The sequence below is a fragment of the Oreochromis niloticus genome, linkage group LG5 (assembly GCF_001858045.2).
Source record: "Oreochromis niloticus isolate F11D_XX linkage group LG5, O_niloticus_UMD_NMBU, whole genome shotgun sequence".
Classification (NCBI taxonomy): Eukaryota; Metazoa; Chordata; class Actinopteri; order Cichliformes; family Cichlidae; genus Oreochromis; species Oreochromis niloticus.
This window is the reverse complement of record NC_031970.2, coordinates 36,178,059-36,239,006: the sequence shown is the minus strand read 5'-3', so window position 1 is coordinate 36,239,006 and position 60,948 is coordinate 36,178,059. Positions and strand designations below refer to the sequence as shown.

At 40.6% G+C, this 60,948-nt stretch overlaps 2 protein-coding genes and 1 gene segment (V, D, J or C); 2 read left to right on the top strand and 1 right to left on the bottom strand.

The window, feature by feature from the left end:
* The first annotated feature begins 765 nt into the window (after positions 1-765).
* On the top strand, positions 766-2,363 carry tp53rk (TP53 regulating kinase). Its single transcript, XM_025907535.1, has 2 exons — positions 766-1,051; positions 1,729-2,363. The coding sequence occupies exons 1-2, from the start codon at positions 829-831 to the stop codon at positions 2,214-2,216; spliced, it is 711 nt and encodes a 236-aa protein (XP_025763320.1). The 5' UTR covers positions 766-828; the 3' UTR covers positions 2,217-2,363.
* A 1,314-nt stretch (positions 2,364-3,677) lies between these two features.
* Positions 3,678-16,740, top strand: LOC102080980 (immunoglobulin heavy constant gamma 1-like). The segment is given in 6 exon segments: positions 3,678-3,758; positions 3,838-4,176; positions 4,829-5,161; positions 5,493-5,612; positions 7,252-7,596; positions 15,247-16,740. Coding segments are annotated over 6 exon segments (1,536 nt in total).
* Positions 16,741-20,907: 4,167 nt separating this feature from the next.
* Positions 20,908-41,090, bottom strand: serinc3 (serine incorporator 3). The gene is made up of 10 exons (XM_005452197.3): positions 40,860-41,090; positions 36,474-36,635; positions 32,904-33,097; positions 32,213-32,292; positions 31,963-32,100; positions 31,611-31,780; positions 30,301-30,391; positions 29,664-29,880; positions 23,350-23,577; positions 20,908-21,883 (listed from the first exon to the last, which is right to left on the bottom strand). Exons 1-10 carry the CDS (start codon positions 40,896-40,898, stop codon positions 21,748-21,750), a joined length of 1,455 nt encoding a protein of 484 aa, XP_005452254.1. The 5' UTR covers positions 40,899-41,090; the 3' UTR covers positions 20,908-21,747.
* Between the last annotated feature and the right edge of the window lie 19,858 nt (positions 41,091-60,948).

Sequence of the window (60,948 nt, the reverse complement as noted above, 5' to 3'; positions counted from 1 at the left end):
TTGTATTTTGTCAGTAATGGCAAATAACTCGGAGTGGTTATCAGGTGCCAGGAGTAAAGCTGTTAAATAAAATCATCCTCACCAAGCAGAGGTGAGGATGATTGCGACAAAGCAATAAAAACAAAAACTGGGATTGAAGGGTTTAGGTAAGCAGCAGAATGGCCAACGGCTGTCTTCAATTTGACAATGGCTGATATGGATGTAACAGGTTGTATCAATGGAAACTAAACTTAAAATGTTAATACTATTATTACTGCAGGGTCTTTACATTATAAATAAAGTGCCTTTAGGCGACTGTTGTTGTGATTTGACACTATATAAATGAATCGAATTGAATGAATACACTAACTGGCCAGTTTATTAGGTACACCACTTGGTGCTACTGTGTTGTACCGCCTTTTGGCCCCATAACTGCCTTAGTTTTCAAAAGCATTGTTTTTGCAAGGTGACGAAAACATTCTTCAGAGATTTTGGTCCATGCTGATATGCTGCCATCACACAGCTGCTGCAGATTTGTCATTTCCATGATTTGAATCACCGCTCCACTACATTCAAAAGGTGGTCTATTGCATTAATACTAACAATGAAGGCCTCTTTATGTACAGTGAACCCAGTGTCATGTTCAAGAAGCCGGTTTTAGATGGCGTGAACTTTGTGAGTCATAGGTTATCTGTGTATATATTCTGTATTATTTGTGTATATGTGTTCTACATCGAAAACTTTTCTCTGTATTTATGTGTAGGTATTTTTGTGGTCGCTAGGTGGCAGACGTAAAAAAGAGCAAGGAGGAAAACGGAGGGACCGCACAGCGTGGAGGAGGAAGTAAACATGGCGCGGGAGAACAACATGGCGGTCCCTGAGTTCCTCAGGGAAGCAGAGTTGTTGAAGCAAGGGGCAGAAGCCCGGGTATACCGGGCCGAGTTTCTGGGAAGGCCAACCATAGTGAAGGAAAGGTTCCCTAAACGCTACAGACACCCAGCCTTAGACGAAAAGCTGACACACCGCAGGACCGTGCAGGAGGTCCGCGCCATATTACGGTGTCGGAGAGCAGGCAAGTCCTCCGCTTGTGGAAGTGATCAAATTAGCACCACCCGAAGGCGGTTTAAGAATATTTGTAGCCAACTAACCGACTGGATTGACTGTTGGCTTTGCTGGTCGTTAGTTTCTGAGTCAATGATTAAGCCAGACTTTTCAGCTAAATTGCTTTTATTATCTGAACACCAGACGATATTTAATCTGCAGAGACGGAAGCTTCAGGTCTGTCAATATTTAGTTTTCTGGTTTGTGACTAAATGATTAAGCAGCCATTAGTAGATTAACAACAAAGTGAACTGTGTTTATTACTTTGCTTGTTTCATTCAAATACAAGAAAGTGATCCCTACATAACTCATAGTGGGTATATGATGTCTACAAACCCCTTCTCCACAAGGGGGCACAATAGATGAGCAAATGCTTCCACAGATGTTTAGTCACAGCTTCTGCATAAAGTCAACTTCATAAAAAATTACAAATTCAACCCTTCTCACATTTTATCTCTTATGTTTTGTTGTGCATTCTCAACTTCTGTGTTATCTGTGCCCCTTATTCAGCATGGATTTGAACATTTTCTCTAAACTCTGCTCCACCCACACTGAAACATCTTTTAGCCACACACAAACCTTAATCGATGATTGATTGGTATTGTAGTCACACAAAGTTTGTAAAATCAGACTTTTTCTTCTTCACAGGAATATCTGCCCCTGTAGTCTACTTTGTGGACTATACCTGCCACTGTATCTTCCTGGAGGAGATTGTGGGTTCCTCAACTGTGCGTGACTATATTGCATCTGCTCAACAGTCTGACTCTTGCAAGGAGCTGAAGTTGCAGAGGCTGGCTGAGCGCGTGGGGCAGGTCCTGGCTAAAATGCATGATGAAGATGTCATCCATGGAGACCTGACCACCTCCAACATGCTGCTGAGACCCAGCCCAGAGGGAGGAGAATCCGACCTGGTCCTCATAGATTTTGGTCTGAGTTACATCTCTGCTCTGCCTGAAGATAAGGGTGTGGACTTGTATGTGCTGGAGAAAGCCTTCCTCAGTACCCACCCCAACACAGAGGAACTATTTGAGAAGCTGCTGAAAAGCTACAAGGCGTCATCCAAGAAGTCATCAGCTGTCATTAAAAAGCTTGACGAGGTTCGGTTGAGGGGAAGGAAGAGGTCAATGGTGGGGTGAAGATACTCCCCATGTGTGTACAGGGGCAAACTTGTGGAATTTCATAATACTGAAATTAAGACACTGTTGTGCACAGTCTGTAAATTAACATACATAAATTGTAATTGAATATTAAACTATTTTCTAATAAATGATGCCTCAGATCTTGCTGTTTATGTGGTGATTTATATAAAAATGTTACATATAAAGCTAAACTATTATTTTCACTTTGTTCCAAAAGTCTGAGTGACTGCGTAAGCAAAAAAGTTTCACAGTTGCTCTCTCTCTCTTTATATATGTATATATATGTGTGTATATATGTGTGTGTATGTGTATGTATATATATATATATATCACGAACTTGCAATCCTATATACATGGTATATACCACATACATACATGAATGGATGAATGTATTTCAACAAAGCCATGCTATGCATCCAATCAAATAAATCTGCCAGAAAGGAACAACGGTGTGGTCTTTCTACATGGGATGATGGTTGTCTGTCTGCCTAGTTAAGTGTGAGGGCAGAATAATATGTATATATATATATATATGTGTGTATACGTATGTGTATATATGTAAAAATAAATGTATGTATGTATACATACATATATATATATACATCTGTATATATATATGTATGTATACATATATACATATATATATATACAGATGTATACATCTGTATATATATACATTTTAGTATGTATATATATAGTAGTTTGTGTTCCATGAAAAATGGAACCGGTAAACTGAATTTATGAAAACACACACAATAAGTGGATCAATTTATATTAAGAACTTTATAACACTACTGCATTCATTTTGAAATGAGCACTGATACCTGAAGCAGTGATGCAGGATTTTAAAGACAGCAGTAATGAGTGTTTCCTAAATCACGGAGAAGGTTACTTGTAGAGAACAGTCAGCTATTCAAGTGACTTTAGGTCCGTTTTAATTATATAGCAGCAAATTCCAATAACAGTTGCCTCAAGGTGCTTTATATTGTAAGGTAAAGACCCTACAGCAGTACAGTGAACATGTTGGATGGAGAACAAACTTTGGAATAGAAATGACCAGAAATTTTCACAAGTACCAACTTTGGTTAGACCAAACCAGAACTTACTGGTGACGACATACATAAAGGGGTTTTGGGTTTGAATTTCATGGTTGGCTGGAGCCTTTGTGGATAGTGTTTGCAGATTCTCCTTGTGCCTCTTTGGTTTTCTTCTGCAGTTAAAATTCTGAGTCTGAATCGCACTAGAAGTCAGGTAGGCAGGTCAAAGTCCAAGAGGAGGTGCACTATGACTGATAAGCAGACACTTAAGGTGAATGTTTAGCCACCACAACCATGCTTAATAACACAGGATTTGTAACGCACCACGTGATCTTTAGTCAACTGTGTTTGAATTGTGCGAACACACCCAAGTAAAAACAAATGTGTCACATGTCACTTTCATTTTTAATTTACAGTGACGGTAACATCTGAGACACCATGGATCAGCAGCGTATTACAAACATGACGATTAAACTCATGGTTCTTGCTTTGTACTGTAAAGGTGAGTGTTTGTTAGTGTTCCAGCTTCTAAATGACAGCTCTGTCCTTTTCATTCTCATAGTCTACATGACTCCTTCCAGGTTCCTTAGCTGAGATCACCAGAGAGCTCAGTGTCTTAGTGGGCAATGAGGTAACGCTCAGCTGCATGTTCGACACACCGCATAAGCTAGTGGAGTGGAGTGCTCTTAGTATTGAGTGGAACATGGTGGACAAACATGCAAAGAAGAGCATGGTGTACACGCTGGAAGATGGAAGAGCTCAAGTGTACAAAGAAGGCTCTGTGGTGAATGAAACGTGCCTGCGGCAGAGTGATGCGTCCCTGCAGCTTCATAATGTCACTGTAGGAGATGAAGGGCTGTACACTTGCAGAGTCATCAACCCTCTGATCTACACAGAGTCCACTGCTCTGAAAGTGCTCGGTACGCCTGGGAGTTATATGGGCCAAGAAAGCCACAGTGTTTATCTAGCTTAATAATACAAAAAAGGAGAAACTTTAAAGTGAAGTTGCAGGTAATTTAAAATGCGACATTTCAGTTGTCAGCAAGCTTCACCAAAGAGACAAGCTGTAGGTTATTTTTTGTTTAAGACATCACGCTGTATGAAATTTATACATGTATGAATTTATTCTCAAAGTTTAAACAAGGTGACCCTCTGGAAGAGGCTGAACTATAAAAAAGTAGTATTCTCATAAAATTTACAGTAATATACATATATATATATATATATATATATTTATACATATATATGTGCACAAACAGTTGCCTGCAAACCTAAATGAACTGTCTCAACGTTGTAAAAATTCCAGGGTGCAGCTTATCAGCAGCACGGTATGGAGATCTGCCAGTTGTGTTTGCTGCTTTCTTTTTAAGACAATTACCCAACTGCTCACTTGATTAATAATAAATGTGTTACTGAGGACTTTATGGTCTTTATAGCTTCAAGACCAAGATGCACAAAACAATTAGTGACATTATATCCATTTTTGTGCAAATTGTCGAATTCAAGCACAATCATTTTAAATAATTTTAATGATAACAATGTAATATCTGTTTCTGAACCGTACACCTTCAGCTCAGCCTTCAGTGTTGCTCCCAGAAAAGGCAACAGTGAGAGAAGGACAGGAGAAAACCATACAGTGTGATGTAACAGGTTTCTACCCAGAGAAAGTGGCTGTGACGTGGCTGATCCAAAATGGCACCCAGACCATCCATGCAGGGTTGGGCCAACTGTCCCGTGTCTGCAATGAGCTGGCTGTACACAACCCAGATGGCACCTACAGCATTCGTAGTGGCATCACGCTGCACTCCTCAGTACTAAGGGGTGGAGAGATACATGTCATCTGCCAAGTTGAGCACCAGACCTACAATGGTCTCTACAACCGATCTGTAACACTGGCTGTTCAAGGTGGGATTTTATTTATTTATTCTTTGGAGCTCTTGATTTCATAGATATATAGTGGTATACTGTAGCACAGGTAATCAGAAGATTGATAGTTTGATCCCTGGCTGCTCCAGTCTGCATGGCAAAGTATCCTTGGGCAAGAACTAAAAGTTGCTTTCTGATGTGTCCATCGGCGTATGAGTGTGTGTGAGTGTTAGACAGAAAGCGCTTAAGCAAAAAAGCAAAGTACAAAGCAAAAGTGCCTGTAGTTCACTTGAGTTTTCCTGTAGAGAAGAAAAGCACTATAAGAACCATTTAATATTTACTATGTTACTTTCATGTGCTTTTCCTTCAGCTCCACCAGAGCTGCTTCACAGTACAGCCACTGTGATAGCTGTTACAAGTGTAATAACTTTGCTACTGGTCACCTGTGTTACTGGAGGATCTTTATATCTCTACAGATATTTTTACAAAGGTATGTATCAACAAAAACACATTTTTTTTGTTAAATTTTGATAATTTTCTTTGCTTGGTCATATTTGAATGCGAGAATGTCAGATGTTCACATTAAAGATGTCTACAGATTTAACGAATTTGGCAACTATGTGTAAATTAACGGAAAAACTACAGCTTAAGACTACTCTGAATAGACCAAATTGGAGTTGACCTCATGGTTACTGTCGTGGGGTCCTCTCCTAAACTTCTCCCGAACAAATGCAGGCGTAGTCAGGAAGCATTCAGTGTGGATAGTTTATTCTGCCGGCCTCCCAGGTGCACAAAAAGATTATTTACAAAGAAAATAGAAAACTAACTTAATTCAACACAAAACAAACATCTATATACAAAACACAAGCGGCTGAGCCAGTCTGCATGTTACCCTCTCTGTCACATCTCACAGAATACCCAGGTAGGCCCTGACAGCCTTCTTTTATACCCCATTGCCCCTCCCACTAGGCATAATAGTCATCTCTTTATTATTTCTTTTCCCAAAACACTCTTTTTCCCCTCAGCTTATTTCCAGCTGTATTCCTACAATACATATATATGTATATACAGACATTTATGGCCAATTCCAGGCAGCCTACAGTGTTTCACAATAACAAAAAAAACCCAAACAAAAATAATGCAGTTCACGTGACTTTTCAAGCGCGCGCGAACCCACTATTTGAACCCCGGAACACCATACCATCGGCTTGCATAACCACTCGTATAATCGGCGATCACAGCGAGTCTACGTGACCGGCTTTATTAAAGGTAAGCGGGAAAAATATGTTGGCCACCTTCTGCGCCGCTCAAAATACCTCTCACCCCTTTTTGTTTATCCGCCCGGTCGACGAAAAGAGGCGCAGCCACGGTAATTGTAGAAACTAATGGTGGTGGTGCGTGTATGCGCCCAGATCAGCTGTCTGCGGCCCGGGACGGTGTAACTCCGTCACAGTTACATTCAGAGTTTTATTTGTGAAAAAAACAGAAACTTTTCTGTTTTTCTTTTCTTCCAAGAAAATGTAACTACCTTGTTAACAAGAATATTTTAACATATTTTTATAAAACAACATATTATCATATGTCATATTTTCCAGTTTCTAAATAAATGATCCAATAAAACCAATTTTTTTTTTTTTTTTTAATGTGTTAGAAATAAATCCCCATTTTAGTTAGTGCTGTTTGGCCAATATTGCTCTTCATCCATTGATGACCGGACAAAGACATGCTGTGGATAAGCCTAGATCTTTCTTTTTTTTAAATTTAATTTAATTTAATTTTATTTTATTTTCACTTGCTACACACGGGACAGACATGAGTGGGGGAAAGACTCCTCCCATTTTACCTTTAAATACTTTAGGAACCACAAGTAAGCCCGCTGTCTGAAAGTGAATTACTTTATTGGGGTGATACAATACTATGAACGCTTTAAGATAAAACAGAGCCTGATTAGTCAAGACCTTGTATGTGATGAGAAGGATTTTAAATTCAATTCTGTATTTAGGGAGCCTTTTTTATCCCTTTATTACCATCCCTCTAAAGTGTTACCTAGATAACATAAAATTTGTTTGATTTCAAAAAAGTTTGATTTTGTTAAAATGAAAAGAAAATGCTGCTATTTCTCTTCACAGTTCCATTTAATGTTTCGGAAATCAGTCAGCCCATCATAATATACGCTCAGGTACCCACAGAACTGATGTGCACCATTCAGGGATCCACAAGGTGGGAGCTCAAAGTGAAATGGTTTAAACTAAGAACCAGTCCAGACTCAGTGATTCAGTCAGAGTCAGGTTCTTCAGATTCCCTGCTGGAGACTGAGGATCTCAGCGAACAGGCTTGTCTGCAGTCAGATGGCAAAAATCACACATCTGTCCTGCCTGTATTTCTGACTGTTACTGACGACCAAACCAAATACCAGTGTGTAGTGTGGTGCAAGGACAGGAGCTTCAGAAGGGAGACCACAGTCAAGGTTAAAGGTGAGTAGTTTTGGCTTTGGGAGCAGATTATCAGACAGGGCACTCTGAGAATTCAGCTCAGTGGGGAAATCCCCAGCCCAGTCTCATAAGAAAACATGTTCATGTGCACACAAACTGTCAAGCTTTTTGTGAGTGTGAGCATGGATTTGTAATTGAAGTTCTTTTAATAGGGAGGATGTTTCATGTCAGAAGCATGATTTTTTTTTTTTTTCCCCAGAGAAACACAGAAAGCATCACACTGAGAAAAGAAAGCTTTAAAAGATGTGGCCACTATTGTTCCCAAACCACAATCTTTTTCTAATTACAAGTTTTTAATCCCTAACCTCAAACAAGCTGTTTGAAAATCTGTGCTGTGTATGACTCGAACTTGTCATACACAGCACGGTGGCAAAAGTTTTTAACTCCACCCCCAATTCCTCTTATAACTAAAATGCAACTTTAAAAGTGGGAAATATGCATTACGTGTAAATGGACATTAACTGGTACAGAAAAAAAACTATAAAATTTGTTTCCAGGAACAAATAACAATAGATTAAATATTACAGCTATTTCAAGAAATGTCATGAGACTGTGTTGGAATCCCATAATGCCATGCATCCTAACTCTAAAAAGTTTAACTGGAGAAACACGTGACCCAATCCACGTGCACCAGTAAGTGCAGTAGGCACATGTAATCCTATTTATAATAAAGAAGTAATGATTGTGTAGAAATTCTATTTATCCATATTCCATGACATAGTTAAGTTCTGTACCATAATTTATATATATGAAGTTATATACCAGACTAGGAGGCACAGTAGCTTGGTTCAAATGCACTGCCTTTGGACCAAACTGTAAATGATTGTCATTAAATAACAATGAAAGTAGTTTTTTCAGAGGCCAGATATATTAGAACACTAACACAAGTTCGTTTTTTTTTTTACCTGTTTACTGTAGTTTGACAATGGACATTGAACGTTATGTGTAGACTCTCAGCTTGAAATGTAATTGGACAGTTTACTCAAAGTGCTATTTCACAGGCAGGTGTGGGCAATGTCATTATCAATTAAGCAGATAAAAGGCCTGGAGCTGATTTAAGGTTTGGTGCTTCCATTTGGAAGGTTTTGCTGTGAACAGACAACAGATGGTCAAAGGACCTCACCATGCCATTGAAAACAAGCCATCCTTAAGCTGAGAAAACAGAAAAAAACCCACTCCTAATATTGGTACAATAAATTGAGTGGCAAAATCTACGCTTTGGTACATCCTGAGAAAGAAAGAAGCACTAGTGAACAGTGGTGGATGATTGCAGAATTATTTCCATGGCGATGAGAAACCCCTTCACAATAGCCAATTAAGTGAACAACACTCTCCAAGGGGGAAGCATATCGATATTCAAGTCTACTGTAAAGAGAAGACTGCATGAAAATAAATACAGAGAGTTCACTGCAAGGTGCAAGCCACTCATACGCCTCAAGGATAGAGAAAAGCTCGATAAGAGTTTGCTAAAAAACAAACAAACAAACAAAAAAAACCCATCTAAACAATGCCAGCACATTTCTGGGAAAACATTCTTTGGACAGACTGAAACCTCTACCAGAATGATGGCAAAAAAAAGTATGGAGAAGGTGTGGAACAGCTCATGATCCAAAGCATACCACATCATCTGTAAAACACAGCAGAGGCAGTGTGCATGGCTGTTAGTGGCACTGGGACACTAGTGTTTACTGATGATGTAGCACAGGAGGATACAGAGGGGTTCAGACACATACTGTCATGGTCCTGGGCCACGTTGGCCCAGTATTCTTAGTTTTCATGTATTTTGTTCCTTATTTAGGCCATGCTTCCTGAGTTGCTCTGTTACGTTGTTTCCTTATGGTTTTCCCCTTGTGACTCTTACCCCCTGTGTGCCCTCTGTGTATCTGTGAGCCCTCATCTCTCCTTGTGTTTTATTCCATGTTTTACCCAGCCCGTTATGTCTGTGCTCTCCCCGTGCTCTCTCTCCTCCTGTCTGAACCTCTGTGCACTTCCTGTTTTACTTTGACAGTCTCCCGTCAGTCTTGTGTTCACTCCTGTTGTGTCTTGTTATGATTATCAGTGTCACCTGTGTTTCCCCGTGTGCTCCCACTTCCCTCGTTAACCCTCTGTGTATTTATGTCTGCCTCTCCCTCAGTTCTGTGTCGCGTTCTCCCTCATGGCTGTGTTTCCCTGTGTGTTAGTTATCCATGTCCCAGTTTAGTTTGTTTATATTTTTCATGCCATCCTGCAATAAAGCAGTGTTTTGAGTTCACTTTTGTCTCGGTGAGTTTTGCGTTTGGGTCCTTCTCCTGCCTACACACAGCCGCACTGTGACACATACTGTCTGCTCAAATCCAGCTAAATGGAGTCAAATTGATTGGGCAGCGTTTCATAACACAGATTTACAATGACCCAAACATACAGCCAAATCAACCCAGGAGTTTATTAAAGTAAAGGAGTGGAATATTCTTGAATGGCCGAGTCAGTCACCTGATCTTAACCCAACAGAGTATTTCACTTGCTGAAGACTAAACTTCAGACACAAAGGCTCGCAAACAAGACAGCAACTGAAAGCCGCTGCAGTAACAGCAACAGAGCATTAAAAAGGAGGAAGCCCAACATCTGAGTTCATCCATGAGTTCAAGACTTCAGGCTGTCATTGCCAGCAAAGAGTTTTCAACCAAGTGCTAGAAATGAACATTTTATTTTCAGTTATTCAATCTGTCCTGTTGCTTTTGAGACCCTGTAATAAAGGGATTGTGTTAAGATTGCTTTGGTTCCTCACATTCTTATGCAATCTCTTGATGCATTCTCAATCATCCAGGAAAGTAAATCTCCAAAAGTTGAATCTGTTCATCTGGACGTAGCGTTTTGTGGGAGAAACGTTTCGTCACTCATCCAAGTGACTTCTTCAGTCTCAGCTGACTGCAGGTTTCCCCAAACCTTATAAACAGTACATTTGCATAATGACTGAAACCAGCCCACTGAAGGAACAATGGGCTGTGAGGTCAGTTCCTTAATCATAATTATGCAAATTCTCATGACCATTGATCAACAATCACTGACCAAAACCCACTGATCAAAGAACACTGATCAAAGAACACTGATCAATGGCCATGAGTACCATTCACAGAGAGTTGGGGAATGGCTGCAATCACAGCATTGTAAGATGGCGAAAGATGTACCCTTAGGCCCCCTCATCGATTCAGAGATGGTCTTTCCCTCTTCACGTAAATGGCCTCCTTGACTCCGCGCTCAAACCAGCGTCCCTCCCTGTCCAGGATGTGTACATCCTCATCGTTGAAAGAGTGTCCACTGGCCTGTCGGTGTAAATAGACTGCAGAGTCCTGGCCTGATGAGGTTGCTCTTCTGTGTTGTGCCATCCGCTTCGCTAGAGGTTGTTTGGTTTCCCCGATGTATAAATCCTGGCAATCCTCCTGGCACTTAACAGCGTACACTATGTTACTCTGTTTGTGTCGGGGGACCCGATCCTTGGGGTGGACCAGTTTTTGGCGCAGCGTGTTTTGGGGTTTAAAAGCCACAGAGACCCGGTGTTTAGAAAAAATGCGTCTCAACTGCTCCGATACTCCTGACACATATGGGATCACTACAGGTTTTCGCCTGGGCAGCGGTTGTCCTTCTCTCCTGGATCGGCTGGAGCTTTCTTTAGGTGCCTTCCCAGCTTTGACAAAAGTCCAGCTGGGATAACCACATTTACTCAGGGCCTTCTTGATGTGCTGTTCTTCTGCCTCCCTGGCCGCTGTGTCAGTGGGGATGGTGTTCGCTCTGTGTTGTAGCGTCCTGATGACACCCAGTTTGTGCTCCAGTGGATGATGAGAGTCAAACCTTAAAGACTGATCCGTATGTGTAGGTTTACGGTACACATCAGCTTTTAGATGTCCCCCATTACTGATGGAAATCTCACAGTCTAAGAAGGCTAACCTGCCACTTTTCATATCCTCCCTGGTGAATTTGATGTGTCGGTCCACCGAGTTAATGTGATCCGTGAAATGTAGTACGTCCTGAGATTTGATTTTCACCCAGGTGTCATCCACATATCTGAACCAATGACTTGGTGGTGTTCCAGGGTAGGATAGCAACACCCTCTTTTCCACTTCTTCCATGTACAAATTGGCCACGATGGGTGAAACTAGGGAGCCCATGGCACACCCATGTTTCTGCCTGTAGAACTGACCCTTGTATGTGAAGTAGGTGGAATGAAGACACAGTTCCAAAAGCAAACACACATGGTCGATGCTGAGGGTGGTCCTGTTGCTGAGGTTGGTGTCATCCTGTAATCTCTTACGGACTACCTCCAACGCTTCCGTGACTGGGATGCAAGTGAAGAGAGATGTAACGTCGTATGAGACCATGGTTTCATCTGCCTCCATAATGACATCTCTCACCTTCTCAACAAAATCCAGGGTGTTCTGGATGTGGTGTTCAGAGCTGCCCATCAGCGGGTTGAGGATCGAAGCCAGAAACTTGGAGATGTTATAGGTGACCGAGTTGATCATGCAGACAATAGGTCTTAAAGGTGCACCCTGCTTATGTATTTTCGGTAAACCATACAGACTTGGTGTAGACTCCCCTGGGTACAGCCTGTGGTATGAGGTCCGGTCGATAGCCTTGTCTTGTTCCAACCACTTCAGACAGTCTATCACCCTCTTCCTGTAGCCACTTCCTGGGTCTCGTTTCAGGGGCTCATAAGTATTTTCATCACTGAGTAGTGACAAAATCTTCTCATGATAGTCTTTCTGGTTAAGCAATACTGTGCACCTACCCTTGTCTGCCGGAAGGATGATAATGTTGTTGTCATCACTAAGTGAAGTGAGTGCCTTCCTCTCCTCCATGGTGATGTTGGATGCTTCAGTCATTATGCAAATGTACTGTTTATAAGGTTTGGGGAAACCTGCAGTCAGCTGAGACTGAAGAAGTCACTTGGATGAGTGACGAAACGTTTCTCCCACAAAACGCTACATCCAGATGAACAGATTCAACTTTTGGAGATTCTTATGCAATCTTTTGGTTCAACCCACTGAATTAAAGCTGCAGGTCTGCACTTCAACTCCATCTGAGTTGTTTCATTTCAAATTCGTTGCAGTAATGTACAGAACCACAATTAGAAAAAAAGTTGTCTGTGTCCAAATATTTATGGACCTAACTGTATTTATGGTATGACACAATCTTAGCTTTTTCTACCATTAGCATGTTTGACTACATAATTTAATTATAAAATTATGCTTGTTGACTGACTTCATTTTCTTGTCATGTACTCTCCTCCCACCACACACACTCACATATTTCCAGTAGAACCATCTTTTCTTAAGATCTCCAGCATTCCTCAGATCCCAAAGGTGGAGAGGCTGCTGGTTCTCTGCTGTCGCGTGGAGAACTTTTACCCCCAGGACATCGACCTGGAATGGTACAGGAATGATGGGGAGAAGGTCCACCTCGTCACTCACTTTGGCCCCTTCTCTGACCAGAGCCGCCTCTACAATGTGTGGAGTAAGATCGAGCTCATCATGGCCATAGAGGATGAGAGGGCCATGTACACTTGCCGGGTTTATCACTCCAGTTTCCAAGCTCCGGGGTACAAGGATGTCTTTTACCACATCAACACTCAAGGTAGCAGGTTCATATGTTTTAGATTAGATGAGATTAGATTAATCTTTATTAATCCCTCGGGGGGTTCCTCTCAGGAAATTCAGTTTCCAGTAGCACAGCACCGACAGAAGTTGCATGTTACAGAGTTGAAATACCAAATAAAGGAGAATGAGAGTAAGGATATGAGCATAAATATACCATATATACAAATATACACATATATAAATACAGAATATATAATAGGGATAAATAGCAATACCAGTGGCTTGCACATTCGAGTGAGTCTATTGCACAGTCAAATATCAAAAAAAATTGCACAGTGAAAAAAGCACTACAGCTCAGTTGTTCCCGCCTTCCTTTGTCCCCGTTTCCCCTTCCTCTCCCCTCCAACGAGGAGTTAAAAACTCCTTTGTCCCACACGCCGTCAGACTGTTTAAGTCTGTTGATTCTTGACTTTGGGAGAAGCAACCTGTCGCTGAATAGGCTCCTCTGGTTATTTATGACCGTGTGCAGAGGATGCCCAGCATTGTCCATAATGTCCAGCAGTTTCTTTAATGTCCTTTTCTCTGCCACTGTCACCAGAGTGTCCAGCTTCATGCCGACCACAGAGCCAGCCTTCCTGATCAGTTTTTCCAGCCTGGATGAGTCCTTCTTTGTTGTGCTGCTCCCCCAGCACACCACAGCATAGAATAGTACTCCAGCAACCACCGACTGGTAAAACATCCTCAGGAGCTTCCTGCAGATGTTAAAAGACCTCAGCCTCTCTGATTAGATTAGCTGGTTAAGAAAATGTCCTGGTGATGATGGATGTACAGTAGTATGCAAAGGTCTTGAGACACTCCCTCATTTCTTTATATCTTGGTAGGAAATGGGACCTAGATGCAGTGATTTATGAAACATGCAGAAATAAATGGAAATATGTCTACAGTGCAAAAAAATACAACCATGCATAGCTCCCGATAGTTTTGCATGTTCATAATTCTATCAATTTTGACAACATCCCAAACACCACTAGTAGCCCCAAAACATGACAGTCTCCACAATGTTTACAAATGTATTTCTCAAGGACATGATAGATAGTTTTAAGGCCTCCCACTTTTTCTTTTGTCCTCTTTCGTGTTTTGTAGTTTTCTCAAAGTTTTTAAGGACACGCTGAACCTTTCTGCTAAGATATGACAGCTAATGGAAATTTTTGTTGGTAAACTAAATTATACTATGTTATAGATTCAAAATTGAACTATAGAAATGGGAATATATCAGGTGTGTGTGTCACAGGCTGAAAACAGTGCCTAAAGATACAATTTATAATTGGTTTGTTGCTAAGTTTTCTGTTATATGTTCAAAAAGCACTGGTCAGAGATCAGTCTGAAAATGGTCAGAGGCATATAAGAGGTGCCTTTCTGGCATGAAATTTATGGTAAATCACAACCTGGCCTTTAGAGTCAAAGGTAGCAGAGACCATGATGCTCTGGGAAGGTAGACTAGTCAGTGTTAAAAAGGACTACTTTTCTATCAGTTACGATTACAGATTTATGTTTCTTTTTCATGTGTTAAAAGAAACTGAAACTTAATTTCTGAAATGTCAGAAAATAAAACAAAGTACCTAAACTAGCTTTAGCTACTGATGATCTGTGAAACTGTACACTCATTGGCTAACAACTTGTCCTTCTCATCACATCTGGGATTTTACAACCAGGATGGTGATGACAGAAGCTTTAAAATGGTACTTTAGAAAGTAGTGGGTCATGGTAGCTTTAGCTTTTTTGTTGTCTATGCCTCACTATCCTAAATCTACTTACTATCCTGAATTTCAACCACATCTTATAGTTTTTGGTTTTTTTTTGTTACCAGTAGGATACTTCAGACTTGTACTTAGCAATTTAATCATTTATAAATTTACTTTGAATTACTACTTTATTTCCATTCCACAGTTTGTATTTTCTTCCTCACTGAAGATAATACAAACAAGAGTTATTCAAAATGATCCTTCAATATCAACATATCCATAATGCTTTACTACATGTGTTGCTTTGTATGTTCAAACAGGAAGCCCTCCTGATGTGATGTTCATCGACCATGAACCTCAGTGTCCTAAAGTGAATGAAGAGTGTACTTTGCACCTGCACATAAAAGACTTTTGTCCTGAGGAGGTGTTGGTGACATGGACTAAAGATGGAGACAGGGTTGTTTCTGGTGTCTTCAATACTCCCCCCAGCCTGAACGTCAACGGCCTGTACTCCATGTTCAGTTTCCTCAAACTCAATCCCACCAAGAATGACCAAGGCTGCACATTCAAATGCCAGGTGGTGCATAGTGCTCAGAAGGAGCCTGAGGAAAGGATCTTCATATTTCCAAAACTCTGCCTAACAGACAGCTGTTGATGTCTAAACCTACTTTGGATCATTTCACATCTGGTGTCACTGTTCTGGGTCAGTTTGACCCAGCTTTTTCTGTTTCTGTTTTGGGGTTTTTCTAAATTATGATTTGTTTGGATTTTTGAGTTGTGCTGGTTTGATTTTGTATTAAGGGTTATTCTTGGTTTTGTTCTCTTGATGTTATTTGTTGTTCTGGTCTCTAGTTTAAGTCACTGTCTTCTCTGTTTCAAGTGTTATATTCTTGCAGTCTATCTCTCAGTGTCAAGTTTGCGTTTTTGTGATTTGTTTCGTATTTCCTGTTTTTTTTGTTTTGATAGTCCCAGTCCTGTGTCAGTATATTCAGTTTTACCTGCCCCTGTCTCGTTAGCCCTAATCTCACCCAGCTGTGCCTCCCTCCTGTTTCCCATTCCCTGATTACTCCCTTGTGTATATAAGCCCTGTGTTTGCCTTTGCTCTTTGTCGCGTCAGTCCTTAGTTCCTCTGTCCAGAGTTTTGTTTTTTGGTGAGTTTAATCTTCTAAGAGGTTTTTCCCAGCAATAAAGCTGCGCTTTGAGTTTTACCTCCGTGTTTGAGTCCTGTTTTTGAGTCCACCTTTCCTGCCTGCCTGCCACACAGCCCACCATGACATCTGGGGAGTAAATCATTTCAGTTTTAATTCTGCAGTTCTGCTGACTACAAAACTGTAAAACAGAAAACAAAAAAATTGAAATGCTTTAGTGTAATATCTGCAAATTTTATCCTGCCTGAGTATCACTTTAGGTTAAACAGGCTGGGTTATCCACATTTAAGACTGCTATAAACCTTTTCTGACAATCTTAAAGACCACTTCGTGTCCTCTGGATAATACAATAGTCATTTCATTATTATTTTTTGTTTTTAACACACACAATATTGTATTTCATATAGTTAACAGTGTCAGTTAACTATTAAGCTATTAAACCAACTCTTCTAAGGTGATGCTAGAGGCTCTACCTTTTAAGCTACTTGCAGAGTTAGTGCAGTCAGTGCACACGCTGCTTTGAATTTACTCTAAGTTTTGAGTAACCTTGGTTTCATTGCTATATGTTCCTATATGTATTCTAATTGCTGCATGTTTTTTGTTCTATTTTGTTTGTGCAGAACATTTTTATTTGTATAACAAATTGTAGTTTGTAGTTGCAAACAATTTCAAGTTTTGTTACAAAGATTGTTGACAGAGGGACAATTGTTTTGTTGTTTTCTATTAACAGAATTACATGTTGAAACACAGCAAGTAAGTGTGTTCTAATTGCTTAAAAATTATTATTTTAATTTCAATTTATAATTTATGTATTTCAGTCACAGTGTTGGAGGCCAAGTATTTCAATGTAGTTTTAATTAAGTGAAAATTTACATGATGTGATAAAGCCGAGGTAATCAATTACAAACCCAACAGGTCCGGTTACTAAGAGTTCTTTCACAACAAGGTCCAGATCTCAAGTCTATTTCATCTCATGGATTAGGGTTAAATCGAAACCGTATATTTCCATTTCATTACAGTAATATTTAAGTTTTTGTTCAAATTAGGACACGTGGCTAACAGAGTGAACTTCACCTTGCAAATAATAAAAATATTCTTTTTCTATTTAAAAATTTCTATTTTCTGAATCAACTTTTTTCACCTTCAAGCACGCAATGTCTGCTCGTCTCTATTTTGTGTCTGCAGTAAGCTACGATTTGATTGGCTTTTCTACCTAACTAAACGTTACCTAACTACGTAAACAGTAGGTGATTACTGTAAGGACTGGTTTACCTGTGGCCATTGTTTTATGGTGTACTGATAAAACAGTGCTCTGGGTTTATGTATTATGGGCAAATTTTTTCTGTCACTGATTATTGGTCTGGACAGAACGAGCACTTCGTCTGGATCTGGACCAAGCTCCGCCATCTGGTGATATATGTGATAAAGCAACCCTAGATTTAAAAAAAAAAAGAAGGTTTTTTTTAAAGAAGAAAATGTAGTAATGCTTTATTGAAACAGTATTATGTCATTATTATACTGCTGGCAAAGTAAAGCTAGTATTTTGCTGATTTCTTTTGTTTCGAGGTTCATATCCATTTGATTTTATAAATTATTGGTTCAAAACAATTCTACTAAATCTACTAAGTTGGCTTTATCAGTTTTATTTACCTTCTATCGTGAAGTAACAGTACAAATAGAAGGCAACATCGCAGACATCGAGGACAGCTAAAAGTACCTGTGAATCCCACAGGCAAATGGGAACCACGAAGAAGCCGCTAGGAAAGTTGCAACCATGAAGTACCTGCAGAGGGTCAGGCAAGTCCTGAGGAGTCAGCTGAAGGGTCACAAGAAGGTGATTGGTCACTTGCAATGTTGAACCTGGAACAACCATTATTTATGATGATGTGGGAACAACACCAACACGAGGAGATTAGATCGTCCACACTGTTGCATTAGTCTGTGTCTCCCAGTTAATTTGTGTGTTTCCCCTACAGCTCCGCACCGCCCAGGTGGTAAAAAATGTTCTTTGCTAGCTCATTCCCGGCTCATAACCAGCGCGCTCTGCCACCAAGGGTGAGCATTGGTTAATGGTCATCATGACATGTGACTGATACAAGCCAGATCCTTTTATTTAGCAAAATTGTGATTAATAGTTAAATGTTGAGGGGCACAGACAGAACTCCACATGCACACAGACATAAAAAAAAAGTTGCCTCAAGAAAAGGGCACTTGGGGCACCCATGAGATAAAGGGCAGGTGCCCAAGCCCTTCTTCAGACCACACTGGTTATCAGTGTGGCTGCTTTCAGTGGTTTCAGAGCTTTCACCACATCAGTTATGGCAGCCTCTGTAAGAGTAGAGAGATCACTTTCACCTCAGGTGAGAGCAGAGCTGCAGAGATCGCTGGTTGTTGCTTCAGGAAGTGTTCCAGCATCTCCAGTGTGATGTTCCATCTGGCCACCCCATCAGTCACCAGCTTATGGGCAGCCTGCTTCTCTTTGAGCTTGCGACTTGCACTACTGCTGCGATGAACATAGGATGCTATGTGTCTCACTTGGCTGAGCAACAACTGAAACTTGCTACAGGTATATGCCCTGAACACAAAATTTATAAGCTTTATATAAGAATTCAGTAAAAACACAATATTTTTTTTGAAAGCAGTTGGTTTGTCTTGCAACAAACCAAAAAACATCTCATTAAATGTGGATTAAGGCCTCTTCAGGCAAGCTATGATAGCAAGTTTTACCAACAAGTAAATACTAAAATTAAGGATGTTTCCTCAAGATTTAGTGGAACTAAAAAGAAACAGCTGCATCTAACTGGGTTGACTGGCAACATATCAGTAATATGATTGGGTATAAAAGAGCATCTTAAAGAGGCAGAGTTTCTCAGTATTTCAGAATAATATTTCTCAACGTAAAATGGCAAAGACTGAATATTTCATCATCTATAGTACATAACATCATCAAAAGATTCAGTCTAGATAGTTTTCAGCAAGCGAAGGGACAAGGCCAAACACACCATTTGGATGCCTGTTATCTTTCAGGTATCCGGTTGCACTGCATTAAAAATAGACATGATTCTACATGAAGCAAATCATTGCATGAGCTCAAAAGGACTTCACTGTGCTAATATCATTGTCTGTTAACACAGTTTGTATCCACAAATGCAATGCCAATCTATTCAGTTGCCTAATGCTAATGAAGTCCTGACTATTTCATTGAAATGTCTACAATTCAATAACTTATTCAATTGAGGAATATGATTCAATTATTTTTGGAAAAAATTACTTTGGGCCCTTGAAATACATATCAAATAAGAAAAGATTCACACTAGCTAAAATGATTAAAAGAAGTCTTGACTTTGTTTTGTTTATTGTAAAAAAAAAAAAAAGGTAAATAAATTATAGAAACTAAGGTAACTATAGTTTAGTTACTATAGATGAAAAGATATCTTCTTGCTGGATGTAGAAATGTTAAATTATTATTAATTTCATATAGATGCTACTCTGAAAGTGCTGCTGAGCCTGGACTTGCCTGTTTTATTAGACGGACGGTCAGAGCTGGTGTCCCCTCTACATCGTGTCCATCATTGTGTCCATCATTGCTAATAAAAGGAGTTATTTACAATCTCTTCACACTCTATCTTCTCCATATCACCAAGGTATGAGGAAACTCATCTGTCACAATGATAAATCTCTGAAGCTTTTTGTTTGCTGGATGTCTTTCCACACAAAAGGAAATTGAAAGAAGAGGGAGTGGCCACTTGCCTTACAAGCTGGTCTCCAATCAGTTTATGGTAAAAGACCAGAGGTTTATCCATGAAGCAGATGTACAAACCACTAAGAAAAAAGCTGCTGGTCTCTCAACTTGCCCAGGTCAAGTGATTGTTAACAGGAAATGGACACGCTGATAAAACAGACACAGCTACTGTTTCAGTGAGACAAGCAGAGTAAAACAATCGAGGAGCTTCATGACACTACTCTTTGAGATAAAAGAAGGGAGATCAGTTTACTGAGAAATTTAAATAGTCTATTTTTAGATTTAACAAGGCCAATCTGCCACTGATTTAAGGCTAATGTTACTTTATTTATACCCGTAGGTGAATTTACTTTACAGAAGAATGATAGCATTTGACATCCCTTCAGATAAAAACGTAGGACTGCCGGGTGCTGCTTGTGCACGCGCCCCGTTAATTTGACGTACCATCCAAATGGTTAAAAAAAAGATTAGGCCATAGTTGTTATGATAGGGGTCCATAGAGATTAAAACAGTTATCTGTAATTATTTGTACCAGGTTTTAAATGTTTATTAGTATTTTAATGGTATTGTACTGGTGTATCAAACTGATCTGAAGGAATTACTGCTCTCTGGCACACTGCAAAGCACTAAGTTAACACTTAATAATTGAGCTTCCTGTATTGGTGCTGCTTCCTATATCCAAGTGTCTCACCAATATAAGATGAGACACATGGATTGAATCTTTACTAGTATTTATGTCGTAACAATCAAACGTAAAACATTTACAGCACATTGCTGAGAGTTATAACAAAGGTTCAAAGTACACAGCTTTGCCAAAAAAATTTAAAAATAACGGTCCTTGGAAAATATTAACATTTAGTTAGTAACACAAAAAAGTGTGGAACCAATTATGACTTGATGACTTTCAGAGTCTCACACGAAGAATGCTTTTTTCCCCTGTCTGTAACATAAATGAGCACACTGAATCTCTGAGTCAATGCAAAGTAAATGCTTTGACTCAGCATTTACTTTGCATTTATAGTAGGTCAGTATAATCACAAACTGCAGAAGCATTACAGAGAATTTATAACTTATTAACCACACTGGGTAAATCTGGAACACAAGGCAAATGCTCAGATTTTTTATTCTCAAACATCTGTAATTATTCAGTTATAGAGTCCTTTTCTTAAAAATTTAAATCTTTTTTAAATTACAGAAACACATTCTTACAACAATAATCAAAATAAATACTAAAGATATTCCAGGCTATTCAGAGGTGTGCCTGTATCTCTTTGTTCTAAGGATATTTTAAAACCACCTGACATCTTCAGGTCTGACGCACCTGCACGTCCATTTACATTTGGCAGAAACTCGAGCTGATTTTGGTCATATTGCAGTTATGTCAGCGACATTCATGTACATACTCCCTAGTTATCTAATATTCTAACATTTTTCAGACATATAAGGCATATGAAGGTTGAACAGCCAACTACATCCTCTTCATAGTGAATGAAGTTCACCCCAGCTCCACAGTAAGTCATAGCTGTAATCCCATGATGTCGAGAATTTATTCTTTTTTCAACTAAGCATTCACCATAAATTGGTGTTACAGCAAAAAAAAAAAGAAGAAAAAAAAATCTAGCTGGCTTAAAGTATATAATAACAAAAATTCAAAAGGTTTGCTCTAACCAGAAAATTACCCAAGCACAAAAATGCAACAAAGATATATATTGCTATTGTCAGTGATGCAACTGGCGTGAAATCACTATATTAAAAATCTTTATCTGAAGCAACTGTTAGGGCACTTTGGAAGAATGCACAATCAACTCAATCAGAATCCAGCTAAAAGTGTAAAACCTGAGTCCATCTTGACAGTAGGATTATTGACAAATGTAATGTAAAAACAGACAAAAAATAAGAGTTTTGTCGAGCACGCTGTGGAGACTGGCTGATCAGCTGAAGTCTCGGTTGGTGAAGACCATGGGGGCCACCAGTGTCCATGTGTACAAAGCCAAACAAACCCAGCTGGAGGTGATTTTCACCCATACTGCTGGCCACTTGGTCGTTATGGTGTAGTCTGTATTAGGGCTGTCAGAACAAAAAATGCAATAAATATATTCATAAAAAACTGAGAAAGCTACTTTAAGAAGGAAATTCCTTAACTTGTTCAAGCAGAAATCACAAAATCTCTTAGCTGGAAAACTGCACCTCAGAAAAATAAAGTCAGCATATCAATTATACAGTAGGAAATTGCCTGTGCTTGGCTTATATGGTGCCATTAAACCCCTAATGAAACATTGTGGGACCATTTACAGTTTTAACAATGAGTTATGAATTTCCTAATATACACAAATGCACAATGGACTGACAGCTGCACAGAAAACTAGATCATAACCAAAAAAGAGTTCAAAACAAAAGATGAAACTGATCTGCAAAGTCAGCAGACCATTGTTGTCCTCATTCTTCTTGGTACTACTTGACTGAATAATACCAGCCACAGACACCAATAAAGGGCAATTCTGGATATTTAAACCATTTTCTGGGTTATGTTAGTGCCAGAATGTGACTCTTATGGTCAACCATAACATTTGTGTCATAACACGTCTCTCTCTGACAGATAAATGCTTGACAATATTTTGGATAATTTTACAAAACTAATTGGATGTAAAACCCCCCGTTTTGGTTTATAACCTATTTTGAATGCATTGCTTCATATAGCATTTATCCCTTCTGTTGTATAGTTTCTGTCAGTCTGGTTCATGCATCTGAATGGATACAATCGCATGAAACAGTGTTTGCCACACTTAAATGTTTCACATCATCAAACAAATGTAAATATTTGACAATAATATGCAGTTTTTTAAATAAAGGTTTTAAAATAAAGATCCAACGAAATTCAGGAGAACTGAGAAACAAAGTAATTGATATATTTCAGTCTGGAAAATGTTATGAAGCCATTTTTAAGGCTGTGGGACTCCAGTGAACCACCGTGAGAGCCATTTTACACAAATGGCAAAAACATGGAACAGCGGTGAAGCTTCCCAGGAGTGGCTGTCTGTTTAAAATTACCCCAAGGATGCAGCGATGACTCATCCAAGAGCTCACAAAAGACCCCAGAATGCTCAAAAACCCTCCAATGTTGCTGAATTAAAACAGTTCTGCAAAGATGTGCAGGCCAAAATTCCTCCACAGCGCTATAAAAGACTCATTGCCAGTTATCGCAAACACTTGATTGCAGTTGTTGCTGCTAATGGTCCCAACCAGTTATCAGGTTTAGGGGGGCTTTTTCACACAGGGCCATCATTTTAATTTGTCTGATGCTCTGAAACATTTAAGTGTGACAAACATACAAAAAAGTAGCAAATCAGGAAGGGGGCAAACACTTTTTCATACACTGTATATAAAGGAAATGAAATAAATCCTACAAAATATCTTTATATATGAATGGTAATTCATATATAAAGATATTTTGTAGGATTATTGACCACCTAAACACTTCAAACTACACTTTAGATGCTGTGCTAAGAGAGAAGGGAGCCACTGAAGCCACTGACCTGTACCAGTTAGTGAGGGTCATCATGATGTAAAGTGAGGCCAAGAAAAGCATGAAATGGAAAAAGGAGTAGCTGTACTGGACCATGTCCCGCTCATTGTCCTCCACCCGTCTGGGCCCTGTCGACTCCTCTGACTGTTCTGCTGTGCTGCCCACCTCAGCGAGGATGACTGAATCTTTGGATGCCATAGTTAGCTTGTTAACCTGGCTGTTGCTGGATGAACGAATGCTGGAATCAAAACAGAGATGAATGAACTGACCAAAAAGAAAGAAAAGCAAGTATTAGGATCACAGTATGAAAAAATAACAGACACAAACACAGTACACATTAACAAGGAAGGCTTAGAAATGCTTAACCCGTCATCAGGTGAGGAACCATAACTAGTAATTACAACAGTACTCTACACCAATAACAGCTCAGTGGTGAAATTCTAAAATTCCAGGAATTTTAGTAACTACTCTGAGGGATACATCTTTCTAAATCTTCACACTGATTGTTCTGTTCAGATCAGAGGTTCCCAAAGTGGGGGGGCGCACAGCCATTGCGGGCGGGTTGGGGGGGGGGTGAAAAAAAAGAAAAAGAAGAACGCTTGGATACTGCTAGCACACAAACGCAATGCAGAAGATGAAGCATCGCCAAATATGTTTCCAAACCAACTTCCTTCCAAGCCAAAGACTAGAAAATATGGTGAAGCATATCTTCCCTTTGGCTTCACCTGCACAAGTGCCAAGGTAGGTCTCCCCTGCAAAATTAGTTTCCCTGCGTCGGGAGCAGCGCTGGGCTCTCCAAATCACGGACAAACAGGATCCCACAGCTGTTTATGTGTTTAAACCCATTTTGCACAGAGAGGCATTTTTTGAAAAATGTATTGACAGCAATGTTGAATATTAATACACAGGAAAAAAAACAACTAATTACACCGTGACGCCTCTGCCTTTCTAAATGGAGGGACAGTAACTGCGTGTGTATGTAAGCGTGTAAAACCTGCAGATACTCAGATTAACAGTATTTTGAATCTATCCGCCACTGTAGAAATTCATCTCATGTAAACAATAATGTGGCGCACAGCGTGACGTGAAAAAGGCACACACCTTTGACGTTGCGTGACGAACTCTGTAATCCTCGTCCACACGTAAACACAAAAACTGAGTTTTCAAAAATTTCCAACCTGGCAGGAGTTTTTATAAAAATCTCTTTTGTTGTAAAACAAAGGGGGGCCTAGCAAAAAAAGTTTGGGAACCACTGATCCAGATCATTATTTTAATTTTCTTTTTAATTCACTTTTCTTTACTTTTAAGTTACTGAAGAAATGGTAAATGGAAAAGCACTTTGTGTTTCCTATTATCTCCTTTTACTCCTTTGCTGATGATATTCAACTATATCTGCCTCTCAGTTCTGACAGGTCCAGGCTTTAGCTGTATGATAAATAGTGGATAAAACAGAAATTGTCCTTTTTGGAAGTTCCATCAGAGGGTTTTCTGGGAATCTGTCCATCTATGTTAAGCCCTATGAAAAAAACTTTGGGATTTTAGGTTTGAAAAGCAAATAACCTTAGTGGCGAAAAACAGTTTTTCCCTTCTCTGCTTTTTATTGAAAATTAAGCTTTTTTTTCTTTTTGTGAGAGATTGTACAATTGTCATTCATTTCCTCCTGCTTGGACTGGTCTCTGTCAGTCCTCTCTGTCTGCTTGGCCAATGCTGCTGCTCGGTTGCTCTAAAGAAAAAATAGATCATATTTGACCAGCTTTAGCTTAGGGTAGGGTTAGGGTTAACCCTGGTTTCCTGTAAGGTTTGGAACTGATTGCCTTACACCTCTTATACCCCCTTATTCAGCTTCTAGGTCCCACTTGTCAGCTGATCAGATGCTTCTGCTCTCGCCCACTCTAGATTTTCACTCATAGTAGAGATGTTCTATTCATGTTCTTGAATTGAATTGAATTGAATTTTATTTATATAGCGCCAAATCACAACAACAGTCGCCTCAAGACGCTTTATATTGTACAGTAGATCGCACAATAATACATACAGAGAAAAACCCAACAATCATATGACCCCCTATGAGCAGCACTTTGGCGACAGTGGGAAGGAAAAACTCCCTTTTAACAGGAAGAAACCTCCGGCAGAACCAGGCTCAGGGAGGGGCAGGGCCATCTGCTGCGACCGGTTGGGGTGAGAGAAGGAAAACAGGATAAAGACATGCTGTGGAAGAGAGACAGAGATTAATAACAGATATGATTCGATGCAGAGAGGTCTGTTAACACATAGTGAGTGAGAAAGGTGACTGGAAAGGAAAAACTCAATGCATCATGGGAATCCCCGGCAGCCTACACCTATTGCAGCATAACTAAGGGAGGATTCAGGGTCACCTGGTCCAGCCCTAACTATATGCTTTAGCAAAAAGGAAAGTTTGAAGCCTAATCTTGAAAGTAGAGATAGTGTCTGTCTCCTGAATCCAAACTGGAAGCTGGTTCCACAGAAGAGGGGCCTGAAAACTGAAGGCTCTGCCTCCCATTCTACTTTTAAATACTCTAGGAACAACAAGTAGGCCTGCAGTGTGAGAGCGAAGTGCTCTAATAGGGTGATATGGTACTACAAGGTCATTAAGATAAGATGGGGCCTGATTATTTAAGACCTTGTATGTGAGGAGCAGGATTTTGAATTCTGGATTTAACAGGAAGCCAATGAAGGGAAGCCAAAACAGGAGAAATCTGCTCTCTCTTTCTAGTCCCTGTGTTTGTCCCCAAACTCTGGAACGCCATTCCCCTCACAGCCAAATCTGCCCCCTCTTTTAAAACTAGACTTGAAACTTGATTTTTATCATTCTTCCTTTTGTACATTACTTTGGTCAGTGTGAGTTGTTTTTCAATAAATGTTGAAATGTTGAAATAGTTCCATTTATATAACATGCCTCTTTTATTCATTCACGAACTACAAGTCTTATTTCTGCTGTGAGTGCAGCCATTGGCTTTGCTTAACCTATTGAACCTCAATGCCCCGGTACCAGGGGTGAGAGGGAGAACATCTGGTTTAAAGGGATGTACTGCCAGATCTGTTATTTAAATATAGACGTGTGTGGTATCCACAGAAATGTCAGAGTGATTTTGGTCCAGAAAACTGGACCAAAAAACTGGACTAAAATTACGATTCACGTTTAAAAAGGCTCATAGTGTACAGTCTTGTTGTTGTTGTTTTTTTATTTAAAAAATGACCTCTGACCAAAAAAATGGCCTGTATTTGTATAGCGCTTTACTTGTCCCTAAGGACCCCAAAATGCTTTACACATCCAGTCATCCACCCATTCACACACTGGTGATGACAAGCTACATTGTAGCCACAGCTGCCCTGGGACACACTGACAGAGGCGAGGCTGCTGGACCCGGCCCCTCTGACCACCACCAGTAGGCAACGGGTGAAGTGTCTTGCCCAAGGACACAACGACCGAGACTGTCCAAGCCCGGGCTCGAACCAGCAACCTTCCGATTACAAGGCGAACTCCCAACTCTTGAGCCACGATCGCCCCGATTCAATATCAAAGAAATTTCAACTTTTATAGATTATGCCAAATTGTGCCCAATAGCAAAAGCTTAGCTTTTATCTCCCATAAATCTCTTTAACTTTGCTCTGTTTCACTTCAGTAGCATTAATCTTTGCACAGGTAATGTCCATATATTGATTCATCATTTTCTTTGGTTTTTGATCTACTGCAGCATATTTTAAAGGCGGTTGTGTGCTATAAAAGACCAGGCCAGGAAAAACTCGCTGGTACTTTTCTGCTTTGTATCCTCAGTTACTTTGACACAATGGCATCTGCTGTGATGCTTGCACCTCTGATAAGGTCTCACAAGTGTTCAATTCACTTTGACCATGTCTTTTTCAAGCAGGGACCTCAGCAAAACCGCTGGGGCTTAACAGGTTAAGGAAACATTTTTATAGTGCTAAACTCAGTCATTTCATAGCTCAATCATATCACATCATCAGGTTTTCAACAGAATTTTCTTGGTGACCATTTTAAACACATTTATTCAGTGCTGCTGGCTTCAAGTTGGCTATTGACCTGGCTTTGGTTTTCTAGCTGGTATGGTTAATCTGATACTATCAACAACAACAAATGATGTCATACATCTCACCTTTAGTGAAGATTGCTTGCAAACAAGGAGACAATGATGATGCAATGCTGAGCTGTGAAATGCAGGTCCTATGATTCTTATTAGTGCAAAATTACATCCTCACAGACAGCCCCTACTAATTTAATTAACTTTAACTTTTTAATTTAATTGAGATCATGTTTTTAAATCAAGTTTATCCAGATATTGCTTGCCTTTTTAAATTAGTCTTGCTGACTGAACAATAGCCAGTTCATAGTTCAGCTCTCATTACAAAACAGCAGCTTAACCAGTTTTAACAGCCCGTGTTGTTATTTTCATGTGAACAACCTAATCCACATTCTTCAATGAGCACATTTTAATCCCACAAATTCAATGCGCTAAACACAGCTTAGATGGGCCTCTGGTAATGTACCCCCCTCCCTTCTTCCTTTGCTCATCTTTCTCTCATGTGTGCCAGCCTATTACTGACTGCCCTGTCTATTTAATGGAAGTTGGGAGTATGTGCCTCTGTCTTCCAGACATGCAGTTCCGTCTTTGTTTTTCATCATTTTTTCCCCACTTGGAATGGAGGCTCCAGTGGTCTGTTTTTTTCCTCACAGATTCATTTGTTAGTTTAGTTCATTTGTGCTATTAATTTAGGGAAGGAAATTCTGTGTCCCACTGTGTGGCTGACCTGGTCTCTGTTACTTTCTGCCAGGCCTACGAGATGCAGAGTTTTTTTGTTTTTCTGTTGAAATGAAAAAGGCTCTTGTTGACAAATTTGAACTTGTGTTCAAATTTGTCAACTTGGTGTGTGATCCTCTTTATATGCTGCAGTCGCTTAGATTAGTCGAGGCATCAGTTTCTTTAGCTGTGGATAAAGAAAGTGAAGGGTATGTAGCTATGCAATACAGTAAGCAGGCTACTTCCACAGACAAAGGTGAAGAGTGTGTATTATAGATTAGTGTATAGTGCATTCGTTCTTAGGTATGCACAAACATCACATCACCTACTGCTTTTTGGGCTCTTTTTTTCAAGCTCCAATATAAGTCTTGATGCATTCTCAATCATCCAGGAAAGTAAATCTCCAAAAGTTGAATCTGTTCATCTGGACGTAGCGTTTTGTGGGAGAAACGTTTCGTCACTCATCCAAGTGACTTCTTCAGTCTCAGCTGACTGCAGGTTTCCCCAAACCTTATAAACAGTACATTTGCATAATGACTGAAACCAGCCCACTGAAGGAACAATGGGCTGTGAGGTCAGTTCCTTAATCATAATTATGCAAATTCTCATGACCATTGATCAACAATCACTGATCAATGGCCATGAGTCCCATTCACAGAGAGTTGGGGAATGGCTGCAATCACAGCATTGTAAGATGGTGACAGATGTACCCTTAGCCCCCCTCCTCGATTCAGAGATGGTCTTTTTCACGTAAATGGCCTCCTTGACTCCGCGCTCAAACCAGCGTTCCTCCCTGTCCAGGATGTGTACATCCTCATCGTTGAAAGAGTGTCCACTGGCCTGTCGGTGTAAATAGACTGCAGAGTCCTGGCCTGATGAGGTTGCTCTTCTGTGTTGTGCCATCCGCTTTGCCAGAGGTTGTTTGGTTTCCCCGATGTATAAATCCTGGCAATCCTCCTGGCACTTAACAGCGTACACTATGTTACTCTGTTTGTGTCGGGGGACCCGATCCTTGGGGTGGACCAATTCTTGGCGCAGCGTGTTTTGGGGTTTAAAAGCCACAGAGACCCGGTGTTTAAAAAAAATGCGTCTCAACTGCTCTGATACTCCTGACACATATGGGATCACTACAGGTTTTCGCTTAGTCAGCGGTTGTCCTTCTCTCCTGTTTATAAAGTTGGGGAAACCTGCAGTCAGCTGAGACTGAAGAAGTCACTTGGATGAGTGATGAAACGTTTCTCCCACAAAACGCTACGTCCAGATGAACAGAATCCAACGTAAGTATTTTGGTATGGTAACAATTTAGTAAGTACATTTGAATGAGAAAATGCTAATTCGTTAGCTAGTACTAGGAAGTGAGGTGACCATTAATTGAAAAGGGTACACTGCAAAAGTTGCTGTGACGGAGGAAACTGGCTACAGAGATCAAAAGCATTTTTTTTTTTTTGCATCAGTCTGTAAGCATGTTTTTTTAATGCTGTTTAACACTGCAGTCTACAGTAAAAAGAGGTAAAATAGACTGGTTCTTATATATTTACAATGTTACCTGGAATACAGGATGCACAAGATAAATATAATGAGGCCCACGACGCTCTGAGCATCCCACCACTGCAGGTAGGGAGATGTAAAGGCAGGTTTTTCTGTCCCAGTGATTGTGGTAATCATTGCCGTGGTGGCTGTCTGGTTCTCGGTCTCTATAGGTCCCGGGGTCGGGGCTGTGATCTGCTGGAAGATACTCAACAGGCTGGGGTTGCATTCCCGGTCTGAGATCAGCAAAACAAATAATAACAATAATAATTAAAAAATACTTTCAAAAACAAACACAATATTTGAATCTACACAAACTGACACCGACATATTTGGAGACATACTCTATATCATTACATGTGGTGCACAACTGATATGTTTTTAGGAGCTCTGTGAAATTAACTTGAAAATAGTACTTAAAATTGCAATACTTCATGTATAACTACCTTATGGAATAATAATTAACTACATCATGCTGTGTTAGCTTAGGTGCAATTTGAACAAAATAACCCAAAGCTTTTCTAAAAAGCAATAAATCTTAAGGTTATGACACAAAAAGATCTTTTCTTTGAAATGACTGGAGAAGTACATAAATATGTACAGATAAAGGATTGTTTGAGTCTATTGAAATTCCCAGACAATATAAACAGTCTCACCAGGCTCATTGGTCATGGCAGACCAGGTTAGAAACATAGTGTACAAGGTGATGAAAGAAGACTGTAGTAGACCTGAATGAGGTTGAGACTCCTGGAAATACACAGATAAGATTTATCAGTGCCAAGCATTTACTTCCCACAGGTTTGAACTGAAACTGTACATATGTATTATATAAAAAGAAGTCATAATCCTGTGTTTACTGTTTAAGTAATCCAAACACAAAAATGAACCTTTGTTTATTATTTAGAAAATATCTAGATGCTTAAAAAAGGCCAGCAACAGTGGGAATGTTTGTGGGTAGCTTGGGAAAACCTGTTCAGCTAAACTCTAATTAGCCAACTGCCAATGTTTTGGGTATCTGTACATAACATGAATGATTTTTTTCCTGATAACTTTTTACTATCTGTACTTTCTACTACTTACCTTTTCAAAACAGGCTTGTTACTTTTGGTTTAACGCATTTGAAGGATGCTATCATTTCACATCACTAGCCTTCACACATCAATTTTAAGCCTTTTAACAAATGAAAGGTAATCCTATTCGAGCCAGGGGATATCGCATAAAAGAGAACAAAGAGTCGTGTGGCATAGTGGGCAGTTTAAGTGGGTTGTGTTTTCTTTTTTTTTTGAGCAGCAGGTCAGCTGATCACAGTACATTGAGTGAATTGTGCTTTTTGTCACCATCTGTAAAACTGATTTTAGGGTTCCCTGCCCGCTGATTCTCACCTTAACCCCTGATTGTACTCATGTTTCTGTTTTGAGGCAAAGAAAATACAGCTATTTTTTCATTTTCCTTCTTTTTCTAGTTTTTCTTCTTCTAATTGATTAATTCAACCTGAGTACATTTATTAGAATTAAAATTTAGACTTAAATAATGTTTTTATTCCCATCTGATATTATTTTATTATTGCATTAACACAGTTCAGTTAGTTTTGCACAAAAATAGCTGGTAGAAGCTATGTTTACTTTTCAATATTATCTCCTATAGCAAAACTAAACAAGCTGCTACAAAACACAGTCATAATGTTTTGAAATAACAGAATTAAGAGAGAGATATCCAACCATTTTCAGGTTTATTCTGTCTTTCCATTTTACACTGTCAAACTCAGCAAAGGGGGCTTAGCATCAATTCCATGCTACTATAGATGCCCATCATGACATGATGCTAGTAGCACAAACATTTGCAAACACAAAGCAGAATCTTCAGTGCTTAGAATAGTGTGTCTTGTTTTTGTTTGTTTGTTTGTTTGTTTAAAACATACTAGGTTTTATGTTTATCTGTGCATCGCAGACATGCCGTGTATTCACACCTGGACTTTAGGCAGGACTGAGACAACAGAGGCAACGATGCAGAGCAACATGTTGAAGCTGATGAAGAATTTGTTGATGAAGCATTCATTGGGTTTCGTGTAGATGACAAAGAACAGCACAACAGCTGTTAATGACAGGATGTAGTTCAGGATCGTGACAGCCAGTAGAGCTAAAAATACAAGGTAGAAACAGTTCAAAGCTGAAACCAAAAACCTGATTTGAAAGTAGATTTGTGAAATCTGTGTGTGCTACATGTATGCTTTTTTTAAAAAAAAATTCAGAGTAAGTGCTTGCTTATGTAACAGTATTTAGAAGGTGAATACAGCATGTAACTGGGCCAGAGTCACTGACCTGCATACCAGCCTCTGGAGTTGCCATTCTCCATCTTGTCAACCCAGGACTCATTCCAGGAGTGGGCAAAGTCCACCAGCAGCACCAGTTGAATCAGAATGAAAAAGAAGGCTCCACCAGAGCCTATGACAAACCATACTGCAACAACACAAATACACAAGTAATTGAACTACTCGTCTTTCACACACACTAACAAATCTGTGTGTAAAAGAGATCTGCGTTATCAAGGATTTTAAAAACAAATTCTTACTGTAGGTGAAAGGCCCTTCAGGGATGTAAAAGGCACCAACTGTAATTGCCACCAAGGCAGCAAACTTAAAGAACCAAAATCTGAAACAAATTGTTACTGTCATAAGTCTCAGGAAAACTGTCTCAATCAAATATCTCATCTGCTTTCACAGTTATATGTCCAGAGTCCAATCAGTTACCCTGAAAGGTCCAAACACACTTTTGATATGAATGTGCATCACACATGTATTTATTTAATACTTATTTAATGAATTTATCACTGTTACTTTTTTATGTTATGCTGATCATATTCCCCCCCCCCCCCCCCTCACTGCTGGTGAGACCAAATAAGAACTTTACAGCCAAATATGATGATGGACATTATATATGTGCTAGTATGACATCGGACAGCCATGATGAATATTTATTGTTGCATTTTTTAAACTTTGTAAACTAAAAAACAAAGGTCTTCTGCTAAAACACATCTTGTATAATTTACATTTTACAACCTCACAGTGTTAAAGAGCCAAGGTGGACTAGAGTGCAAACACAGACAAGGCCTGGAAATGCGATATTTAAATGCAGTTGATCTATGGCTGCTTTGTGTTTATGTACCTGCTATGGTATAAAAAAGTCTAAAACTGAACCTCAGGATTGGTAGGACTGTGCTGGTAAAAATATTTACGTGTTGCTAGCTTTACTGCAGTACTTACCCATTGTGGATAGCAGCACGTGGATCTCTGCTGTTCTTTATGTTTATCATGAGAACGGAGAACCCCAAGAACCACATACTCATTCCAAAGCATATACGGTAGACTGCTTGGTACCCCACAAACATCTCACACTTGACATCCGCCTGTAGACCACGGACAGACGAACCTGCCCCATCCTCACAAAAGCCTGGGATCTACAGAAAATCAGAGAAAGACCCTTGTTTTCTGTACATCTAGGGGAGATTTTTATATGCATATGAGGCTTTTAAGAGAGTGTAAAGAAGAGCCACTTAATAAGGAATTACAAAAGTCAAGTTTTTCAGCATCATTCTGAGAAAAATTGTTTCTGATTTTAGCAATATTACACAGATAATAGAATCCATACACATTTGTTTAATTTGTATGATGAAGAACATATCCTGGCAGTCAAAGTAATACCTTTGAGAGTACGTGTCTGATTAGACACAATGTTTTCTAAGATTTTTAATACTAAATACAATAACCCGAATTTTATCAGAATTTAGTACAAGAAAATTACAGGTCAAATGTATGTCATGTTTTCTAATAATACTGCCTCAAGCATGTATAAAAAAAAGTATTGGTCCTAGCACAGAACCCTGTGGAACATCACTAACTTCGTTATGTGAAGAAGGCTCCCTGTTTACTTGAACAAACTGTAATCTATTAGATATACATGGTTCAAAGCAGTTCAGTGTATTTTCATTAAATCCAACAGTGTGTTCCATTCTGTCTCGTATAATCTTACAGCCAACAGTACTGAATCCTGCACTGATTTAGCAGGACAGGTACAAAGTGTGGTGGATTTTTCTATGATATGTATAACTATGTAACTATATACACTATATATCTATGTGGACTGAACATATGTATTTTAACTTTCATGTAGTCTTAAGCACAAGGCATTTTGCTTTAGGTTTATTAAGGTTTCACAGTAACAGGGCAGTTAATGCTGCTGAGAGTTCACCTGAATAACTCACTCTCCAGCTCCGGTAACTAACCTTCCCTAATACACACTCAACGTCTTTCATGCAGCACAACCAAAACAGTAACATTGTAACAGAGATCCTGAACACATCACGATAAAATATCATACGATATAATCACACACACACACACACACACACACTTTGAACCTACACTGAAGTGTTTTTATATATGACAAACCTATGTAGTTATAAGATTATATATTATAAGATTGTGCCACTTGCTGTGTAAGATTTAATAATTAGGATTAATGTGTGATGTTTGACCGTGTCATGACCTATCGCAGAAGGCAAAGCAAAGGGTTAACCTAAGGGTGTCCCTTTGGGCAGGGCCCTCAGCCAGAGCCCTGCCCGTACCCTGGCCTGTATCTGACCCCTGCAGCTGTGTTTGGGCGCGTGGGAAAGTTACCCAGCAGCAGGGGGCGGGGATACTGATCCCTATATATTAGGGGACCAGAGGACACTCCCAGCTCTTTTTCTCCTGCTGCTACTTCCTGTCCGTCTCTGTGTTGCTCTGCTGTCTGTGCTTAAGGCTGTACACCCCGGGGTTTTGCTTTGCTTGCTTTCTGCTATGTAACTCTATTGCTAAATGTCTGTATGTATTTTTCCTGCTGTTCATATGATTCAGTGTATTAAACTCTGTTCCAAGAATTCTGCTCTTTTCCAGAGCATCTTTTTGAGTGTCTTGATTTTAATTGGATCTAAAAGGGTTGGATCTCCACATCGTTGGTGGGAGAAGGTTATCATGATGGCTTCAAAATTCGCGACCACAAAAGAGTCCACTGTCTGAGGCCATAAGAAGTACGGATGCACCACCTGAAATGTTCCTAGCTGATTATGATTTCCAAATTTCTAACTTTCTTCAAAGTGCAACCTTCTAAGTACGTTTTGCAGATTCTGATTTGCTAAGAACTATAACTAATGAAAACACAACTAATGAAAACAACAAGAACCTTTTCCTAATCTAAGCTTTACATCATTTCCACTTTCCTTCTAATTTTCTCTCCTCATTGAAATGACATGCTGATGGCTTGGTGAAAGTAATTATTAAAGTTAGTTCAAAGAGATCAATTAGAGAGAAGCCATCTAAATAAATATCACAGGCTGCTGTACTTAGCTTCTGTAGGAAGGATGTGAATGTTTTTTTTCACCAATGATTCAAATTTTATTTGTACTTGCAAGCAGAGCTAAACTCAACAGGAAGCTTTATTGCCGTAATTCAGGGCACAAAGTTCAAAAATTGAGACTAGGCAGAAACTAGGAACAAACTAAGCACTAGGAAAGAAACATAGCTCGAAGGGAACAAATGACAACAACATGACAAAGAACAGAGAGACTCAGACAATATATACACAGCAGGGAATTTTGTGTTTGTCTTTTATGGTATATTTGATATATCCTCATGATATTGTTGTTACTGGTTCAGCATAATAGTCTTTGTCCAGGATCAAGATTGCATGTGAACAATCACATTGTTATGTTGTCAAAGCTTTTTGACTTGGAGAAAAACCTGCTGATGTCTGCTCCGAGAAGGGGCCGGTTAGGGCTATGGTGTCAGGGTTAGGGTTGTGATGATCGAGCTTCTTTTACAGTCAGGTGTAAGTAAAGCAAAGTCTCTATTCCAGTCTCAGGTCTTTAGCAGCAATAATGTAATAGGTTTTCTACAAGATTTTATCTGTCTCTGACACTGATAAGGAGAAAATTTGGCTCTTTCATCTTTATAAAATTGCTTTAGTACACTGAGGTTTGTAGACATCTGTTTACGCACAGCACTCTTGATGGAGATGGTTACAGGCCTGGACTTGTGCTGACATGCGGTTTGGCTTTCATCAAAATTATCATCATCTCCACTTTAATCCTAACTTTTTACTAACAGTAAATAAGGTGTTAAGTACTATTGTTATTATGGTTATTATTATTATTGACTATTTATTTTCCAAAACATCATAAGCTAAACAAAATGCTCAGAATTAAATAGAAAAAAAAAATGCAATTAAAGAAAGGAAAATACTAAAGAGAAAGGTGTGGGCTTTAATTGCTTCAGTTTATACATATTCAAGTTTCCTTATCTTAAATGATTTTACCTTTCATTAAAATAGCTTCTGTTATTGCTGGATGTCATCAGTCATCACATATTCTAATCTCTTGGTACTATTTCTTGGGAGCTATGAATCTGGATTGGACTGTGTTATCTGGGGCTGACATGTCATGTGCTCCTTGTCTTCCACTTGTTTTTCTTCTTTTTCTTTTTCATATGAACTTTGATTGCAAACTTTACTTGAATCACAGTTAATGTCTCAGAGAAAACAACATTCAGCATCCCTGTTATGTCAGCATCACTTTATTTATCCATTTTTAAACGATTGTCAACGATTGTTTTAAACGAGAAACAAATTGTGCTGGTGCGCGTGTTATAAATCTCATGGTGGCTTTGCATGAACACTCATGTTTTGCATCAGTTATGCACCAGTTTCAACCATTATAATTTTATTTTAACTTTAAATAATGTAAACTTTACTGTGAATGTAAATGTCTATCCTATGGTATTTTTATGGTCAACTCCTACCCTTTTGAGCTGCCGATCCACACCCGGTGACAGCATGATGCAGGCAACGATGGTGCCTATCAGCATTATAAAGGCATAGATGATCCTGGTCACCGTGGAGTTTCTGATGCTCGGACAGCAGCTACACGTCAGGCACGCAGCACTGCTGCACAGGCACGGCACCTGGAGGATCAATAAAAAATCACACTTGAAGCAAAAGTGGAACATTCAGGGATTTGTGTAAGAAAAAATGTAAGCGATTAATGTGAGAACACAACATATACATGTTCTTAATCAAACATGTACCGCATAATACAGTGATGCACTTTACTAAACCTTTGGATTTTTGTTTTTTAAATTCCACTACTGACAACAAACACAGACAACACATTTTAGTAACATAGAAAAATATTTCAATCATTTATTTTAGATTTTTAACTATTCAACTGCCAGTACAGACTGATCCTCGTGTTTGTACTGTTATGCTGTACACAGTCTACTGTAACGTCTCATTGAGTAACATTCAATGACTCAGCACAGCACTGGCAATTAGAGACAATGACAATCACAGAAAAACTACTTTGCACTGAGAGCACTCTGTATTTTGACCACTGTGCCATCTGATATGTTGTGTCATAAAGGGACTACTTTATTGCCATCAGGCTTGCAGACATATGAGGCAGATTGGCTTCTGTGGTTCTGAGACTTTAAACAAATTATCCCTCGTTAGGTTTTTTTCTGCAGGTTAAAAAGTTGTCACAAGTTTGCTGTGTTTTCTTGTACTGGCTTACTGACTTATTATTGGACAACTCCTTCACCCTTATTGTGAAAATTACTTAGTTATTCCTAATGAGTTTGCAGCAGTCCTTCCCATGTCCTGTTTTTCCCTGCCTGGATATAATTAATGATGAAAGCTTTTATTGGCAGCTGCTGTCATGGAGAAACTTGTATGTATCTCTTTTCTGGAACTGCAAATAAAGCAGAAGCACTGAGTGTTTCCAACTGTTGCAAACTGACAGAGTAAAGTATTCTGCAGTAAACTGGACTAACTGACACATGGAACCTGAGGCATCATTGTCTCACTTTTTCTGTAAGTTAAATGTGTGATTTCTAAGATAATCAGTAAATTAATGTTCTTAGCTTGCTAGGCAAGACGAGGAGTGAGCTGTCGGGGGGAAGCTGGTGTTTGGTAACTAATACATACATAAATGAATTTGCTTGCACATGAGTGAGCTTGAATGTTAATTAAAAGAACTATAGTTCAAACACTACCTTGGCGTCGCTCACTGTACTGAACAGCAGGATATTAAGACTTCTAGCTGGTACTTAAAGATGAGCCACTTAAAAGGTTTACATGAGAAATAGATAAAAGTAATTGGGCCTGCCTAGTCAGCAACTAATGTTACAGTTACTGTTCATTTAACATGAGCATAACATTATAAGAATAACAGGCTGGGCTCTTCTTCTTATGATTATCAAATATTTGCAAACAGTAACATGTTTCTGTCTCTCTCCACACATGTATGGATAGTAACACAAATTTTAAAAATATTGGCAAGCACCAGTGGTACCCCGCAGCCTCCTAGTAGATGCACCTATAGTATCGATTTGAAAGTCCTCGGTGACTTCCTTCTTAAGTTATTGCATTAACAAACTTGAGTGTCTATGCTGCCCGTCTGCCTGGCAATATCTGAAGCTGTTATAGCTGCAAAGGGTGGACTGACATCATATTAAACATTAAAATTTTAGCTTTATATATCAAATCTATTTCAAGATATATATTTATTGAAAAATGTCTATTGACCCACTTGCAGCATGTTTTTCCACACTTTGAAATCTGAAGTTAGGTCTCAAAAAAATATTAAAGAGAAAAGCCTGAAGTTTTAAATACCACTTCCTACCATGACATTGAATCAGAACCTGCAATTTTGAACAGACACATGAAAAATGTTTGAGTATTAGCTAGTTAAAATATGACAAAACAATTCAAGCAGTTCTGTAAAGCACAGACTAATAAAAAAAAAACATTTCTGAATGGTATATTGTTGTATGTTGTATTTGTTGTGGTCAGAGTCAAAGTAAACTTTATTGTCATCTGTGCTATATTCAGTAAAGTATATAGAGAGACGAGACAACGAGTTCCATTCAGTGCAAAAGACAAACAATAAATATAAGAAGAGTAAGAAACAAATATACACTTTAAGACTAAGGTAAAAGGTAAAAGGTATACACAAATAGAATACTTTTTAGCATAAAGTTCTTAATCACAAATGAAATGAAATGAAAGAAAACGCTACTGTCAATCAACTTTCATGCTGGATGGAACCAATATGACAAGTTGTACCACAATGGCATATCAGTAGGGATCAGGCAACCAGCATGTTGACTGCCAGAATAAATGCTGCAAATACATATATATATACATATATCTATATATGTATATATATATACATATATAGATATATGTATTTATTTAATTTCTTTTTTGGTGCACAATTAACGCACAGTTTGTGACTTTGGCCACTTTCGTAGTTCAGGATGTCTGGAAGTGACGCAGCAGTAATAATATGTATGGTGAGCAGAAAGTGATAAAGAAAAGAGACTTTTGAATGGCAAGTTCAAAAAGCTTTGTCAGATGGTCCCCTTGACAAGACCAGTTATTTGTATTTGTATTAAGATACATAATTTGCATGACAATGAGAAAGATAAAGTGGAGGAGGATTTGAAACAGGCAAATGTGGTTCACTAACTGGAAACTACTGGACTGTGCTAAGTAATCACAGTTACCTTGGGGTAACAGCACATTAATTTGGACCACAGTGGGAACATGTTTTAAATGTTATGAGGACAGAGGAGAGGCACTTTGCCAACATGTGCGCCAATAACTTTATGCAAGTGGTCTATTCTACCTCTAGAATTAAAGACACTGCATGCCCATAGAGGGCATGCAGTGTCTTTAAGGTTTTTCTGGAGAATATTCATTATACATTCAATACACATTAACAGTTAGAGCTTAAGAATCATGTGTGATGTTGTATCAAACTATAGTATGGTAATATGTGTACCTAAATGTATCAAAATTTTAGTATTCACTTTCATTTAATGAGCTATCAGTTGCAGTAGAACCCCCAGGAAAGACTGTTAAAAGTGGGGCAGCTATTTAAAAAAGGCAGCATGTGGTGTTTGTGGTCAGACCCAGCAGGCCTGTGGGCAGGAATGTGTCACAGCGACTCCTCCCCAAATATATACTTTAGCTACATTGATTCTAAAGCTTTGAAAATATGCCACAAGAATATTTGTTTAGCGTTATGTAAAATTTATATTGCTACTCCAAAGTTTCTAAGTCTAGTTTGGCTAGACATTGTTTACAAGAAGAAGCAATATAATGCAAGTAGTACATGCTAACCTTTATATGTATATGTATGTTAGTGTCTTTACTTAGAAATATAAGTGGACTAAACTGATAAAGTTTTGGTGTAGTAAAAACAAAACAAAAAATCACAGCCTGACATTGTCAGACAGCATATGTATTTATTTACAGTAAACCACTGGACTCTAATATACACTAATACCAGACGTGGAGTCAAGTGATAACCATACTTGGAAGATTGTCAACAAGTATGCCAGCCAGACAAGGTCAGCTTAGTCCTTCTGCAGACTCGGCCTTGAAAAGGTCTGCCAGAAAACATACAGCCTGAAAATGGTTGGCCATGCTTCATCACGATCTCAACCATAAATAAACCCAGACAGAAAATATACTGTTAATACCGTTTTTTATAGTTTTACTTGTGTCTGTCTTTTTGTATAAATGAAGTTGTTAAATTGACAGATAATACAGCTCTGTGAAAAACTGAATGCTTTATTACAAGATATATTTGTGGTATTTGCTCTAGTCCTAATTGCGTATCCATGTAGTGCTATTCCTCTCTTGCCTTATATAAAAAAGATACTGTTTTCATTCTCTACGTTTCATCTACTGACATTTCTAAATACGACGCTTGTTGCGTTCTTATTATAATGTAACAAAGCGCAACTAATCCAGTTAATCACATGCCAGCAGATGACCAAGTGCGTTAGGATTAACTATCTGTTGTGCCGTACATTTGAACTGGTTCTCACGCGGCAGCTACTTCATGGGAATTCTCAGATTTCTGCAGATAAAATCAAATTATAGCGTAGCTGAAACGTTACCGAAACCATAACTGTTTAAACAAACCTGAGCTAGATCACAGAACACAACGGGAATTAATATAGCAGCTAACTGAGTGGGTCCCTGTTCTTTAGCACTAGCCTACTACCTGTTGCTGTCTACGCTTCAGGGTGTTACGACACCTTACATTTCTCATCACTTTAAATCTCAAGGTGCTTGTAAAAACCTCACTTCTGAGTCGGAGCATTAGACCTTACCCAGCTTGCGAAAGAAAATGCCGCCAGAATAGCTCCCATGGTTGCCGGGTTTCTGAACAGAAGCGCACAGTCTGTGTTCTTCTTCCCGTTATTTCTCTTCCGTTCTTCTCTGGTGTTTTCACTATCGAAAGAAAATAAAGCTTCTCTATTAGGCGGTCAGGATAGAACGAGAGCGCCTCGAACTACTTCAGAGCTTTGGCTGGCTGAGGTAACGCTGGGTGACGTCATGACGTTGTTGACCGGTTGTCATTTGTACAGGTTTTGGTGACGGTATGTGGACATACTAATACGTAATTAGTTTTTCTAATTGTCATTAACGGTTTATATGTTATAAAGTATTTTAACAATACTAGAACACTGATAAAGTTATTTATTAGTTAGTGGTGAAGTCTACTAGTGTTAGTGGTTTACTGTTTATTGTTTCTTCAGTCACAAGTCATACATACTCAGTTTCATTTATACATAAAAGAAGCGCTTTCTGCATTAATTCATTTAGGATTTGAAAAGCCTGTGTCCTTTTTATAGGTCTTTCATTCTTTCATTTCAGCCCTTCTCTTGTATGTTGTATCACAATCTCTGGCTCGCTTCCATAACACGTCTTTTGTCCTGTCTTCCTTCCCTCACTCCCAACTGGTTGCAGCAGACGACCTGGTTCTCCTGGAGGTTTCTTCCTGTTAAAAGGGAATTTTTCTTGTTCATGAGAGGTGGTCAATTGTTGGGGGTTCTCTCTATTATTGTAGAGTCTTTACCTTAAAATATAAAGTTTCTTTAGGTCACTGTTGTTGTGACATGGTGTTATATAAGGAAAATTGAATTTAGCTGAGCTAAACTGTGGTCCTCTCCCTCCTCTTTCACATCTCTGTTTAAATATATTGGTTTTCACTTGTCCTTTCATGGTATCTATAATTTCTCTCTTTGTCACCCCTTGTTCTCCATGCCTGTCATGATTATTTGGTTTGTTGGGTCCTCATCAGAGATGGGCAGTAACGCGTTACTTGTAACGCGTTACTGTAATCTGATTACTTTTTTCAAGTAACGAGTAATGTAAGGGATTACTATTGCAAAAACGGTAATTAGATTACCGTTACTTTCACGTAGGAACGCTGCGTTACCGCGTTACTAAAACCGTGATTTTTTGCGAGAACGTCTCATGACAGTGACGTAAGCGAGTGCGACGTTCGTGACAACAGCTGTCTGCAGATCATAATATATCGAGTGCGGGACAGAGTGTAGCATGCAGCGTTTAAAGCGTGGAAGTACTGACCTTATTTTGAGTTTGATTCCATAAAAAGTGACAAAAACATTAGTGTCCGTTGTGCGTGGGAAGAAAACTTCTTTTTACAGCGAAAAAACCCCTAAACTTCCAAGCAAGCACCGAGTGCGCTACGACGTAATGTGAAATTCACAGAGAAACTCGCGGATTCTTCCACTGACCGCTGCGGCACACCTGCACCAGGGTAAACCTCCTCCGCCTACCCCAGTCCTGCTTTACAGGTGAAAATAGAGCAACAGGACCGCTAGTCTTTGATTTTATTTATTTTCTGCTGTGTTTTACTTGCATCTATTTGAAAGAGTGAGTGTAAACACAAAAAAATATTTTATTTTATGTGCTGGAATGTGCAGAAAATAGGTTTAAATGTTAAACAAATTTCTTCCAGTCAGAGAATGTTGCATATAATTTAATTTTTGCTTGATGCATAAAGTTAAAAGATTAAAACTAATAAAACAAGTTTTAAAAAGAGACTTTTCCATTTGATTACATTTTGTATGATGAATTATGCAGAAAAAGTAGAATTGGGCTGAAAGATCTATCGCTTTATCACCTATTCAGGTTGTAAATCGTCTTTTTAAAAAGTAACTAACTAAGTAACTAAGTAATTGATTACTTTTGAAAATAAGTAATCAGTAAAGTAACGGGATTACTTTTGGGGGGAAGTAATCAGTAATTAGTAACTGATTACTTTTTTCAAGTAACTTGACCAACACTGGTCCTCATATCAGGAGGCTGTAGCTGATACAGAATTTGTAGATGACCTGATACAGCAGGTCATCTACAAATTTGGAAGGTTGGTGGTTCACTTAACCTTCATGCCAAAAATCCTTGGTTAAGATACTAAACCCAAGCTGCACTACTGTTAAACAGAAAGCACTTAAACAGAAAAAGAATAAAAAATTGCTTGTGTAAGTGGCTGAAAGAGACATGTTGTGTAAAGTGCTTTGAGTGTTCAGGTAGAGCAGAAAAGCTCATATAATAACTAGTCCATTTATCTTTTACCTTATCACAACATCTGACAGGATGATTACGGATGACAGGATTCCGATAAAACATTACAGTGTCAATAACTGTCTAGGTTTTCACAACTGGAATGAAAATATTTTTTTAATTAATTAAAGAATTAAATTTTTTTTTTTAAAGGTATAGCTTTAACTTCTTAGGTAAGAATCACAAACATTCAAAATGGTTACCTTAGGTAAGGGACCACATTTATGGTTCTTTTTTACTATTTCCTGAAATGATTAATTAATCAAAACAAGTGGCTTTTACATATGTAGAAAAGTTAAGAAAAAAAACAGAAATTGGCACAAAGTGTCACGGTTGTTAAAGAGAGGACTCAGGCACGGAGCTCAGAAATAAAGACAGTGCATTTATTTACAGTGCAGCAAGGTGACAACAGTTCAAATGTGCAACAATGGTGATAGTGCGTCCTTCCTTCCGTGTAAGCCCGTGCGTGGTAGTGAGTGCCCGTCTCTCCTCCAAGTGCTTCCTTTGTGTCCGTGAATCCTCCGTCAATCCCTGGGTGAACACACACACGACAGCAAGATGAGTACGTAGATCAGACAATACTTCAATAACGCTAGCGGCTCGAAAACACTACCAGGCTTAGTGCAATACTCCAGCGCTGTCTGTCGCTCAGCCACACCATTAAGTAGCCCTGCTGAAGATGGTAGTTGATTGGCAGCAGCTGGTGGATTGATTGCAGGTGCGGCAGCTCTGGGCGACAGCACTTTCGGGTCGGAGGTAGCCTGTTGCTAGGTTACCTCCTAACACATGACAGCGGAGCCGGAGGGGAAGACAGGGCGATAGGAGAGACACACACGCACACAAATATACACACTGGCAGGTCGACCATTCAGGGCACCGTCAGATCCTGACAGTACCCCCCCTCTAACGGGAGACCTACCAAACTTGTCAGTGTAACCAGTATGTAACAAAATATATAAACAATGGGCAAATCAGAAGACTTCAGGAACGACAGGAGCCCAGAGGATGGGTAACCACAATGAAAACACAACTGCAAATGATGAAGCAATGGTTCAACTGTATTTGAAATTTGTGCACTGTATTGCATTTGACAATAATACCCAAAATTGTGTGTGCGCGCACAGATACCCAAAATAAAAAAGAAACAAATGTTAGACCCGGGTCTTTTAAAGTGTCAATAGGATCCAGATCAGGCCTGTTTGGTGATCTGGTGATTTATTGGTGCGAGTTCAGTCCACGATCGATGTATGGTTTGCACAGTTTTGTCCTACCAGTTCAGGCAACCAGACTTCAAGATTCAATTCCAAATGGGCTGTGGCTCGCCATCTATTGCAATGGAAAATTATTCTTCTTCTGCGGATTTTCACAAAGTCTGTAATCCAAAGTTCTCCGGGGAGTCTCGCCTCCTTTCTCCAACTCAAAAAAACCTGACCTACGAGTGAGGTCAGAATTACTTCAAACGAACATTGTTCACACTTAACTAACAAAACTTCTGTTTAAGGTATAAAGCATGAACAAAATGTGTTTCAATTTCTAATGTTGTACAACTAATCAAATTCTAAACGTTTTCATTACATGGCAATGTAGCTATCACCAGTCATTAAAGCAATTCACACTGCTCATTAAAAGCAGCAAACTCAATATACTCTGCTCACTGTCAAGTAACAACAGTGATGAATAAAAGTAACACAATCAAACATTTCAATTTCAACAGATAGACATACAGTTTTTCTTTAACCTAACAACAGCTAATATGTTTTTAACACTTAACAACGGGAGTGTGCGTTTAGCTAGTACCCGCTAGCTACTTGCATAGTACCGTCACCATTAGCGTTCGTTTTTGAAGCGAACAACGTTAACATTTCAGGATGCCGATCAGCGGCTATGACAGTTTGGTTACTCACCAGTGCAAAGCACTTCGTATTCATAAAATTAGCTTCGGCTATCCAAATCTGGCGGCTAATCAAGCAGATACCAACAGCTACCACGTTTTCCCCACAGGTACAGCTATGGCGCGTGGTCTGAGCAGCCTTAGCAGCGCAACCAAACTGAAAAACACAAGGCGGGACAAACAGTCCCATTGGTTGAACCGCATTTGTATCCAGGTCAAAAAAATAACCTTTGAGAAACAAAAATAAATAATTAACACAAATAATGCAATTCCATACAAAATCATTTGGATGTTTTTCTTTAGAGTCTCTCTCCAATTATGAGCGTTTTTAACTGAACAGAATAAAACACCTTTAATAATAATTACAATAAACAGTCTCTGATTGCATCTGTTTGCCACTGGGCTACACTCTCCCCTCCTAAAGTCATGCAAGTCCCTTTGCATGGGAGATGGCTGTGACCTCACCACTTGAGAGAGTGGCTCCTGGTAAGTTCCAAACTCTTTACTCTCTTGTAAAGCATCAGTAAAAGCTAAGCTCAAGCCTTGGAATAAGGATTGCACAATAGATATCAGTGGATTTCCCAACTGGGTGTACTGCAGTCTTTCTGGCGGACCTCTATTCGTCACTGAACGTCGAAGCGTGTCCATTTTATCACCTTCCACGCTTTGTTGTGAATCTTCTTTGTTAAGGGCCTCAGGCTCACTGTCAGAGTCTTCTCTGCTTAGAAGAACATCTCTCTGAAAGATGGATGTGTCTACTAAGTCACTTTCACTTCCAGGTACATCAGCAGCCGAGCGTTTTTCACTCACGGCATCCAAGGCAGTATCCTCAAGAATGATTTCTGCATTTTCATGAGACAAGTCTTCTCTGACTACCGTATCATTAACAGCTAAGCAGTCTTCAGTTAAATTTATCTGTGCTGCCTCACCATCATTGGTGTCAGGGCATAATTTTGGAACCTTGTAAACTGTGGTGAATTGAATGGTTTCTTTGGGATGCCTCTCACGAAACCAAACGGTATCCTCCTCTGTCTCAGAAGGTTCAGTCTCATCATCCTGTTTAGCTGATTGCCGTGTTACAGGCTTGCGTGTGGAGTTTGTCATAACAGGCTTCTCCTTAGTGGGTGTGACAAAACCACAAGGGAGTAGGAGATCTCGATGGACAGTTCGCCAAGGAGCGTCCTTGTTCTCAGGTTTTATTGTGTAAACTGGGAGATCTCCCGCCTGCTTTACCACCACATAAACATCTGACTCCCACTTATCAGCAAGCTTATGTTTTCCTCTTAGGCGTACAGCACGCACTAAAACTCTGTCTCCTTCTTCCAATTTAGAAGCGGTTACATGCAAGTCAAATCTGGTCTTATTTTTGTCAGCAATTTTTGCTGCGTTTTGTGCCGCGATCCTGTAACTCTCTTCCAGACGTGACTTCAAACTTTGCACATATTGCGAATGTGACTTGTAGCCGTCGTCTCTGAGGGGAAGACCAAAAGCCAGGTCAATGGGCAATCTGGGTTTACGGCCGTACATTAATTCATAAGGTGAGTACCCTGTAACGTCGTTCTTCGTACAATTGTACGCATGAACCAATGGTTTCACAAAGCTATGCCACTGTGATTTGTCCTTGTTTTCCAATGTACCAAGTAGAGCTGGGCGATATGACCCAAAATTCATATCTCGATATTTTTTAGCTGGATGGTGATATAAGATATATATCTCGATATTTTTTTAAAGCCATAAAGTAAGAACAAAAAGAGAGTTCTTAGTCAAAGCTGTGTCCCAGATGTCACACAGGCACTTTTATTAACATACAGCATAGATGTACATGAAAAAAACTACTCAAAAATAAATTATGAGCATTTATTAAATAATGATGCTTTATAAATAAAAGAAAACTATGTTGTTTTGTGCATAACAAAGAGCTCACAATTGTGCAGTCAAAATGTAAACTAACAGACGCTGAGCATAATAACAAAGACAGATTTCACAGCTGCTCTGTTCCCAACTGCTACTGCGTGACTGACAGCCTGGAGTTTGAAATCCGCTTCGTAACCATGTCTCTGAACAGGAGCCATTTATGGTGCTTATACACACACAATACGGTAATATTACGTTGAAGCACAGTACGTATCACTCCGCGAGGCTCCTCGGTAGCCGTAATGCTCCGACAATCCATCAAGCGGTGCAGCTCCGTAGCTTACCAAAGTCGAACTAAAACATTTTTTGACAGATTGCTGAGCGCTGGGTATCACATAAAATCGGTTCGCGGTCATCAAGCACAACCAGAATTCATACAAAAGGCGCGCAGTCAACTTTTGAGAAAATGAAAGGATTTCAGGCCGTGCATGGCGTTAGCGTGGCTAGCTCGTTAGCGTGGTTAGCTCGTTAACACGTTGACACCGTCCAGCCCCACGCACGGGGCGATGCGCAGTAACTCGTTAACGGAGATTTGCCGTGTCCATCTTGTCGCTGCCTGCAGGTGAAGCGATGGGGGAGGAGGGGGAGTTGTGTTCAGTGAAGGAGAGGCGAGGTCAAGTAACGTTGCGTAAAGACAAAAGTGGACGAAAGAGAGGCAAACTTGCGGCTCCACAACTATAATTATAACGTAACATAGACTATATCGATATAAAGGATATTGTCACATCTTATATCTCGTATAAAAATATATCGATATTTTTAAAAAACTCGATATATCGCCCAGCTCTAGTACCAAGCATGCTCAACAGCGTCCTATTAAAACGCTCCACAGGGTTTCCCCTAGGGTGGTAGGGCGTAGTACGAATCTTATGAACACCCATGATGTTGCATAGTTCTTTGATGATGTGTGACTCAAAGTCAGGCCCTTGGTCACTATGCAAACGTTCAGGAATGCCGTAATGGACAATGAAATTATCCCACAGGCACTTGGCAACTGTTTGAGCTTTCTGATTGGGTGTTGGGACGGCAATGGCATACTTAGTAAAGTGGTCTGTAAGTACGAGGACGTCCTTAATATTGCTCCTATCAGGCTCAATGGGCAAAAAGTCCATACAAACAAGCTCAAGACGTCTGGTGGACTTTATTGTGACCAAAGGAGCAGCTCTTTCAGGGAGAGATTTTCTCAGAACACAGCGATCACAGGTTTTAACTTTTTTCTCAACATCTGCAGCCATCCTTGGCCAATAAAACCTTGTTCTCACCAGGTCGAGAGTGCGTTCAATCCCTAAGTGGCTCATATCATCATGGAGGCTACGGAGGACTGTGTCTCGAAACTGTTCTGGAAGAACAAGTTGCCAGGTTACACAACCTCCATCTTGTCGTGTTTGGTACAGTATTTGATTGTGTAGCTCAAGGCGACTGAATTCCCTGATTAGTAAGGAAATATTGGGCAGTTGCTTCCTAACGGTGGGTGGAACCTTGTCCCCAGTCTCGAGTTGAGCTATAATTTCCCTCAAACACGGGTCAGCTCGTTGCTCTGCCCTTAGCCGCTCTACTGGCATATGGGGAATAACTGGTAACCCACCACACTGATCTTCATTCACAAACTCATCTGGTACAGCAGATGCAGACATGGCTAAAGAGTCTGCCAGGGTGAAAGCACAATCCATCTCTTTGTTTTCACTTGGGCTACAGCCAATGAGGTGCCTCTCACAGATAGCTGGTACCACGTCTGGGCCAAGAGTGACTCCTTGACCAGACAGATGTGTTTCAGTGAACCGCTGTATACGTTCCTGCTCTTTCTGTGAAACGGTGTCATTGAGCAGTTCCCCATGTGGTCGTCTTGAAAGACCGTCTGCATCAGAATTTAACTTTCCAGCTCTGTACTGAAGCTGGAAGTTAAACGTGGAGAGTGCTGCTAGCCAACGATAGCTCATTGCATCCAACTTGGCTGTAGACAGAACATATGTTAAGGGATTGCTGTCAGTTACAACTGTGAATTGGCTACCATACACTGTAAAAAAGAAAATGTTGAGAAAACGTAAAATTTCAAGGCAACATGATGCAAGAGATTTTTGAGTTTTCTCAACTTTTGCCAACTGTTGTTGACTCAACTAAGATTTACAAGTTCTGCCAACTTGGATCTTCTTGTTCACCTAATTAGGATAATCCTGGAAGTCTAACGAAGAAATTCTGGTTTCAATGCCATGTATTTCTGCCTTCACCAAACACAGATATTCTTGTTGAGTAATCATACAATTCTTACTCCAGTGAGTTGAAAATTTACCTATATAAACAAAGGAAAATGTATGTTGTTATTATACTTGAAAAAACACTTAATAAATAGATATAGAATAAAACAAAGCACAATTCAATGTTATCTAAAAGCTTATTTATTTTGTTCAACAGTCTTTTCAGTACATTTCAGAATGTCATGGGTAGTAGGGTGAATTTCTGTTAAAAAAACAAAAAGAAAGAAAGAAAAGAAACAACAAACAAAAACGTGTTGCCAGTTTCTTTTGGGTGCTTTGAGCACCCCAGCAGAGACGTTAAAATTCCAGAGTCCAGAACCAAAAAAGAAAAGTGTCCAGCAACTTAATAATTCATGCACACACACCCTGACCGTCTTGTAAAAGCTGAACATAACTATTGCACATTAAATAGGGTAGTGCTACAAACGATTGCCTATGCACCCAGACATTGACATTTTACACAGGCTTACTATGATGAACTATGGAAGTTAAAAGTTCTTAGAAATGTTACCATCAATGAAGAGGAAATTAACACTATAACAAATCTTTTAAAATACTACAAGACAAATTTTCACCATATATTCTCAACAATACAGATTCATCTGACTAAAATTTACATTTCGAATAATGATTTATCCACTTCCACCTTCATATTGTCCGACCAGGCCAAAATAAGATGGCCTGAATTGCTTCAAAGGTAAAACTCATCTGCTTTGGATAATCAATGTTGAGGGCATACAGAAGGCCAAAGAGGTGTGCCAGGGCAGTAGAGAGATCTGGAATGTTCTGTAGCACGATGTCCCCTTCCAACACAACTGCATGTTCTCGCACAGACGTATCAGCATCGTCATCTTGTAGGATGGTGAGGATGGCAACTGATGCACCGTTCAACACTGGTTCCAAAATGTCAGTGTCCTGAAGAAAAGTAAAATATGAATTATTGAAAGCTAAGAAAAACTAAAGACAAAACAAATTTCTAAAGATTTTAACTTTAACCTCTATACCATGCTGGTCGTTTGACCCATGGAGGTTTTAAGAAGAAAAAGCTTATTTTCTTTTAATTAATGCCACCTTGTGAGTTTTGTACAAAAATATTTTCTGCTATGGAACAACCACTAACAATGCCCAGCTGCTGCTCAGCAGAAAAAAAGGAGTGAGAGTTATGACAACTGCAATCCCCACTATAAAATTATCTGGACTGCACTGAGAAAGTGTACATTTCCATTTTGGATAAACTCATCCTTTAAAAACATCTCATAGCAATTAGTTTTACTTGCATTACTTTTTTGTACTTACTAATCACTTCAGGAAAACCTCTGTTGCATCTTCTCTTGAGGAAAATGGGCAGGCCTCTCAGTGCCCGTTGGACACAGTGTTGGATGTCTAAAGAGTATTCAGTGGAAAACAAGAATTTCAATTAGTGAAGTAACATGGTGTACTATACACAATGCAAAATCAGAACTCTCATAGTAATGAAAGTAAAGCACAGGTCAGACCCAGCAACACGCAAAACGTACAACCCCCCCCCAAAAAAACAACAACAACACCATGTTAACAATTTTACTTTCGTTTTACAAATTAAATAAAATACTGCCAAATAAGAACAAAGCAATGACTCATGACATTCATTTTTACTGACATATCCACTGATGTGTTTTATTTGAAGCCAACATCTTTTTCAGTTTCTGTTAAGAGAAAAGTATACTCTCTTCTGAAAATGTCAGATAAAGGAGCACTTCACTCACCTGTTCATCAAGTTTATCCAGGAGGTCTTCCATCTCCTCACCAAGAGCTCCCTTCTTAGACCAGTACAGTTTCAGCAGGCCAGGCACAACTTTGTCAAGGGATGCATTGAAGGTCCCCAGGAGGTCTTTGCTTGTGATCCGATGAAATTTTCAGATATCTAAACAATACATTCACCAAAATATTGTCATTTATTCAGCACAGAAAATTCCTGGGTAGCTGTCTTGGACAGTCTGCACCATGTTATATGCCTGACTGTGTCATCAACAGCAAAACCTACCTACTTCAAAAATCTCTCATGAATACGTCTTTTGCACAGGAATAGAAACACCCCCCACAAAACCCAGTATCAATATGAAAATACATATTATGTTCTAAGTTGCACCAAAATCTGTGACCAATCAGATTCTGTGACCTGCCTTAGTATTCTTTCCCTAACAATCTCAGACTATAGAAGTCCTATTTCTAGCACAAAAAGAAAAAAAAATACATGCTAAGTCAAAATTATGAGATTGCCTTTCTGTTTCACAATTTCGATTTAGCATGGGGACTCTTGTACTGGCAGAAATGTTCAGGGTAAGGATTTCAATATAACACTGGCAAGGGCCTTGACTGGAGTGGTAGCACAAGATAATAAAGTTGGCCAATGCATTACCCCAGCAAATACCGTACTGCTTCAATATAAGTATAAATCATGCCCAATTTGAATAATAATTAAATTATAAATAAATTAGGACAGTCTTACCTCCTCAGAGGAAAACAGCGCAGGTCATCTCTCCTGGACCTCAGATACCATAGGCTGACACTCCACGACCTCTCTCCGCCTGAGAGAAAATGTTTGCAATAATGAAACATTTCAATATAATGTAGGAAAAAAAAACGAGAAAAAAAAAGTTACGGATCGGACTCCCCGATCCTTACTGCGCATGTGCAAAGTCGGACCGTACAGATCGCGTCTACCCGTGGAATTGTACATAAAATCAATACTCCACCAACAAAAAGGCTCTCAAAACAATACAATACTTTCCACAGCTTTGAAGGATGGGTCAGGTGTATCCTTCGTGGCCCACCCTATGCCAGAATTCATAGCGCGGCCCAGCCGAATCTAGTTTCAAACAATGGCGGCAGCCACTTAGTTTTAATATTACTCTTATTACTCTTTCTGGGTCACAAAGTAAACTTTTAAGGTATTTTCAGGCGAGAATGTAGCTGTGTAAATTTCAAATATCTGCTCAGTTTATTAAGACAACACATTTTTGCAAAAATGCTTCTACGTTTTCGGAGCTTCGATAGCTAGCTGGGGATTCAAGGCTCGCTAGAGCAGCGAGAACAGCGAACTCCTGGCATATCATTTTCAACCCCCTACGCGGTCCTTCGCTAGCTTAAACATGATATATAAGTCCCTTAGATGACTTAAATATGTTATTGTTTGGCTTTTTTTCAGTGCTTTACTCGTTCCACCCTCCTGGGTCCTCAGGAGGATGCAGCCTAGCGCTTGTAGAAAATCCTAATAACAGATGTCGTTAGCTTACCTGCTAGGGCAAATGGCCGGCAGCTCCCGCACCTGTCCAAAAAATGGTCAAATAATACACTCCAACTTCAGACCAGGTAAAATCCGTAATGGTCAAAAAATTGTAATTTTCATCCAACTTTGGCCACGTTTGTTCAAAGTTTCTTAGCAGGTTTTCAGTCCAGAACACATCGACAAACCACTATCACACAATCTGCTCAGGCTCGTTTGGTCTAGTTCAAACTTATTCAGACCACGACGTGTGCCAGTCACCTACGGGGTTTCCCACCGGTTCCCAACTCGACTCAAAAAATCTACTCAAAAGTTGATAATCTTTGTTATGCTCGGTAGAAAATCTTAGTTAGGACAACAATGGAAGAAATTTGTTAGGAAGACAAGCTATTTTAGGTTGTAAATGGAAAGTTTTATTTCTAAGTCAGTTTAATTTGAAAACTTTACTCAAATCAACAATTACTAGTTATCGTTTTTACAGTGTAGAGGTAATCAGAAAATTTCTCTGTAACTGCCCACTTTAGAGCTAAAAACTCTAGTTTGTGGGCAGGGTAGCGAGACTCACTCTTAGACAAACCTCGGCTAGCATATGCTATTACTCTCATCTGACCCTCCTGCTCCTGCTACAAAGCAGCACCCAACCCCATAGTGCTGGCATCAGTATGGAGAGTGTAGGGCAACTTGGGGTCAGCAAAACCCAAGATCGGAGCAGTAGTTAGCTTTTCAATGATGGCTCGGAAAGCTTGTTCACACTCTGGAGTCCATCGCTCACCAAAGGGTTTTTTCGGGTCATGATACTGAGGAGTGTTGGTTTTGGGCTTGGTCCCTTTGCGAAGGGGTGGGTAACCTGAGGTCAGATTGGTGAGGGGCTTCACTAGGCTAGAATAGCTTTTAATGAAGCGTCTGTAATACCCTGCAAAACCAAGAAAGGACCTCAGTTCTTTCAGATCGGTAGGCACTGGCCAAATTTGCAGAGCCTTCACTTTTTCAGGGTCAGTCTCCACCCCATTACGAGACACAACATGTCCCAAGTACCTCACTGATGTCTGAAAAAATTTACATTTCTCAGGGGATAATTTCAACCCATACTCTTTCAAACGGTTCAGAACTTTGAGCAGTCGGGTCTCATGTTCTTCCAGCGTTTTAGAGAAAACAATGATGTCATCAAGGAAGACAAGAACCTCCTTCAGGTTCATATCCCCCATGCATTTCTCCATGAGACGCTGAAATGTGCTTGGAGTGTTCGTAATGCCCTGCGGCATATGGTTAAACTCCCAAAATCCAATGGGACAGACGAAAGCTGTTTTCGGTTTGTCAGCCTCATCAACCTCAATCTGGTAGTAACCAGATTTTAAGTCGAGGACAGAAAACCACTGGGAACCAGTCAGTGTGGTGAAAGTCTCCTCCAAGTTTGGGAGTGCATAAGCATCCTTCACTGTTTGCAAATTGAGCTTCCTGTAATCAACACAGAGACGCACATCCCCATTCTTCTTCCTCACCACCACTATGGGAGAAGAGAAGGGTGATGTGGACTCCCTGATCACACCTGCCTGTTGAAGTTCTAGCAAGTGCTTTCGGACAGCTTCCAGATCATTTGGGTGTATGGGGCGTGCCCTGTGCTTAAATGGAGTCTCATCAGATAGCTTGATTTGGTGTTTTACCTGATTAGTTCTCCCAAAGTCAATGTCATTTTGCACGAAGACCTCTGGCATATTGGCAAGTTTTTGTGTTACTCGCTCTCTCCACTCAGCACTTATGGGTGAGTCCTCGAAGTTGAAGTTGAGGCCTAGCTTCTGCTTGGTGCTAGAATCTGGTGTCAACACACAATGCTCATGTGAGAGAACACGCTGAAATGCACTGATTTCCCCAATCACACACTTCTGGGGAATAACAACATCATGATCCAGCTCATTAGTCATTACGACCGGCACTTTATATGGTGCTTTCTGGGGCAAGTCAATAAGGCAAGGTTTAACTAACACCCCACCTGGCAGTGCTGACAAGGAGGGATGTTCTAAGAGGACAGATTTCTCAGTGGTAGGACTGTTTACATCAATGAACCCCTCTAACACTACGGTTTGTCCTGCTGGAACTAGCTGGGGGTCATTTCCGAGCGAGGTGACCAGACCAAGGCGGTTATCCTTGCACTGCCTGTATCGCAGCCCCAAAATCTTTAGCACTGCTTTGTAACCATATTGTGATGGTTCATACTCTTCAGAACAGGTATCACGATGGAGTTCGTAAAGTAGATCTAGTGTGTTAGTACCTATCAGAACTAGTGGCTGGGGAACTGTACAAACATCTGGAACCACCAATGCTAGTGTGGGGACTTCAACCTCAGCACCCAAAAACTCCTTGGGGAATACAACATTAATCTCAATGTAGCCAAGATAAGGCACAGATTGGCCATTGGCTCCTTCAACCTTCAAGTAACACAATCAAACATTTCAATTTCAAAAGATAGACATACAGTTTTTCTTTAACCTAACAACAGCTAATACGTTTTTAACACTTAACAACGGGAGTGTGCGTTTAGCTAGTACCCGCTAGCTACTTGCATAGTACCGTCACCATTAGCGTTCGTTTTTGAAGCGAACAACGTTAACATTTCAGGATGCCGATCAGCGGCTATGACAGTTTGGTTACTCACCAGTGCAAAGCACTTCGTATTCATAAAATTAGCTTCGGCTATCCAAATCTGGTGGCTAATCAAGCAGATACCAACAGCTACCACGTTTTCCCCACAGGTACAGCTATGGCGCGTGGTCTGAGCAGCCTTAGCAGCGCAACCAAACTGAAAACACAAGGCGGGACAAACAATCCCATTGGTTGAACCGCATTTGTATCCAGGTCAAAAAAATAACCTTTGAGAAACAAAAATAAATAAATAACACAAATAATGCAATTCCATACAAAATCATTTGGATGTTTTTCTTTAGAGTCTCTCTCCAATTATGAGTGTTTTTTACTGAACAGAATAAAACACCTTTAATAATAATTACAATAAACAGTCTCTAATTGCATCTGTTTGCCACTGGGCTACATCAGGGTGCCGGCCTCGGAATTCTCTCACCATGGCATCAAAAAGAATTGCGGACCGCGGCACCCAGGAGCGCTCTTCTGGACCATACCCGTCCCAATCCACCAAAAACTGAAAGCCCCTACCGCGGCGCCGGACATCCATAATGCGGGTGATGGAGCACGCCGGGGTGTCATCGATAATCCGGGTGGGTGGCGGGGGCCCGGGAGGAAGGCACATCGGGCTGGTCCGAACAGGCCTCACCTGTGAGACATGAAAAACATTGTGAGTTCGCATGTTATGAGGGAGGCTCAACCGAACCGTCACCGGCTTCAACACAGCTTGGACAGGAAACGGGCCAATGAACCGAGGAGCAAGCTTCTTAGATTCAGTTCTGAGTGAAACATGCTTGGTCGAGAGCCATACCTGCTGGCCCACCTGGTAGTCCGGTGCCGGGGCGCGGCGGCGATCGGCCAGTCTCTTGTTCTGTTCTCCCGTTCTCAAGAGGGCCGCTCTGGCGGCGCGCCACGCTCTCCGACAGCGCCGCATGTGGAGCTGGACAGATGGAACGGCCAATTCTCCCTCAGTGATGGAAAGAAGCGGGGGTTGATAGCCCAAGGACACCTCGAACGGGGACACTCTGGTGGCCGCTGACATACTGGAGTTGTACGCATATTCCACCCATGCGAGCTGCTCGCTCCACGTCGATTGGTTGGAGGAGATAACACAGCGCAGCATAGCCTCCAGCCCCTGATTAGCCCGCTCTGTCTAGCTGTTGGTCTGGGGATGGAAACCTGAGGACAGACTGACCTGAGCCCCTAGTTCCGCACAGAACTCCCTTCACACCCAGGATGTGAACTGGGGACCACGATCAGACATGATGTCCCGAGGAATGCCATGAAGCCGAAAAACATGCTGGGTGAGAAGGCGAGCCGTCTCCAGAGCAGAAGGAAGCTATGGCAGGGCTATAAAGTGGGCAGCCTTGGAAAACCGGTCAATGATAGTGAGTACAGCAGTGTTACGTCAGGACGGAGGCAGTCCCGTAACAAAGTCCAGAGCAACATGCGACCAGGGACGCATGGGAACAGGCAAAGGGCGTAGGAGGCCAGCGGGTGGCGAGGTCGGCATCTTGTTCTTAGCACACACAGGACAAGCCGCCACGTACTCCCCAGCATCCTGCAACAGAGTGGGCCACCAAAACAACTGGCGCAGGAAAGAGACGGTGCGGTTCTTACCCGGATGGCAGGCAAAACGGGCGGTGTGGGCCCACTGAAGCACCTTACTGCGGGCCAACGCAGGAACAAACAGCTTGCCCTCCGGGCCGTGCCAGGATCCAGCTCCTGTCGCTGGGCGTCCCGCACAACCCGCTCAATCTCCTAGGTCAAAGCGCCGACGAAACAAGATGGAGGCAGGATGGGCAAGTCCTTGTCATCGCCCCCGGCCTCAGGCGTAAACTGTCGTGACAGCGCATCTGCCTTGGCGTTGCGAGATCTGGGTCTGTAAGTGATGGTAAGGTTAAAGCGAGTGAAGAACAGGGCCCACCTGGCTTGTCGGCATTAAGGCGCTTCGCAGTCTGGAGGTACGCCAAATTTTTGTGGTCCGTCCACACCACCACTGGATACTTGCTCCCCTCCAGCCAGTGTCGCCACTCTTCAAGGGCCATTTTAACAGCGAGAAGCTCCCGGTCTCCAACATCGTAATTCTGCTCTGCGGGTGACAACCAGCGAGAAAAAAGGCACAGGGATGATGCCTATGTTGTTGCAGCCAGGGATAGCCCAACACAAGGGGAGCATCAGGAGATTTAAAAAGAAACAAACTGAGCTGCTCCGAGTGATTGCCAGAGAGGGTGAGTGTGATGGTTCGAGTGCGGTGAGTGACCGTAGTCAGTGGGCTGCCGTCAAGAGCCGAAACCTGGAGAGGTTCAGGGAGAGGAACAATGGGTACGGCTAATTTATGAGCCAGCGATTCATCCAAAAAACTCTGCTCAGCTCCAGAGTCAATTAGCGCGCTACACGAGTGAGTAAGGGAATGAAAAATCAGCTTGGCCGGACAACTGAGATGGGGAACAGAGTTAGCTGTAGCACCCGCCAGTATTCCCACAGCTACTGGCGGACGGATTCTTTTACTCGCTTCGGACAGGTATCGGCCCAGTGTCCCCTTCTCCCACACACGAAGCACTCACCCGTGCGCTGTCTTCTCCTCCGATGGGAAGCACCGAACCGAGCCCGGCCCAGCTGCATCGGCTGTTCCTCATCCTCGGCTGGGTCTTCTTCTTCCTCTCTCCCTTGAGAAGGAAGCAATCCGGTAGGCGTATTGGCGCCTCCTGCCGGTCGTCGTCCTTCTCCTGCCTGTCTCCCAAACTCTCTCATATGATTATCCAGTTGAATGCACATATTAATCAAAGCGCTAAGAGACTTAGGTAGCTCTTTTGTAGCCAGCTCATGCTTGATTTCTTCGTTTAGGCAGTTCAGGAAGGCTCCCTGGAGTGCGTTTTCTGCCCAGCCCATCTCCTCGGCCAGGATCCAAAAGTCAATGGAGAAATCCGCAACACTCTTAAGTCCCTGCTTCAGGGAAAACAAACGATTAGCAGCGGCATCTGCATCTGTTCCTTTATCAAACACACAGCGGAACTTGGTCAGAAAATCTTGGTAGGAGATATTTGGTTGAACATTTAAAACGGCTTGTGCCCATTGCAGCGCCCGGCCAGTCATTAATTCCACCATAAGCGTTATCTTCGCACAATCTGAGCCTTAAGCCTGTGTCTGTTGTCTGAAAATTAATGAACACAGCTGCAGCCACACTTACTGATGGAGTGGGTTTTGGATTCTAAGCTGAGGTGCCGGGAGCGGTGAGTAACATACCTTGAATGTTTGCAGGCACCTGTCGCATCGCCGTTTGTTCCATCATAATGTGTTTCATCATGCTCTTATGGCGGTCCAAAACTTTGCCCTGAACAGAGAGCTCTCGCTGAACTGGGTTTGAGTCCGCTGAGTCCATGGTTCAGATCCCTCCAATCTAAATAATTTCAGGCCAATTTCAGATCTCCCTTTCCTAGCAAAAATTCTTGAAAAGATAGTGGCTGCACAGGTTCATCATCATCTCATTGGAAATAACTTGTACGAACAGTTTCAGTCCGGCTTCCGTTCATATCACAGTACAGAAACAGCCCTAGTAAAAATCACCAATGATCTTCTGCTTGCAGCTGATTCTGGACTTATATCCATCCTCATTCTCCTTGACCTTACAGCAGCTTTTGATACTATCTCCCACCGCATTCTCCTTCACAGATTAGCATCTATTGGCATCAATGGTACAGTACTCACCTGGTTTACTTCTTATCTCTCTGGCCGCTCACAGTTTGTTCAATTACTCCCTCACAGATCAGTATCTACTCCAGTTAATTCCGGTGTACCCCAAGGCTCTGTCCTGGGTCCTTTACTTTTTATCATCTATCTCCTACCCCTAGGTAATATTTTTAGGAAGCATAACATCCAGTTTCACTGCTACGCAGATGACACCCAGCTCTACCTATCCTCCAAACCCACAGCTACTCTCCCACCTACATCCATTTCTGACTGTTTAAGTCAAATCAAAGTCTGGTTTACGCACAACTTTCTTAAACTTAATGGCAATAAAACAGAATTCATTTTAATAGGCACCAGATCAAAACTGACTACAGTTCCAACCAGTCTTTCATTATCCATTGATAACTCTGTTGTCACACCCTCCCCTCAGGTTAAGAGTCTTGGCGTCATTCTCAATAGCACTCTGTCTTTCACAGCACATATAAATAATATCACTCGGTCTTCCTACTTTCATCTCCGTAATATTAACCGTCTTCGTCCCTCACTCACACCACACAGTACCGCCATACTTGTCAATGCTCTTGTCACATCTCGTCTGGATTACTGTAACTCTCTTCTCTATGGTCTACCTCATAAATCCCTCCATAAACTGCAGTTGGTTCAAAATACAGCTGCTCGTATTATTTCCAGAACCAGATCCACTGAACATATAACACCTCTTCTTAAACAGCTCCATTGGCTCCCAATTCACCTCCGTGTCAATTTCAAGATCTTGCTTCTCACTTTCAAAGCGCTTCATAACCTCGCTCCTCCATATCTATCCGATCTTCTCCATACATACTCACCCCTTCGTACACTCCGCTCTTCTTCAGCTTCCCTTCTGTCAGTTCCACCTGCTCGCCTGACTACCACGGGACTCAGAGCCTTTAGTTGTTCTGCCCCGAGACTTTGGAATGCACTTCCACTTGCTCTACGGACCACACACTGTCTCACCTCTTTTAAATCACTACTCAAAACCCATCTGTTCAGAATTGCATACACCTGATCTGTCTTAGGCCATTTTTACCTTGCTCAGTTTTTATATTTGCTTTTATGATTGTTTATGTCTAAATTTTATCTACCATGTTTGCTATATATACATCTTTTTTAATGTTTTTTATGGTATTGTTTGTGTGCTACTGTAAGGTGACCTTGAGGGTCTGAAAGGCGCCTATAAATAAAATGTATTATTATTATTATTATTATTATGGCTGGCTGGAGTATTCTGTCACGGTTGTTAAAGAGTGGACTCAGGCACGGAGCTCAGAAATAAAGACAGTGCGTTTATTTACAGTGCAGCAAGGTGACGACAGTTCAAATGTGCAACAATGGTGATAGTGCGTCCTTCCTTCCCTGTAAGCCAGTGCGTGGTAGTGAGTGCCCGTCTCTCCTCCAAGTGCTTCCTTTGTGTCCGCGAATCCTCCGTCAATCCCTGGGTGAACACACACACGACAGAAAGATGAGTACGTAGATCAGATACTCCAGCACTGTCTGTTGCTCAGCCACACCATTAAGTAGCCCTGCCAAAGATGGTAGTTGATTGGCAGCAGCTGGTGGATTGATTGCAGGTGCGGCAGCTCCGGGCGACAGCACTTTCGGGTCGGAGGTAGCCTGTTGCTAGGTTACCTCCTAACACATGACAGCGGAGCCGGAGGGGAAGACAGGGCGATAGGAGAGACACACATACACACGCACACAAATATACACACTGGCAGGTCGACCGGTCAGGGCGCCGTCAGATCCTGACAAAAAGGGGCTTGCTAATTGACTCTGGAGCTGAGCAGAGTTTTTTGGATGAATCACTAGCTCATAAATTAGCCGTAACCATTGTTCAATTCAATTCAAATCAATTTTATTTATATAGCGCCAAATCACAACAAAAGTCGCCTCAAGGCGCTTCATAGGTACAGAGAAAAACCCAACAATCATATGACCCCCTGTGAGCAAGCACTTTGGCGACAGTGGGAAGGAAAAACTCCCTTTTAACAGGAAGAAACCTCCAGCAGAACCAGGCTCAGGGAGGGGCGGGGCCATCTGCTGCGACCGGTTGGGGTGAGAGAAGGAAAACAGGATGAAAGACATGCTGTGGAAGAGAGACAGAGGTTAATAACAGATATGATTCAATGCAGAGAGGTCTATTA

Coding starts and splice junctions, on each gene's coding strand:
- tp53rk (XM_025907535.1), top strand. CDS start 829: ATGGCGCGGGAGAACAACATGGCGGTCCCTGAGTTCCTCAGGGAAGCA. Junction 1,052..1,728: donor ATTACGGTGTCGGAGAGCAG/GCAAGTCCTCCG, acceptor TCTTCTTCACAG/GAATATCTGCCCCTGTAGTC.
- serinc3 (XM_005452197.3), bottom strand. CDS start 40,898: ATGGGAGCTATTCTGGCGGCATTTTCTTTCGCAAGCTGG. Junction 33,098..36,473: donor TGGATCGGCAGCTCAAAAGG/GTAGGAGTTGAC, acceptor GATTTTCTGTAG/ATCCCAGGCTTTTGTGAGGA. Junction 32,101..32,212: donor TGAAGGGCCTTTCACCTACA/GTAAGAATTTGT, acceptor GTGTTGTTGCAG/TATGGTTTGTCATAGGCTCT.